This window comes from Hevea brasiliensis, chromosome 7, assembly GCF_030052815.1.
Source record: "Hevea brasiliensis isolate MT/VB/25A 57/8 chromosome 7, ASM3005281v1, whole genome shotgun sequence".
Lineage (NCBI taxonomy): Eukaryota > Viridiplantae > Streptophyta > Magnoliopsida > Malpighiales > Euphorbiaceae > Hevea > Hevea brasiliensis.
The window spans coordinates 12,721,161-12,793,249 of NC_079499.1; the positions used below are offsets into that span (position 1 = coordinate 12,721,161).

At 35.4% G+C, this 72,089-nt stretch overlaps 1 protein-coding gene and 1 long non-coding RNA gene across 5 annotated transcripts; one reads left to right on the top strand and one right to left on the bottom strand.

Moving 5' to 3' along the window:
- The first annotated feature begins 38,323 nt into the window (after positions 1-38,323).
- Positions 38,324-47,817, top strand: LOC110652011 (protein argonaute 16). Of its 4 annotated transcripts, XM_058150014.1 has the most exons (24): positions 38,324-38,514; positions 39,704-39,892; positions 39,979-40,184; positions 40,271-40,489; positions 40,604-40,740; positions 40,930-41,027; positions 41,105-41,202; positions 41,302-41,473; positions 41,564-41,680; positions 41,751-41,858; positions 42,043-42,105; positions 42,269-42,382; positions 42,457-42,508; positions 42,599-42,622; positions 42,737-42,849; positions 42,949-43,086; positions 43,185-43,315; positions 44,139-44,204; positions 45,265-45,328; positions 45,730-45,841; positions 45,931-46,004; positions 46,938-47,032; positions 47,123-47,154; positions 47,238-47,817. In XM_058150014.1, the coding sequence occupies exons 2-24, from the start codon at positions 39,704-39,706 to the stop codon at positions 47,411-47,413; spliced, it is 2,598 nt and encodes an 865-aa protein (XP_058005997.1). In that variant the 5' UTR covers positions 38,324-38,514; the 3' UTR covers positions 47,414-47,817. The 4 variants fall into 4 exon arrangements, with proteins under 4 accessions (XP_058005997.1, XP_021663196.2, XP_021663197.2 ...); XM_021807504.2 differs by having other exon boundaries at positions 38,325-38,514; positions 39,621-39,892; positions 42,457-42,622; XM_021807505.2 differs by having other exon boundaries at positions 38,325-38,514; positions 39,669-39,892; positions 42,457-42,622.
- A 1,857-nt stretch (positions 47,818-49,674) lies between these two features.
- On the bottom strand, positions 49,675-50,831 carry LOC131181656 (uncharacterized). Its single transcript, XR_009150152.1, has 2 exons — positions 50,517-50,831; positions 49,675-49,939 (listed from the first exon to the last, which is right to left on the bottom strand). It is a non-coding gene; the product is annotated as an uncharacterized LOC131181656 (long non-coding RNA).
- Between the last annotated feature and the right edge of the window lie 21,258 nt (positions 50,832-72,089).

Here is a 72,089-nt window from a genome sequence, read left to right on the forward strand (position 1 = left end):
ATTTTATTTTGGGCCTGTATTATAAAAGTTATGTTGGACCTATAAGATTATTAACTGCATGCATGATGGGATTGAATGAGGGAGCTGAGCTCCCATTTGAGTTATGACCTTTTAATTATGTGGAGGGTGAGCTGAGCTCCCCAATTTATTATATATTGTGTTTATAGGTCGAGAGAGTTAAAAATTCCTTGTTAAATGGTCTATTTTATAGCCGGACTCTGTCCGGTTGAATTCTTGAAATTGGGCCCAAATGGGCCTTAGAGTTGGGTTAAGGAATAGTTAGGCTTACTACGGGCCTTGGGGGCGTTAGGCTGGCCTAGGTTCTAGTGCCAGTTCGGCCCATAGGTTGGGTCGTGACAAATGTGGTATGAGAGCTTAGGCTTCAGATTCATAGGGAATATTTATCTAAAGTGTTGGGAAGAGTCTAATAGGAGTCACATGCAGAGAATAGGGTCCACATTCGTCTTGCATTGTCATCTTTGCTTCTTGTTGCTGCTTTATATAATTGTGTGTAAAAATAAGTCTATAGAGCTGTGTACATGCTATTTTGAAATTATGTAGGTTAATGCTGTTGAATTTCAGAAAAATGCATAGAAGTAGAAGAGCTGCTACTACACCAGAACCTGATGTGCCTGACGAGGTGTCGGCATAGGATGAGGCGCCTACACCGAGGAGGCGAGGTAAGAGGCTTAGAGCTACTCAAGTAGAAGAGCAGCTACCACCAGCTCAGGATCAGTCTTTCATGGCTCAAGGTCCCATGGACCCAATGGCAGCTACCTTAGTCGGATTGCAGAGAACCATCGATATGATGACACAGTATATGGTCCACCCTCCCCAACAGCAGCAGCCCATCGCACCAAAAAGGGAACCTTGCAAATAAATAATTAATTTTAAGAAGTTGGTGCCTGGTACTTATGATGTGTCAGACGATGCCTATTGGTTTCTGGATTCCCACAAACAGGCAGGGATGGAGTTGCAGTTGACTGATAGGAGACTTATAGAGTGTGTGCAGCATGTATTGGGGCCAATTCCAAGACAGTGGATGACAGACAACATACTACCTCGTATTGAGGGATTATCTTGGACTCAGTTTGTGAAACTGTTTATCAACAGGTTTGTGCCAGAAAGTTTCAGAGATCAAAAGCAGTGGGCCATTGAGGCCTTAAGGCAGAATGGCAGATCTGTAGATGAATATGCTACAAAAATTCTAGAACTGAGTAGGTATGCCCCTACAACAGTGGCTACAGAAAAGTATGAAGGTAAAAAGGTTTCTAAAGGGGCTGGACAGGAGGTATACAAATCTGGCCATAATGTCTGATCAGTCTTTTGATATGGTAGTTAATCAAGCCCGACAAATTGAGATTAGCTATACAGGAGATGGCAGTGGAAGAGCAAAGAAAAATAGAGCAGAAGGTTCTTCAGGTGTTTCCTACACGGGTACCACAAATAGTGGCGGCCAAAGTCACTATAGAGGAAGAGGTAGAAGCAACAAGAAGGGTGGTTTTAAACACAAATCCCGAGGATTTAGACTAGGGTATGAATCCAGTAGTGGTCACAGTTCGAGTTATAGTAGTTCTGGGTCTGGTTCAGGATCCTCCTTTGCACCTTGCACATAGTGTGGAAGAGGAAATTCAGGACCTTGTATGATGGGTTCAGGAGTATGTTTCCGATGTGGCTAGCAGGGTCGCTTTGTTAGAGAATGTCTAGTGTTCAGCGAGCCACAGATGGAGTCACATGGTTCTGTTGCAAATGTTCCTCGTCAGCTGTATCCTGGTGCTTCCAGCATGGTAGGCAGTCAGTTTAGTGGCCAACAGGACAGAGGACAAGGAGGATGTGGATTTGGAGGTAGGAGAGGAGGTAGAAGTCAATATCAGGGTTCTGCAATGCAGGTTAGGGGTCAAGCTCGGGTTTTCACCCTGACCCACTAGGATGCTCCGGCTTCCAATGCAGTTATGGCAGATATTCTTCTAGTCTGTTCCTATGAGGCTCGTGTTTTGATAGATCCAGGTGCTACGCACTTATTTGTCTCCCTAGTGTTTGCCATGAGATTGGGTAGGAGCCCTACAACTTTGGAATGCCTATTGTCTGTAGCTACCCTACTTAGTGACAATATAGATGTAGACATGATTTTTCTAGGTAATCCAGTAGTAGTAGATGGAAAAATCCTCCCAGCAGACTTGGTTCCTCTACTAGTAATGGATTTCGATGTAATTTTGAGAATGGATTGGTTGGCAACTCATTATGCCACTTTAGACTGCAGGAACAAAAAGGTATATTTCTACATACCTGGTATGGAAGAGTTTAGCTTTGATGGTGACAGGAGCGTAGCTTCATATAATTTGGTGTTAGTAATTAGTGCTAAAAAAATGTTGAGGCGTGGATGTCAAGGGTATTTGGCATTAGTGAGAGATACATCTGTAAAAGGTGTCAACATGGAAAATATTCCTGTTGTCAAAGAATTTATGGATGTCTTCCCTGAAGAGCTTTCAAGGTTGCCACCAGGAAGGGAAATAGAGTTCTGCATTGATGTTGTGCCGGCTACAAACCCCATATCAATGTCGCCTTACAGGATGGCACCAGCAGAATTGAAGGAGCTAAAGGAGCGATTACAGGAGCTTTTGGACAAGGGTTTCATACGTCCGAGCACTTCACCCTGGGACGCTCCTGTTCTATTTATGAGAAAGAAAGATGGGTCATTGAGATTGTGCATTGATTATAGACAGCTGAACAAGGTGACTGTGAAGAATAAGTATCCTCTTCCTCGGATCGATAATCTATTTGATCAGCTCCAAGGGGCTAGATTCTTTTCCAAGATAGACCTACGATCAGGCTATCATCAGTTGAGAATCAGGAATGAGGATGTGTCCAAAACAACATTCAAGACAAGATATGATCATTATGAGTTCTTGGTGATGTCTTTTGGACTCACTAATGCACCAGCGGCCTTCATGGACTTGATGAACAGGGTGTTCAGGCCATTCCTGGACTGTTTTGTCATCATATTCATAGATGACATTTTGGTATACTCTCGGACCGAGGAAGAACACGTGTGGTATTTGAGGATGGTGTTATAGACTTTGAGGGAGCACCAGCTATATGCCAAATTTTCAAAATATGAATTTTGGCTAGAAAGTATCTCATTCTTGGGACACGTAGTTTATAGTGAAGGCATTCAAGTGGATCTCAAGAAAATTGAGGCTGTAACTGATTGGCTTAGGCCTACAACAGTCACTGAGGTGCGAAGTTTTCTGGGGCCTAGCTGGCTACTATAGTCGTTTTGTGTAGGATTTTCCTAGGATAGCAGCTCCCCTAACTAAGTTAACGGGGAAGAATGTTCCATTCATTTGGACAGATGATTGTGAGGAGAGTTTCCAGAAGCTTAAGGAGTGTCTAACCACCGCCCCTATGTTGATATTACTGATGAGTGGTAATGGATATACTGTATACTGTGATGCCTCCAGAGTTGGCTTAGGGTGTGTTTTGATGCAGAATGAAAAAGTAGTGGCTTATGCTTCAAGGCAGCTAAAGAGGCATGAGCAAAACTACCCCACCCATGATTTGGAAATGGCAGCTATAGTCTTTGCACTAAAGATCTGGAGACACTACCTGTATGGTGTAATGTGCAAGATATACTGTGACACCCCTTACCCGTGTACAGTATACCCGAGTAAGTAATGCCACACGGTGTACCAGCACACTCTAATATTCCTCAATTAATTTATATCAAGCTTTTGCATATAATTTATGAAATACAATTTATTTAAACCATTTATCAAAAGTATCATTCATTTAAGGTTCCGAAAATTTTAAAGAAAATCCGGCGGAGTACCGGCTAAAAATGGAGAAAACCGTTCTTCGGAACCTGTTAAAAACACTTCCAATATTTTTATTCCATCATCTCAAACTCCAATATCCAAAATCTCAACAATATTTCTCAATAGCAAATTCTCAATAATCTTTTCATTTCACAAACATCCATTTCTCATATACAAGCGATAAATACATGCTCAAATTTTTGCATTCATAGTCATAACTTCCATTATTTACATGGACATCAAAATATATTACATGAGTTCAAATACATATGAAAAGTAAAAATCTGCTACAAAATATCAAAATGACAAAATGACACCTAGTGCCCTACTAATGCACTGCAAGTAGTGAGGTGACACGGACACTGCGCAGAACTGCAGGATGGACTCACCCAGTCTGTGGTCTACTGGGGTCACGATCAGGATCTCCAGTACCTACGCGTGGCAAAAGCAACGCGCTAAGCAATAATGCTTAGTGGTGCAATAATAAAATAACAAGAAATAATAGATATAAATGTGTATTGCATGTACATGTTTTGTTTGTCATGTATTTGTATATCCATTCATTTATTTCTTCTACATTGCTCATTTTCATTCATTTGGTTGCCCAAGTAACCTACACTAGACGATTGGACTGGATAACGAGTAAACTGCCACTGGGTACCTAGTACCTCGGGCCGTCACACCATCGATCACATATGCATCTCCCGGTGCAAATGTAACTAACAATGTCAGAATAATATCAGGCACAAGGCCAAGTCTCAATACAAAGTCAGAATGGCTAAAAGCCATAAAATCACGGAATGGCATATTGCTATGTGCAGTACTGCTAACTGAACCCTATTGGCATGCCAAACTATCCAAACCAATCTTGTTAGGTATACTAGGGCATTTGAAACTTTTAAATTCTTCAATTGTTGAATTTCAAGTTTTGGTGTTACTATTCACCTCTATGGTCAACTAAAATGTTGACTTTTTGATAGCAAATAAGTACATTGACTTTGGCACTCCCAATATACCACATTTAGTGTTTAAAACTTGTTGGCATTAAGTGTTAATACCATTTCAAAGTGTAACTCAACACAAGCAGAATTTTTAGTTTTGATGAGTCAACTTCACTGTTCCATTGGACACTGTTACTGTAGGAATTTGAAGAAATGTAAAACATGAAAATTGTTCCTTATTTTGTCTAGTTGAATTTCCTTTTTTGAATCACTCCATTTGGAGTTTTGTAGCTCTAGATATGGTCCAAAGACCCAAGCTGGCCGAATGTGCATTCTGCAGAAAATTACCATATCTACAGTGCATGAACAGTAACTAGAGTCACTTGGTTGGATGGGTTCTGGCCATAATTTGGGGTAGGTTCCTTCATGAAAGTTGTTTGTCTATGTCTTAACTTGTTGCTATAAAAATTTCAGGTCAATTGACCAAATCTACAGTGAGTTATGGCCAAATGAACAGTTACTGTTCATTTGGCCAATTCTGCAGAATCAGTTTCAGGGTTCCGGATTGGGGCCAAGTTTTGGTCCTCTTGCTTTGGTCTTTTGGGCATGGTTTCTTCAGCAAAAATGTGCCATTATAAGCCTAGTTTCATGTCCAATTGGCCAAACTTCAATTGGACTAACACAGCCCAAGTTATGGCAGTGCAAAGGGACTGAATTTTCAGTCCCTATGCTGCTGTCCTAGGGCAGTTTATACCTTGACTTTGCCATACCATTTTTCAGTCCAAATTGTATTCAACATACCTCAAATGGTCACTTATTGACCATTAGATTGTTCTTTAACAGTTTAGTAAGTCAAGTCAATTTTTCATGCCTCAAAACCCTAATATTCAATGCAATTTACCCATAAACCTCAACTAGCACCCTAGTTCAACATCTATATAGGTATATAGCTTAAACATAATCTCCAATTCATGCTAAGTCCATTAAAAACATCTAGAACCATTCCTCTATTAGGGCTGCCGAAATTCAAGTTTTCATACCCATAGGTTTTTTGTTCATTTAAACTACAAATCTTACTAAGTTCAAGTCCAAAATCATGGAAATAAAGAGTTTAATTGGTATAAGTGCACTAACCTTGTTTGGGCAGAATTTCCAAAGCCCTAAACTTCAATTTCCTTCCTCTTGTTGGCTGCCAAGAGTTTTAGCAAGGTGCTAGGGCAAATTTTTGTGAAGATAACTTAAGGTTTTAAGGTTGGATGTTGGAAGATTTAAAGCTAAACTTGAGCATCAATGGAGGAAAGGGGTATAGGGATTTCGGCTGGTCTTTTGGGGAAGGATGGCTGCTGGTTTTTCTTTCTTATTTTGGTCTTATTTTATGTCTTTTAATAGTTAGTCAAAGGATTGCTTAAGTGTGATTGGTGGAAGTTTTTAAGTGACCTCACATTATGTCATAAATGGGCATTTTATTGCATTTTCTTTTCTTTCCTCCACTACTTATTTTCAATTTAATTTCTAGCAATATTTCTTCATATTTTATGTCATATTAATTATTTACTCAACTGGACAAGTCGGCCAAAAATCACCTCGGAAGGCGAAATGACCAAAATGCCCTCCGTTTTGCTTAACGAGTCAAAATCGTCTGTACCGATTGAAAATTTTTTCTAGGTATTTTCTTGGCATTCTAATGCCATGGGAACCTCAATTACCCTTCTCTAGAGTCCCAAAAATTATTTTATGATTTTTCCCCCGGGTCTAGGGCTCCTCGTTGCGAGAACCGCAACTTCCCTCCGGTTACCCATCGCTTGGGCACCCATTGCTTTGCTTGGTTGTATTTTATTTCTAAAATTTTTACTAAGTGTTTCTTATTAATATTTGAGTTAATTATGGTTCCTGACTTTAGTTTAAATATTTTTCCGGACGTTCTAGCTGTCCGGACCGACACCGGTCACCGGAACAGTAGGATGTACGGAATGGTTACCGGGAGGGTGTTACAACTCTTCCCCTCTAATTTAAATTTCGTCCTCGAAATTTACCTGATGCAAACAGTTGAGGGAACTGTTGCCTCATCATTTCTTCACTTTCCCAAGTTGCCTCCTCGGTGTTGTGGTGCCTCCAAAGCACTTTCACCAATGGAATCTGTTTGTTCCTCAACTCTTTCACTTCCCGAGCTAGGATCCGTAGAGGTTCTTCTTCATATGTCAAATCCGGCTGTATTTCAATTTCTTCTCTGGAGATGACATGCGAAGGATCTGAGCGGTATCTTCTGAGCATGGACACGTGGAACACATTGTGGATCTTGTCCAGCTCTGGTGGTAAAGCTAGCCTATAGGCTACTGGACCCACACGTTCAATGACTTCATATGGGCCAATGAACCTAGGGCTTAACTTACCTTTCCTTCCAAACCTCAATACTTTCTTCCATGGTGACACCTTGAGGAACACCTTATCGCCAACCACATATTCTATTTCCTTTCTCTTCAGGTCGGCATAAGATTTACATGCATGCGAGGCAACCTTTAAGTTGGCTTTGATTGATTTCACCTTTTCCTCGGCTGTTTCACAGTGCAGCCCTACCGCTTGTCTTCGCCCAATTCATCCAAAGACACCTGGAGTTCTACATTTTCTCCCATACAGCTTCATACGGGCCATTTGGATACTAGCTTGGTAGCTATTGTTGTATGCAAATTACGCGATGGGAGGTATCTATCCCAACTTCCCTCAAACTCAATGACACAACTCCTCAGCATATCCTCAAGGACCTGGATTACTCTTTCAGATTGCCCATCCGTCTGAGGATGGAAAGCTGTGCTGAAATGGAGTTGTGTACCCAAGGATTCATGCAACTTCTTCCAAAATCTCGATGTAAACCTTGGGTCTCGATTAGATATGATGGAAAGTGGAATTCCATGCGATCTAACTATCTCAGCGATATACAATTACGCTAACCTCTCTAGTGAGTAGTCACCCTAATCGCGAAAGTGTGTTGACTTTGTCAATCTATCAACTATCACCCATCTTGCATCATGCTTCTTCCGGTGAGAGGTAGGCCACTTACAAAATTCATGGTGACCGATCCCATTTCCATTCGGTATGCGTATAGTCAGAGCAAACCCGATGGAACTTGATGTTCGCTTTGACTTGCCGACATGTCAAGCATTTAGTCACATAGTCGCTATGTCCTTCTTCATACCAGCCACCAATCTGGAGCTTGGATCATGATACATCTTTGTACTTCACAGGTGCATAGCATATACACCGTGTGTGCCTCTTTTAGAATCTTGGCTTTGGTTCCCCATTATCCGTACACAGTCTTCCTTTGTAGTGCAGACACCCATCTGCTTTCACCTCATAGTCAGCTGCTTTTCCCTCTGGGATCTTGCTCATAATAGCCATTAGCTTCTCATCTGCCTTTTGCCCATCCAAGATGTCTGTGCATGCGAGTTTGGCCTCACTTGCAACTCAGCCAAAATAGCTCCATCTCGAACCAAAGATAGACGGGCATTCAATGATCTCAAAGCTGTCATGGATTTTCTGCTCAAAGCATCAGCAACTACATTTGCCTTCCCAGGATGGTAGTCAATTACACAGTCATAGTCCTTCAGGAACTCAATCCATCGCCTCTGTCTAAGGTTGAGCTCCCTCTGAGTTGGCAAATATTTTAGACTCTTGTGGTCTGTGTAAATGTAGCACTTTTCACCATACAAGTAATGCCTCCATATCTTGGTCACGAAGATAATTGCTGCAAGCTCTAGATCATGGGTAGGGTAGTTCTGTTCATGTGGCCTTAGCTGTCTGGAAGCATAGGCGATCACTTTCCCCTCTTGCATCAATACACACCCTAACCCATTATGAGAGGCATCACTGTAGACCACAAAGTCCTTTCCTGACACTGGCTGTGTTAACACTGGTGCCTCTGTCAACATAGCCTTCAACTTCTCAAAACTGGTATGACACTTGTCATTCGAGTCAAATCTGACATTATTGTGTAACAACTTGGTCATTGGAGCGGCTATTAGGAAAATCCCTTCACAAATCTTCTGTAATACCAGCTAGCCCCAAGAAGCTTCGACCTCGGTTGTGTTTACGGGAGGCTTCCATTCCATCATCGCTTCTATCTTCTTGGGATCCACCTAATCCCATCGGTGACACTATGTGTCCAAGGAATGCAATCTCATTCACCAAAAATCACACTTGGACAACTTAGCATCTGACTTCTTTTCCATGAGTTTGCGAACAATCCTCAAATGTTCATCATGTTCTTCCCTGGTCTTGGAGTACACGAATATCATCAATAAAAACCACTACGAACCGATCCGGTATGGATGGAAGATACGGTTCATAAGGTCCATGAATGCATTGGTGCATTTGTTAAGCCAAAGGGCATCACTAGAAACTCATAATGCCCATACCGGGTCTGAATGCGATCTTGGGCACATCTACATCCTTCACCCTCGGTGATGATACCACGATGCGAGATCAATCTTAGAAAATACTCCTGCCCCATTCATCTGATCAATCAGATCATCAATTCTAGGCAACGGATATTTGTTCTTCACAGTCACTTTATTCAACTGACGGTAGTCAATACAAAGTCTCAAAGTCCCATCCTTCTTTTCACGAACGACCTTTGGAGCTCCCCATGGTGACACCTTTGGGCGTATGAACCCCTTATCAAGCAACTCTTGCAACCGAGTTTTCAACTCCCTCAATTCGATGGGTGCCATCCTATAAGGAGCAATGGAAATGGGTCTTTGTGCACAGCGGTGTCTCAATAGCAAATTCGACTTCCCTTTACGGTGGCAAACTAGGCAACTCTTCAGAAATATACGGGGCGTCTCTCACTGTGGGTATATCACTCAAGTTTGGCTTAGCCTGCCTAGTATCCACCACATGTGCTAGGTAGGCTTCACAGCCTTTTCTCATCATTCTTCTTGCAACAGTGGCTGAGATGACATTAGACAGAAAAATCTGTCCTTTCACCCACAACTGTAATTTCATTACCCTCAGGGGTTTTCAAAGAAATTCTCTTCAATTTGCAATCAACTATTGCCTGATGACGTGACAACCAGTCCATTCCCAAAATCACGTCAAACTCATGGAAAGGCAACTCAATCAAGTCTGCCAAGAATTCATACCCCTGAATCCTTAACGGGCAACCCTTGTATACCTTGTTCACTACCACACTGTGGCCCAATGGATTAGTGACCAGAATGTCTTGGTCACTCTCCCCTACCAATATCCCCATTTCTACGGGTAGGTTGATGCAAATGTAGGAATGAGTGGATCCTGGATCCACCAATGCATGCACAGGAGTATTGTAGAGGGAGAACGTACCCCTGATGACGTCCGGGGCATCTTGCTCCTCCTGAGCTCTCAAGGCATAATTTCTGGCAGGTGGTGCATTATCGGCCTCTCTGCTGGCTCGGATCTGAGCCTGCGAGATGGTCCCACGGCCAGTTTGCAGATTTTCTACCCCTGCGTGGAGTAGGGCAGTGCATGCGCTTGTGTTGGAGGCGGTGTAGTAGTTCTGCGTGGGCGGTTTCTCAGCGATGCTCTGTGACCCACACCTCAAGCAAGCACCAGTCACTCTCCAACACTCCCCCTTATGCCATTTCGGCGGTGTGGACACGCGAGAAGATCTTTGGGCTGGTCCCTGAACCCCATCCTGGAGAGCGCTTGCGATGGTGTGGGTGACCTCTCCTAGGGGTGAGCGTGGCACAGGCCTGAGACTGACCACGACCACGTGGTGACCGAACTCGTGCGGGAGGACCCTTAAACTTCTTCCCAAATCCGGAGGCGGAACTAGGCCGACTGGTCCCCTCTTCTGCTGTCTATCCCTTCTGGTCTGTTCACTGATTCTTACTTTTTCCACCTTTATTGCAGCTTCCACTAACTTGGTAAATTCTGTGATTCCCAAGGCAGTGAGCTGGATCTTGATGTTGTCATTTAGTCCCTCTTCAAATCTCTTGCATCTTTCAGCTTCATTTGGGACTATCTCCCTTCCATAGCGGCTTAATCGGATGAATTCTTTCTCATACTCAGCCACTGACAATTGTCTCTGCCTCAGGTTAATAAATTCTCTTCTTCTCTCTTTCAGGTATCTGATCCCACATATTTCTTCTTGAACTCGAGAGAAAGAAGTCCCAATTCTGACTTACGGCTGCACTTCACTGGACACGGTGTCCCACCACTCATATGCATCATCTTGTAACAAGGATACAGCAGCTTCTAAGTTCTGCTCTGGGGTGCAGTGAAGTTGTTTTAAGACTCTGCCTGTTCTATTCAACCAATTCTCGGCTGCCACCGAGTCATCTTCTCTCTTGCCATAGAAATCCACCGCCCCAAACTTTCTTAGCCTTTCCAAGTGTGATTTCTGCTGTGGAGCTGGTGGTGGTGGTGGTGGTGCTGGCATTACCCCGGCCATTTGTCTAAAGAAGTCGGCCATTTGTTGGAACATGGCCTGTGGAGTGGCGAGCTCTGCTTGAGCTGGCGGAGCAGATTCTCTCATGCCCCCAGTCTCAGCTGCTGCAGGTGAAGCATGACTCTCCACTTCCTCCTCGACGGCTCTCTGAGATGAGGGATCCATATCCTATTCAAAATAAGAAAAATAAACAGATCTGCGTTAGTGTCACCTCGACTCTTACAAATGCAATGCATGGTATGGACTCAATCTAGGCCCAGAAACGCCTAAACCGTGCTCTGATACCACTAAATGTGACACCCCTTACCCGTGTACAGTATACCCGAGTAAGTAATGCCACACGGTGTACCGGCACACTCTAATATTCCTCAATTAATTTATATCAAGCTTTTGCATATAATTTATGAAATACAATTTATTTAAACCATTTATCAAAAGTATCATTCATTTAAGGTTCCGAAAATTTTAAAGAAAATCGTGAGTATCTGGCTAAAAATGGAGAAAACCGTTCTTCGGAACCTGTTAAAAACACTTCCAATATTTTTATTCCATCATCTCAAACTCCAATATCCAAAATCTCAACAATATTTCTCAATAGCAAATTCTCAATAATCTTTTCATTTCACAAACATCCATTTCTCATATACAAGCGATAAATACATGCTCAAATTTTTGCATTCATAGTCATAACTTCCATTATTTACATGGACATCAAAATATATTACATGAGTTCAAATACATATGAAAAGTAAAAATCTGCTACAAAATATCAAATGACAAAATGACACCTAGTGCCCTACCAATGCACTGCAGGTAGTGAGGTGACACGGACAACTTTGTGAAGCTGCGGGATGGACTCACCCGATCTGTGGTCTCTGGGGGTCACGATCAGGATCTCCAGTACCTACGCGTGGCAAAAGCAACGCGCTAAGCAATAATGCTTAGTGGTGCAATAATAAAATAACAAGAAATAATAGATATAAATGTGTATTGCATGTACATGTTTTGTTTGTCATGTATTTGTATATCCATTCATTTATTTCTTCTACATTGCTCATTTTCATTCATTTGGTTGCCCAAGTAACCTACACTAGACGATTGGACTGGATAACGAGTAAACTGCCACTGGGTACCTAGTACCTCGGGCCGTCACACCATCGATCACATATGCATCTCCCGGTGTGCAACAGAACAGCTAACAAGCTGTAAATAATATCAGGCACAAGGCCAAGTCTCAATACAAAGTCAGAATGGCTAAAAGCCATAAAATCACGGAATGGCATATTGCCATGTGCAGTACTGCTAACTGAACCCTATTGGCATGCCAAACTATCCAAACCAATCTTGTTAGGTATACTAGGGCATTTGAAACTTTTAAATTCTTCAATCTTTGAATTTCAAGTTTTGGTGTTACTATTCACCTCTATGGTCAACTAAAATGTTGACTTTTTGATAGCAAATAAGTACATTGACTTTGGCACTCCCAATATACCACATTTAGTGTTTAAAACTTGTTGGCATTAAGTGTTAATACCATTTCAAAGTGTAACTCAACACAAGCAGAATTTTTAGTTTTGATGAGTCAACTTCACTGTTCCATTGGACACTGTTACTGTAGGAATTTGAAGAAATGTAAAACATGAAAATTGTTCCTTATTTTGTCTAGTTGAATTTCCTTTTTTGAATCACTCCATTTGGAGTTTTGTAGCTCTAGATATGGTCCAAAGACCCAAGCTGGCCGAATGTGCATTCTGCAGAAAATTACCATATCTACAGTGCATGAACAGTAACTAGAGTCACTTGGTTGGATGGGTTCTGGCCATAATTTGGAGTAGGTTCCTTCATGAAAGTTGTTTGTCTATGTCTTAACTTGTTGCTGTAAAAATTTCAGGTCAATTGACCAAATCTACAGTGAGTTATGGCCAAATGAACAGTTACTGTTCATTTGGCCAATTCTGCAGAATCAGTTTCAGGGTTCCGGATTGGGGCCAAGTTTTGGTCCTCTTGCTTTGGTCTTTTGGGCATGGTTTCTTCAGCAAAAATGTGCCATTATAAGCCTAGTTTCATGTCCAATTGGCCAAACTTCAATTGGACTAACACATCCTAAGTTATGGCAGTGCAAAGGGACTGAATTTTCAGTCCCTATGCTGCTGTCCTAGGGCAGTTTATACCTTGACTTTGCCATACCATTTTTCAGTCCAAATTGTATTCAACATACCTCAAATGGTCACTTATTGACCATTAGATTGTTCTTTAACAGTTTAGTAAGTCAAGTCAATTTTTCATGCCTCAAAACCCTAATATCCAATGCAATTTACCCATAAACCTTAACTAGCACCCTAGTTCAACATCTATATAGGTATATAGCTTAAACATAACCTCCAATTCATGCTAAGTCCATTAAAAACATCCAGAACCATTCCTCTATTAGGGCTGCCGAAATTCAAGTGTTCATACCCATAGGTTTTTTGTTCATTTAAACTACAAATCTTACTAAGTTCAAGTCCAAAATCATGGAAATAAAGAGTTTAATGGGTATAAGTGCACTAACCTTGTTTGGGCAGAATTTCCAAAGCCCTAAACTTCAATTTCCTTCCTCTTGTTGGCTGCCAAGAGCTTTAGCAAGGTGCTAGGGCAAATTTTTGTGAAGATAACTTAAGGTTTTAAGGTTGGATGTTGGAAGATTTAAAGCTAAACTTGAGCATCAATGGAGGAAAGGGGTATAGGGATTTCGGCTGGTCTTTTGGGGAAGGATGGCTGCTGGTTTTTCTTTCTTATTTTGGTCTTATTTTATGTCTTTTAATAGTTAGTCAAAGGATTGCTTAAGTGTGATTGGTGGAAGTTTTTAAGTGACCTCACATTATGTCATAAATGGGCATTTTATTGCATTTTCTTTTCTTTCCTCCACTACTCATTTTCAATTTAATTTCTAGCAATATTTCTTCATATTTTATGTCATATTAATTATTTACTCAACTGGACAAGTCGGCCAAAAATCACCTCGGAAGGCGAAATGACCAAAATGCCCTCCGTTTGGCTTAACGGGTCAAAATAAATGCATGCAGATTGAAAAATTTTTCTAGGTATTTTCTTGGCATTCTAATGTCATGGGAACCTCAATTACCCTTCTCTGGAGTCCCAAAAATTATTTTATGATTTTTCCCCCGGGTCTAGGGCTCCTCGTTGCGAGAACCGCAACTTCCCTCCGGTTACCCATCACTTGGGCACCGGCTCGTTTTGCTTGGTTGTATTTTATTTCTAAAATTTTTACTAAGTGTTCTTTATTAATATTTGAGTTAATTATGGTTCCTGATTTTAGTTTAAATATTTTTCCGGACGTTCTAGCTGTCCGGACCGACACCGGTCACCGGAACAGTAGGATGTACGGAATGGTTACCGGGAGGGTGTTACATATACACCGACCACAAGAGTTTGAAGTATATCTTCCAATAGAGGGATTTAAATTTGAGATAGAGGAGATGAATGGAACTTTTGAAGGACCATAATTGTACCATCCAGTACCACCCTGGACAGGCCAATTTAGTAGCAGATGCTTTGAGCAGAAAATCTTCTGGCAGCTTGGCGCACATATCAATGGAGAAGAGACTATTGATTCAGGAAGTGCATGAGTTGATGGATCAAGGTCTGATTTTAGATCTTTCTTATGAGGGGGTATTGTTGGTCCATTTTTCAGTGAGACTAGACCTGCGAGATAGAGTCAGAGTTTCCCAGCATAGGGACCAACAATTGATGAAGATCATAGAAAGAGTACAACAGGGTAAAGGTGGTGAGTTTGGATTTCCCAATGATGGCGCCCTTATGCAAGGTTCCAGGATATGTGTGCCCGACGTGGACAATCTCAGAAATGAAATCATGCGAGAGGCACATTATACACTATACAATGTCCACCCAGGCTCCACCAAGATGTACCATGATGTGAAAGATACCTGTTGGTGTAATGGCATGAAGAGAGATATAGCAGACTTTGTGTTCAAGTTTCATCTATTTTTCCAGGCTACAAGAGGATTATTTGTTGTGGCTAACCTACTCTTCTTCTTCGCAGGTTCATTGATAGTATCTAATATATTTTATACAACCGAGTTAAATTTTTAGACTCCGCATGTGTTAGTAACACTTATTTTATTTTGGGCCTGTATTATAAAAGTTATGTTGGACCTGTAAGATTATTAACTGTATGCATTATGGGATTGAATGAGGAAGCTGAGCTCTCATTTTAGTTATGACCTTTTGATTATGTGGAGGGTGAGTTGAGCTTCCCAATTTATTATATATTGTGTTTATAGGTTGGGCGAGTCAAAAACTCTCCGTTAAATAGCCCATTTTATGGTCACACTCTGTCCGGTTGAATTCTTGAAATTGGGCCCAAATGGGCCTTAGAGTTGGGTTAAGGAATAGTTAGGTTTACTACTGGCCTCGGGGGCTTTAGGTTGGCCCAGGTTCTAGTGCCGATCCGGCCCATAGATTGGGTCATAACAATTAATAATATAAATTATATTACATTTATTGTAAAGAATATAAAAATTACGGGTATTTCAGTCCATTGATAAGTTTATCGGTTAATTCATACATTTATATATATTAATTTTTTTTATAACGTGTATTGCACATTTTTTTATATTCGTTATATACACTTATGATTTAATATTTATATATATCATTAATTTTTTATATATGATATAATATTATTATTATATAATGAATTTTTGTTTTCCATTATACGTATATATATTATTAATTTTTTATATATGATATAATATTATTATTATATAATGAATTTTTGTTTTCCATTATACATATATTATACATTCATTTTATCATTTTTATATTTAAGTTAACGAAAATAAAAGTATGTTGATAGGAATAAGAAATTATAAATTTGTAAGTGAATACGATAAGAGTTAAAATTTATCACAAAATTTTATTAATATAATATAATTATATAATCGTAAGTGTTTTATAAATATATAAATTTAACTATTTATTATTTTATTAGTTTATATATTTTTATGTTGATCTTTGTTATGGAAAGTCAATCATTATATTATTTCTGTGTATATTCTGTATTCTGTATTCCTATTTAGGATTTCTTATTTAGGATTTCTTCCTAATTAGTATAACACAATTATAGGAATCAATTGTATATAAATACCCATGTACATATTAATTGAAATCAATGAGAAACATCTCTTTCTACATGGTATCAGAGCAGGCCATCTAGGGTGACTATTTGTTCTCACCACTCAGCTCAGGAGAGACCTTGGCCGCCGACCGGCCGTTTCGATTCCGATCAACATTGCCAGCGTCGCCTCAATCCCCTCATTCCACCACTGTGTGCTGTTGCCTGATCCAGTACACCATTAAAGGACTTCTGAGGTTTGGCTCTCATATCCTATTTCGGTATTTACTTGATTTGTGATTTTGGATTATTTTGTTGCTGTCAGCACTTTGGATTAGCGTTTCGGTTAGTTTCTTTGTCTCAACAAATGGCAGACAATAAGAATGTTATTTCTGATGTGATTCCGATGATGACTAAGATCACGGAACACAAACTTAATGGTTCAAATTACCTGGAGTGGAGTAAGACTGTTAGGGTCTATTTGCGTAGCATTGATAAGGATGATCACCTTACTAAAGATCCACCTACTGATGATACACAACAAACTTGGCTAAGGGAGGACGCTCGGTTGTTTTTGCAGCTTCGGAACTCGATTCACAGTGAGGTAATTAGTTTAATTAATCACTGTGAATTTGTTAAAGAATTGATGGATTACTTAGATTTTACGTATTACGTAAAGGGAATATCTCCGTATTTATGATGTTTGTAAGGCATTCTACCGTCTTTGAGAAAGAGAATAAGTCTCTCACGGCTTATTTTATGGATTTTAAGCGGGTATATGAGGAACTTAATGTATTGTTGCCTTTTAGTTACGATGTGAAAGTTCAATGAGCCCAATGGGAGCAAGCTGTTATGAGTTTTCTTGCAGGCCTTCCTTGAGTATGAGGCGCTAAATCTCGATTCTTTCGATTACGAGATTTCCTCTTTGCATGAAACATTCACACGGGTCCTTCGTGCAGAGTACCCAATCTTCACAACTGCCAAGATAGTGCTCTTATTAGCGTAATCCAAATGGACAACAGGGTAATAGAAGAGGAAGTAGAGGAGGAATTACGAGCAAAGTAATCGGCGTAATGGAGAGGCTAGTTCTAATCGGGACTCAAGAGGAGTCATTTGTTATTATTGTCATGAGCACAGCCATACAAAATATAATTGTCCGCAACTTGAGAGAAAAATCGGCGATCACGGATGGCAAATATGGCGTGAGAGGATTCTACGGTATCTTCCTCCGAAAAGCTGTTTTGGTATCTGCAGAGGATTTTGCACGATTTTCCGATGTCGAGCATCTCTAAAGCCTACGGTTCCCTATCACTGCGATCATTGAGTCGAGTAAATCCACTACATGCCTTGTGTCTTCCTCATCCAAATGGGTTATTGATTAGTGCAACGAGATCACATGACAGGTAATTCTAGTCTTCTATCTGCTTTTCAGTCTAATCCCACTTCCTCTACCGTTACTTTAGCTGATGGTTCTACTTCTTGTATTATGGGTTCTAGAACTGTGAATCCGACTTCGTCAATTTCTTTGTCATCTGTTTTGTGTCTACCAAATTTCTCTTTTAATCTACTTTCTGTTAGTAAACTTACTCGTACCTTAAATTGTTCTATTTCCTTTTTTACGATCGGTGTTTGTTTGAGGATCTTACGTGAAGCAGATTATTGGTAGAGGACGCGAGTCGGTGGTCTCTACATTCGGAAAATCATGTCTTGCGTCGCTTGTTTGCTCGATCAGTAACACCTCTTGAAGCTCATTGTAGATTGGGTCATCCTTCTTTGTCTACCATGAAGAAGTTGTGTTCTCAGTTTCAGTCTTTATCAATACTAGAATGTGAGTCGTGTCAGTTTGCAAAACATCATCGTTTGCCTTCTGTGTCTATAGTCAATAAACGGGCTTCATCCCCTTTTGAGTTAGTTCATTCTGATGTTTGGGGTCCTTGTTCTGTTACTTCTAAAACTGGATTTCGTTATTTTGTTACTTTTATTGATGATTACTCTCGTGTTACCTGGTTATATTTAATGAAGAATCGTTCTGAGTTGTTTTCTATCTTTTGTGCCTTTTGTAATGAAATCAAAACTCAATTTAATATTTCTGTGCGCATATTAAGAAGTGACAATGCTAAAGAATATTTTTCAGCACAATTTCAGTCTTACATGACACAAAATGGCATTCTTCATCAGTCTTCTTGTGTGGATACCCCATCCCAAAATGGCGTGGCCGAAAGAAAAAATCGGCATCTTCTTGAGGTAACTCGTGCTCTTCTTTTTCAGATGAAAGTTCCTAAACACTTTTGGGCGGATGCAGTTTCTACGGCATGTTTTTTGATCAATCGTATGCCGTCTTCTGTCCTTAATGGGGATATTCCTTATACCGCTTTGTTCCCTACAAAATCTTTGTTTCCTGTTGAACCCCGTATTTTTGGTTGTACTTGTTTTGTACGTGATGTTCGTCCGCAGGTTACTAAATTGGATCCAAAGTCTCTCAAATGTGTCTTCCTTAGGTACTCCCGGATTCAAAAAGGGTACCGCTGTTTCTCTCCTACTCTTAATCGTTATCTTGTTTCTGCAGATGTCACATTTTTTGAGTCCACTCCATTTTTTTCTCAATCATCTGTGTATGAGAGTCAGGGGGAGGAGGATGATATCTTAATATATACTGCCCAATCAATGTCTAGTCCTCTCTCACAGCCTGTTTCTTCTGTCTCTAGACCTACTCGGCCTCCCGTTGTTCATGTTTATTCCAGAAGATTGGAGATTACTGACTCAGATCCTCCACGGCTACTTCGTTGGGAGATCCTGCCTCATACGATCATGATTACGATATAGATTTACCCATTGCTCTTCGTAAAGGTAAACGTTCATGTACTTACCCTATCTCTTCTTTTGTTTTTATAATCAATTGTCTTCTTGTTTCGGTGTTTTGTTACTTCTTTAGACTCTGTTCCTATCCCTAATCTTGTTGGTGAGGCCTTTGTCTCATCTGGTGGTGTCTTGCTATGAAAGAAGAAATGGAGGCTTTAGATGCTAATGGTACATGGGAGCTGTTGCCTTTGCCCACCGTAAGAAAGCTATTGGTTGCAAATGGGTATTCTGATGAGGTAAATCTGATGGTTACGTGGCTAGGTTAAAAGCACGCCTTGTAGCAAAAGGATATGCTCGGACATATGGGGTTGATTACTCGACACTTTTTCTCCTGTAGCTAAACTTATACATTCGCTTATTTATCTCTTTAGCGACTACATATGATTGGCCCTTGCACCAATTGGATATCAAGAATGCTTTCCTTCATGGTGATCTTCGGGAGGAGGTGTATATGGAGCAACCACGGTTTGTTGCTCGGGGAGTTGGGTAAAGTTTGTAGGCTTGAGTCTCTTTATGGCTTGAAACAAAGTCCTAGGGCCTGGTTTGGGAGATTCGGTGAAGCGATGAGAATTTGGTATTCAAAAGAGTAAGTGTGATCAATCAGTAATTAATAAGCAATCTTAGGATGGTCTAATTCTCATGGTATTCTATGTGGATGAAATTATCATCACTGGGAGTGACTCTGCAGGTATTTCATCTCTTAAAACCTTCCTCCAAACCCAGTTTCAGACCAAAGCTTGGGATTATTAAAGTATTTTTTGGGTATTGAAGTTATGAGAAGTAAGAAGGGTATTTTCTTGTCTCAAAGAAAATATGTCATCGATCTATTGACAGAGACAGGAAAATTATGTGCTAAGCCTTGTAGTGCACCAATGACTCCAAATTTACAAATCATTAGCGAGGATAGTGAGTTGTTTGAAGATCCGAGAGATACAGGAGATTGGTAGGAAAATTGAACTACCTTAATGACACTCGTCCTGACATTGCTTATGCCGTTAGTGTGGTAAGTCAGTTTATGTCTTCCCAAACAGTTGCTCATTGGGAAGCCATGGGACAAATCTTGTGCTATCTGAAGGAGCTCGGGAAGAGGTTTGTTATATGGTAATCATGGGCATTTGAATGTTGAATGTTTTTCGATGCCGATTTGGATCTAAGGTTGATAGGAGGTCAACTACTGGGTATTGCCTTTTTGTTGGAGGAAATTTGGTGTCTTGGAAAAGCAAGAAGCAGAGTGTAGTTTCTCGATCTAGTGCTGAATCCGAATACAGAGCCATGGCACAATCAGTATGTGAGGTAATGTGGATATTTCAATTACTAGATGAGACAGGTTTTAAGACCCCCCAACCTGCAAAATTGTGGTGTGATAATCAAGCTGCTCTCCATATTACTTCTAATCCGGTATTTCATGAGCGGACCAAACATATTGAGATTAATTGCCACTTTGTTCGTGAAAAGATTCAACAACAGATCATCTCAACAGGACATATCAAAACTGCAGAGCAGTTAGGAGATATTTTCACAAAAGCTCTGAATGGAGCTAGGATTGACTACATTTGTAACAAGTTTGGCATGATTAACATCTATGCTCCAACTTGAGGGGGAGTGTTATGGAAAGTCAATCATTATATTATTTCTGTGTATATTCGTGATTACGTATTCCTATTTAGGATTTCTTATTTAGGATTTCTTCCTAATTAGTATAACACAATTATAGGAATCAATTGTATATAAATACCCATGTACATATTAATTGAAATCAATGAGAAACATCTCTTTCTACAATCTTTAATAATGAAATGTTAAATTTATCAATATTAATTAGTTTTTAGTATTTTATAATTCTTATAAAAAATATATATATATATATATATAATTAATGTGAAAAGTCTAAATATTTTTTCCAACACTAATTATTAATTTATATAAATAACAAAGAAATAAATTTAATTTAGTGTAATTTCATATAATATTAAATTTTTTTAATTTTAATTATTTTCAATTCAATCTTTTAAATTTGTTTCATAGAATTAACCATGCATATCTATATCAATAAATACTAATATTATTAATTTTTATTTAATATATAATATTTTACATAATTTCATATATGAAGAAAAATATTAAGAAAAAGATTGAAAAATATAAAAATATTAATAAATTATTTATAAATAATAAATTATTAACTAAAACTTTTTTATATAAAAAATATGCTAATAAAAATTAAAAAAAAACACTAATGTTAGTATTCATATAAAAATTAGACTCTTTTTAGAAAAAAATTAATTTATATTTATATAGAATTATGAATCTGTAACACCCTTCTTGTAGCAACTCTGTACATTCTACTGTTCTGGTGACCAGTGTTGGTCCGGACAGCTAAAACGTCCGGAAAAATATTTAAACTAAAGTGAGGAACCATAATTAACTCAAATATTAATAAGAAAAATTTAGAAAAAATTTTAGAAATAAAATACAACCAAGTTAAATGAGCCGGTGCCCAAGCGATGGGTAACCCAGAGGGAAGTTGCGGTTCTCGCAACTAGGAGCCCTAGACCTGGGTAAAAATTCATAAAATAATTTTTGGGACTCAAGAGAAGGGTCATTGAGGTTCCTATGGCATTAGAATGCCAAGAAAATATTTAGAAATTTTTTTCAATCGGTACAGACAATTTTGACCCGTTAAGCCAAACGGAGGGCATTTTGGTCATTTCGCCTTCAGAGGTGATTTTTGGCCGACTTGTCCAGTTAAGTAAATAATTATTATGACATAAAATATGAATAAACATTACTAAAAATTAAATTGAAATTTGGTAGAAAAGAAAAGAAAGAAAAAGGAGCTAAATTGGGAATTATGATGTCATGCTTAGGTAATTAAAAATGCTATGGCCAATCAAATTAAAGCAAGACAATTAAAATACATTAAACTAAAGAAAAGGAGGCAGAATTCTAGAAAAAACAGCAGCCCTTTTCTTCTTCTTCAAAACGTCTTACACCTCCTCCCTCACTCCTCCATTAACAAACTTTCTACATCTTCATTTTCCCTAGCTTTCCTTCAACAAAAACCCTAAGTGTCAACATAAAACCTTGATATTTCAGTTTGGTGAAGTTTTTGGGAGCAAAAAGAAAGAGAAAAAGTGAAGTTTAAGCTTGGAAAATTCTGCCCTACAAGAGGTTAGTGCACATATATATCTAAAACTCTTTATTTCTATGTTAGAAACTTGAAATAAGTAAGAATTTGTAACTTAAATGAATAAAAATCATGTGTATGTCCAACATGGATTTCGGCAGTCCCTAAGTAAGGAATGAGTTTGATTGTTTTAAGAGACTTAGAATGAATTAGAGATTATGTTTAAAGTGTATATATATACATGTAATGAATGAAAATGTTTAATTAAGGTGGGTGGTGTGAACCTTGAATTTGAGCTAGGGTTTGGGAGTGAAAATTGGACTTGGCTTATGAAATTGTTAAAGTACATTCTAATGGTCAATTAGTGACCATTTGAGGTAAGTTGACCATAATTTGGACTGAAATATAGCATGGCAAAGTGAAATGGTAGGTCTTTAGGATGACAAGGAGGCTGTGAATCCAGCCTGTTTGGACTGCCATATCTTTGGTTGTGTAGGTCCAATTGGTGTTTGGCCAATTAGATATGAAACTAGACTTATAATGGCACAATTTTGCTGAAGAAACCATGTCCAAAAGACCAAAGCAAGTGGACCAAAAATTGGCCCCAATCCGGATACCCTGCAAACAGGTTCTGCAGAATGACCAAATGAACAGTTTCATTTGGCCATAACTCACTGTAGATATGGTCAATTGACCTGAAATTTTTACAGCAACAAGTTAAGACATAGACAAACAATTTCATGAAGAAACCTACCCCAAATTATGACCAGAACCTATCCAACAAGGCAGTGGCAGTCACTGTTCATGGCACTGTAGATATGGTCAATTCTGCAGTTTTGCAATCCGGCCAGCTGTGGTTTTTGGACCATATCTAGAGCTACAAAACTCCAAATGGAGTGATTCAAAAAAATAAATTCAACTAGACAAAATAAGGAACAACTTTCATGTTTACCATTTCCTCAAATTTCCACTACAATAGTGCCCAATGGAACAGTAAAGTTGGGTTACAAAAGCTGAAAATTTTGCTTCCCTTGGTTTAAACTTAGAAATGGTATTAATGCTTAATGCCAACAAGTTTTGAATGCAAAATGTGGTATGTTGGGAGTGTCAAAACCAATGTACCTATTTTATATCAAAAAGTCAACATTTTTGTTGACCAATGAGGTGAATAGTGACACCAAAACTTGAAATTCAAAATTTGAAGAATTCAAAAGTATCAAATGCCCTAGTATACCTAACAAGATTGGTTTGGATAGTTTGGCATGCCAATAGGGTTCGGTTAGCAGTACTGCACATGGCATTATGCCATTATGTGATTTTATGGTTTTTAGCCATTTTGATATTGTGTTGAGATTTGGCCTCGTGCCTAATATTATTTACAGCTTGTTAGCTGTTCTGTTGCACAACGGGAGATACATATGTGACTGATGGTGTGACGGCCCGATGTACTTGATACCCAGTGCCAGTTTACCCATTTATCTAGTCCAGTCGTCCAGTATAGGTTACTTGGGCAACCAAATGAATGAAAATGGACAAAGTTAAAGAAATAAGTAAATATAACAAATACAAAACAAATAAGACATATACATTCAATACATATTTATTTTCTGCTATTTTCTTTTATTTTATTATTGCACCACTAAGCATCATTGCTTAGCGCGTTGCTTTTGCCACGCGTAGGTTCTGGAGATAATGATCATGAGCCCAGTAGACCGCAGACTGGGTGAGTCCATCCTGCAGCTCTGCATAGTGTCCGTGTCACCTCACCATCTACAGTGCATTGGTAGGACACTAGGCTTCATTTTGGTATTTTGTAATTGATTTTTATTTTCCTTTGTGTAAATGAAACTTATGTAATATATTTTGATTTTCATGTAAATAATGAAAATTGTGTTGATGAATGGAAAAGTGAATGTTTATTTGTGATTTGTACATGATTATCATATGAGATGAATGATTGAGAAATGAAATTGAAAAATGTTGAGATTTTGATGATCTCTGGAGTTTGAGAATGATGATAAATGATTATTGGAAGTGTTTTTAACAGGTTCCGAAGAACTGTTTTCTCCATTTTTAGCCGGTACTCTGCCGGATTTTCTATAAAATTTTCGGAACCTCAAATAAATTATAATTTCGATAAATGGCTCAAATATATTATATTTCACAAGTTACATTCAAAACCATGATAAAAATTAATTAAGGTATAATAGAGTGTGCCGGTACACCGTGTGACATTGCTTACTCGGGTATACTGTACACGGGTAAGGGGTGTCACATTTAGTGGTATCAGAGCCGGGCCTAGATTGAGTCCATACAATGCATTGCATTTGTAAGAGTCGAGGTGACACTAATGCAGATCTGTTTGTCTTTTTTACTTTGAATAGGATATGGACCCTACATCTCAGAGGGCAGTTGAGGAGGAAGTGGAGAGTCATGCTCCACCTGTAGCAGCTGAGACTGGGGGTATGGGAGAACCTGCTCCGCCAGCTCAAGCAGAGCTTGCTCAGCCTCCACAGGCCATGTTCCAACAAATGGCCGAATTCTTCAGACAAATGGCTGGGGTAATGAAAGCAGCAGCACCACCACCACCAGCTCCACAACCAAAATCACACCTGGAAAAATTGAGAAAGTTTGGAGCAGTGGACTTTTCTGGCAAGAGAGAAGATGATTCTGTTGCAGCCGAAAATTGGTTGAACAGAACAGGCAGAGTTTTAAAACAACTCCACTGCACCCCAGAGCAAAATTTAGAGGCTGCTGTGTCTCTGTTGCAAGATGATGCATATGAATGGTGGGACACGGTATCCAGTGAAGTACAGCCAGAAATAGTAACTTGGGACTTCTTTCTCTTCGAATTCAAGAAGAAATATATGGGTAGTGTATACCTGGAAGAGAGAAGAAGAGAGTTCATTAATCTGAGGCAGAGACAGCTGTCAGTGGCTGAGTATGAAAAGGAATTTGTCCGATTGAGCCGCTATGGAAGAGAGATAGTCACTAATGAGGCTGAAAGGTGTAAGAGATTTGAAGAGGGATTAAATGACAACATAAAGATCCAGATCACCGCCTTGGGAATCACTGACTTCACCAAGTTAGTGGAAGTTGCATTAAAAGTGGAGAAAGTAAGAATCAGTGAGCAGACTAGAAGGGAAAGACAGCAGAAGAGGGGCCCAGGTCAGTCTAGTTCAGCTCCTGCATCTGGGAAGAGGTTCAAGGGTCCACCTGCACAGAGTTCAGTCGCCCACACGGTCGGTCTCGGGGCCTGTGCCACGCTTTATCCCTAGGAGAGGTCACCCACACCATCGGTGGGCGCCTCTCCGTGGATGGGGTTCAGGACCAGCCCAAAGATCTTCTCGCATGTCCACACCATGCGAAGTGGCACAAGGGGGAGTGTTGGAGAGTGGCGGTGCTGCTAAGGTGTGGGTCAACAGAGCATCGATTGAAGAACCGCCCACGCAGATCCACTACAGCTTCTCCAACACAAGCGCATGCACTGCTCCCGCACCATAAAGGGATAGAAAACTGCAAATCTGAGGTGTGGGACCATCACGAGGCTGCATTCGAGCCGCAGAGAGGCGGATAATGCACCACTGCTAGAGCCTATGCCATTAGAGCTCGGAGGAGCAAGATGCCCTGACGTCATCGAGTGCGTTCTCCTCTACAATACACTGTGCATGCATTGGTGGATCCAGGATCCACTCATTCATACATCTGCATCAACCTACCCGTAGAAAGGGGGATACTAGTAGGGGAGAGTGACCAAGACATTCTGGTCACTAATCCATTGGGCCACAGTGTAGTGGTGAACAAAGTATACAAGGGTTGCCCGTTAAGGATTCAGGGGTATGAATTCTTGGCAGACCTGATTGAGTTGCCTTTCCATGAGTTTGACGTGATTTTGGGAATGGACTGGTTGTCACGTCATCAGGCAATAGTTGATTGCAAATTGAAGAGAATTTCTCTGAAAACTTCTGAGGGTAATGAGATCACAGTTGTGGGGGAAAGGACAGATTTCTTGTCCAATTTCATCTCACCACGATTGCAAGAAGAATGATGAGAAAAGGCTGTGAAGCCTACCTAGCACATGTGGTGGATACTAGGTAGGCTAAGCCAAACCTGAGTGATATACCCACAGTAAGAGACTTCCCAGAGGTATTTCCTGAAGAGTTGCCTGGTTTGCCACCAGAAAGGGAAGTCGAATTTGCTATTGAGACACTGCCGGGTACAGCACCCATTTCTATTGCTACTTATAGAATGGCACCCACTGAATTGAGGGAGTTGAAAACTCAGTTGCAAGAGTTGCTTAATAAGGGATTCATACGCCCCATTGTATCACCATGGGGAGCTCCAGTGCTGTTTGTGAAAAAGAAGGATGGGACTTTGAGGCTATGCATTGATTGCCGGCAGTTGAATAAAGTGACTGTGAAGAATAAATATCCGTTGCCTAGAATTGATGATCTGTTTGATCAGTTGAAGAGAGCAGGAGTATTTTCTAAGATTGATCTCAGATCAGGGTATCATCAGTTGAGGGTGAAGGATGCAGATGTGCCAAAGACTGCATTCAGGACCTGATATGGGCATTATGAGTTCCTAGTGATGCCTTTTGGCCTAACAAATGCACCAGCAGCATTCATGGACCTTATGAACCGTATCTTCCATCCACACCTAGATCGGTTTGTAGTGATCTTTATTGATGATATTTTGGTGTATTCCAAGACCAGGGAAGAACATGATGAACATTTGAGGATTGTTCTACAAACCCTGAGAGAAAAGAAGCTGTATGCTAAGTTGTCCAAGTGTGACTTTTGGTTAAATGAGATTGCATTCCTTGGACACATAGTGTCAGCTGATGGGATTAGGGTGGATCCTAAGAAAATAGAAGCAGTGATGGAATGGAAGCCTCCCAGAAATACAACTGAGGTCAGAAGCTTCTTGGGGCTAGCTGGGTATTACAGAAGATTTGTGAAAGGATTTTCCTTAATAGCCGCTCCAATGACCAAGTTGTTACACAAGAATGTCAGATTTGACTGGAATGACAAGTGTGAGACCAGTTTTGAGAAGTTGAAGGCTATGTTGACAGAGGCACCAGTGTTAACACAGCCAGTGTCAGGAAAGGACTTTGTGGTCTACAGTGATGCCTCTCATAATGGGTTAGGGTGTGTATTGATGCAAGAGGGGAAGGTGGTCGCTTATGCTTCCAGGCAGCTAAGGCCACATGAACAAAATTACCCAACCCATGATCTAGAGCTTGTAGCAATTATCTTCACACTGAAGATATGGAGGCATTACTTGTATGGTAAAAAGTGCTACATTTACACAGACCACAAAAGTCTGAAATACTTGCCAACTCAGAAGGAGCTCAACCTTAGACAGAGGCGATGGATTGAGTTCCTGAAGGACTATGATTGTGTAATTGACTACCATTCTGGGAAGGCAAATGTAGTTGCTGATGCTTTGAGCAGAAAATCCATGACAGCTTTGAGATCATTGAATGCCCGTCTATCTTTGATTCGAGATGGAGCTATTTTGGCTGAGTTGCAAGTGAGGCCAAACCTGCTACAGCAGATTTTAGATGGGCAAAAGGCAGATGAAAAGTTAATGGCTATTATGAGCAAAATCTCATAGGGAAAAGCAACTGACTATGGGGTGAAAGCAGATGGGTGTCTGTACTACAAAGGAAGACTGTGTGTACCAGATGATGGGGAATTGAAGGCCAGTATTCTGAAAGAGGCACACACCAATGTATATGCTATGCACCCAGGAAGTACAAAGATGTATCATGATCTGAAGCTTCAGTATTGGTGGCCTGGTATGAAGAAGGACATAGCTGATTATGTGACTAAATGCTTGACATATCAGCAAGTCAAGGCAGAACATCAAGTTCCATCAGGGTTGCTACAGCCTATACGCATACCTGAATGGAAATGGGATCGGGTCACCATGGATTTTGTAAGTGGTCTACCTCTCACCCAGAAGAAACATGATGTAGCATGGGTGATAGTGGATAGATTGACAAAGTCAGCACACTTTCTGCCAGTTAGGACTGACTACTCACTGGAAAAGTTAGCAGAATTGTATATCAGTGAGATAGTTAGACTGCATGGAATTCCACTTTCCATCATATATGATCGAGACCCAAGGTTTACATCGAGATTTTAGAAGAAGTTGCATGAGTCCTTGGATACACAACTCCACTTCAGCACAGCTTTCCATCCTCAGACGGATGGGCAATCAGAAAGAGTAATCCAGGTCCTTGAGGATATGCTGAGGAGTTGTGTCATTGAGTTTGAGGGAAGTTGGGATAAATACCTCCCACTGGCAGAATTTGCATACAACAATAGCTACCAAGCTAGTATCCAAATGGCCCCGTATGAAGCACTGTATGGGAGAAAATGTAGAACTCAGCAGTCCGGACTGAATTGGGCGAAGACAACCGGTGGGGCTGCACTGTGAAACAGACTGAGGAGAAAGTGAAACTAATCAAAGCTAATCTGAAGGTTGCCTCAGACAGAAAGAAATCCTATGCCGACTTGAAAAGAAAAGAAATAGAATATGCGGTTGGCGACAAAGTGTTCCTCAAGGTATCACCGTGGAAGAAGGTATTGAGGTTTGGAAGAAAAGGTAAGCTAAGCCCTAGGTTCATTGGCTCGTATGAAGTCATTGAACGTGTGGGTCCAGTGGCCTATAGGCTAGCTTTACCACCAGAGCTGGACAAGATCCACAATGTGTTCCATGTGTCCATGCTCAGAAGATACCGCTCAGATCCTTCACATGTCATCTCCAGGGAAGAAATTGAAATACAACCGGATTTGACATATGAAGAACAACCTCTACGGATCCTGGCTCGGGAAGTGAAAGAGTTGAGAAATAAACAGATTCCACTAGTGAAAGTGCTTTGGAGGCACCACAACACCGAGGAGGCAACTTGGGAAAGTGAAGAGACGATGAGGCAACAGTTCCCTCAACTGTTTGCATCAGGTAAATTTCGAGGACGAAATTTAAATTAGAGGGGAAGAGTTGTAACACCCTCCCTGTAGCAACTCTGTACATTCTACTGTTCTGGTGACCAGTGTTGGTCCGGACAGCTAGAACGTCCGGAAAAATATTTAAACTAAAGTGAGGAACCATAATTAACTCAAATATTAATAAGAAAAATTTAGGAAAAATTTGAGAAATAAAATACAACCAAGTTAAATGAGCCGGTGCCCAAGCGATGGGTAACCCAGAGGGAAGTTGCGGTTCTCGCAACTAGGAGCCCTAGACCCGGGTAAAAATTCATAAAATAATTTTTGGGACTCCAGAGAATGGTCATTGAGGTTCCTATGGCATTAGAATGCCAAGAAAATATTTAGAAAATTTTTTCAATCGGTACAGACAATTTTGACCCGTTAAGCCAAACGGAGGGCATTTTGGTTATTTCGCCTTCAGAGGTGATTTTTGGCCGACTTGTCCAATTAAGTAAATAATTATTATGACATAAAATATGAATAAACATTACTAAAAATTAAATTGAAATTTGGTAGAAAAGAAAAGAAAGAAAAAGGAGCTAAATTGGGAATTATGATGTCATGCTTAGGTAATTAAAAATGCTATGGCCAATCATATTAAAGCAAGACAATTAAAATACATTAAACTAAAGAAAAGGAGGCAGAATTCTAGAAAAAACAGCAGCCCTTTTCTTCTTCTTCAAAACGTCTTACACCTCCTCCCTCACTCCTCCATTAACAAACTTTCTACATCTTCATTTTCCCTAGCTTTCCTTCAACAAAAACCCTAAGTATCAACATAAAACCTTGATATTTCAGTTTGGTGAAGTTTTTGGGAGCAAAAAGAAAGAGAAAAAGTGAAGTTTAAGCTTGGAAAATTCTGCCCTACAAGAGGTTAGTGCACATATATATCTAAAACTCTTTATTTCTATGTTAGAGACTTGAAATAAGTAAGAATTTATAACTTAAATGAATAAAAATCATGTGTATGTCCAACATGGATTTCGGCAGCCCCTAAGTAAGGAATGAGTTTGATTGTTTTAAGAGACTTAGAATGAATTAGAGATTATGTTTAAAGTGTATATATATACATGTAATGAATGAAAGTGTTTAATTAAGGTGGGTGGTGTGAACTTTGAATTTGAGCTAGGGTTTGGGAGTGAAAATTGGACTTGGCTTATGAAATTGTTAAAGTACATTCTAATGGTCAATTAGTGACCATCATGGCAAAGTGAAATGGTAGGCTGCCTAGGGACAGCAGCAAGGAGGCTGTGAATCCAGCCTGTTTGGACTGCCATATCTTTGGTTGTGTAGGTCCAATTGGTGTTTGGCCAATTGGACATGAAACTAGACTTATAATGGCACAATTTTGCTGAAGAAACCATGTCCAAAAGACCAAAGCAAGTGGACCAAAAATTGGCCCCAATCCGGATACCCTGCAAACAGGTTCTGCAGAATGACCAAATAACTATTCATTTGGCCATAACTCACTGTAGATATGGTCAATTGACCTGAAATTTTTACAGCAACAAGTTAAGACATAGAAAAACAACTTTCATGAAGAAACCTACCCCAAATTATGACCAGAACCTATCCAACAAGGCAGTGGCAGTCACTATTGATGGCACTGTAGATATGGTCAATTCTGCAGTTTTGCAATCCGGCCAGCTGTGGTTTTTGGACCATATCTAGAGCTACAAAACTCTAAATGGAGTGATTCAAAAAAAGAAATTCAACTAGACAAAATAAGGAACAACTTTCATGTTTACCATTTCCTCAAATTTTCACTACAACAGTGCCCAATGGAACAGTAAAGTTGGGTTACAAAAACTGAAAATTTTGCTTCCCTTGGTTTAAACTTAGAAATTGTATTAATGCTTAATACCAACAAGTTTTGAATGCAAAATGTGGTATGTTGGGAGTGTCAAAACCAATGTACCTATTTTCTATCAAAAAGTCAATATTTTTGTTGACCAATGAGGTGAATAGTGACACAAAAACTTGAAATTCAAAATTTGAAGAATTCAAAAGTATCAAATGCCCTAGTATACCTAACAAGATTGGTTTGGATAGTTTGGCATGCCAATAGGGTTCGGTTAGCAGTACTGCACATGGCATTATACCATTATGTGATTTTATGGCTTTTAGCCATTTTGATATTGTGTTGAGACTTGGCCTCGTGCCTAATATTATTTACAGCTTGTTAGCTGTTCTGTTGCATACTGGGAGATACATATGTGACCGATGGTGTGACGGCCCGAGGTACTTGATACCCAGTGCCAGTTTACCCGTTTATCCAATCCAGTCATCCAGTATAGGTTACTTGGGCAACCAAATGAATGAAAATGGACAAAGTTAAAGAAATAAGTAAATATAACAAATACAAAACAAATAAGACATATACATTTAATACATATTTATTTTCTGCTATTTTCTTTTATTTTATTATTGCACCACTAAGCATCATTGCTTAGCGCGTTGCTTTTGCCACGCGTAGGTTCTGGAAATACTGATCGTGAGCCCAGTAGACCGCAGACTGGGTGAGTTCATCCTGCAGCTCTGCGTAGTGTCCGTGTCCTGCATAGTGTCCGTGTCACCTCACCATCTACAGTGCATTGGTAGAACACTAGGCTTCATTTTTGTATTTTGTAATTGATTTTTATTTTCCTTTGTGTAAATGAAACTTATGTAATATATTTTGATTTTCATGTAAATAATGAAAATTGTGTTGATGAATGGAAAAGTGAATGTTTATTTGTGATTTGTACATGATTATCATATGAGATGAATGATTGAGAAATGAAATTGAAAAATGTTGAGATTTTGATGATCTCTGGAGTTTGAGAATGATGAGAAATGATTATTGGAAGTGTTTTTAACAGGTTCCGAAGAACTGTTTTCTCCATTTTTAATCGGTACTCTGCCGGATTTTCTATAAAATTTTCGGAACCTCAAATAAATTATAATTTCGATAAATGGCTCAAATATATTATATTTCACAAGTTACATTCAAAACCATGATAAAAATTAATTAAGGTATAATAGAGTGTGCCGGTACACCGTGTGACATTGCTTACTCGGGTATACTGTACACGGGTAAGGGGTGTCACAGAATCTATTAAATTGAACTAATAATTTTATATTAAAAAATGATTCTTAATTCTTTTTAAATGTATTCACTATTTGCTAAGTTATAATAATATTAAAAAAATTAAAATATATTATATTTTTTAATGTACTATTTTAAAATAAAATATTAGAACTATAAATTTTATTCATCTTATTAATTATATTAATTTTATAATTAAATTCAAGCCTAACATATTATGTTGTTTTGAAAACATATTATTTTTTTTTAAAAAAATCTAACATATTATGTTAATTATTAAGTTTTAAATAATGTATATTTATCTATTTGAATACTTTTTCTCTTACATATATTTTGTTTTATATGATCTGAACATGATTATATATTTATTTAAAAACATTAAAGTCATATAATTTTACTATATATTATTTATTAATTAAATATTTTTTACAAATCAACAAATTTGAATATATATATATATATATATATATATATATATATATATATATATATATATATATATATATATATAAACCTTTTCATTATTTATAAATAAATTTTAATTATTAAAATTCTAATTAAAAATAAATTGTACTTTTTAAGCAATTTACCCTACTTTATTATAAAAGCCGATTTTTTTTTTAAAACATGAAACAAACGTTTTGTTTTTAATATGAATTTTTTTTTATTTTAATTAATTATTTTTTATCAAATTTTATTTTAGTTGTAATAACAAACTTAATTAATTAATAGAAGTTAAGTATAATTAAGACTAAAAATTTTAAATTTTTATAAACTCTAAAATAATTTAAGTAATATGAGATAATATATTTATAAATAATATAAAAAAAAAGTTAAGGATATTTTTGTCATTCAAAAGTTTATCTCCTCGTTCGCACATATATATTAGTTTTTTTCTATTTAACGTATTACGTATGTTATTTATACTCGTTATTAGCATTTGTAATTTAATTTTGTTTACATATAATTTTTTTGATAATTTTTAATAAATTTTATTAGATTAATATCACTTAGTTAAAAAAATAAATTGTTCATTAAATATAAAAATTTTAAAAATTGTAATGCCCTCACTTTAAGTAGTCCGTGCATCCTACTGTTCCGATGATTAATTTTCTGTTCGGACAGTTTGAATATCTGAAACTACACTCAAACTAGAGTGAGGAAAAATAAATTGACTGAATATAGACGAAGAAAAATTAAAGAAAAATAAAGAAACGAAGTGCAACTCGGTTAAACGAGCCAGGGTCACAGCGATGGGTGACCGTACGGGGAAGTATCGGTAAAGACAGTTACCGACTCTAGACATGTGAGGAATCTCGAGAGATAATTTTCGGGACTTAATTTAAGGATTAATGAGGTATAAATGACATTAAAAATGTCAAAGAAAATCCAGAAAAATTTATTTATCGGTACAAACAAAAATAACCCGACAAGTATATCAAAGGGCATTTTGGTCATTTCAACCCCAAAGTTAAATTTTGACCCAAATATCATTTAAAATAAGAGAGATTAAAATATATAAAATGAATTAAAAACATGAAATTGTGTAAGAAAATAAGAAAAGAAAACAAAAGGAAATAAAAGAATATTATTACTTTATATTTATGATGTCATATGACATCATTTAAAAAAAAAAAACTAGTGACCAATAAGAATTAAACAAACACACAAGAAAGGATAAGACTACATTTATATAAGTGGAAAATTAATTAGAAAAAAAACTATCATCTTCTTCTTTAAATCGTGGTGACCGAACCATTCCCTAAAGAAAGCTCCATAGTTTCTTTTTTTTCAAGGTCTAGTTCTCTTAATTTCCTCCATAAATCTTCATCCTCCCTTCACAAAAACTTCATTTCTAGTCTTGGGAAAGCTATTGGTAGTAACAAAGAGAAGAAATATTGAAGTTTTGGAGAGCTTAAATTGATCTCAAAGAGGTTAGTGCACTAATTCATTTCTATTTTTTTTCTAAGCATCACAAGCTTGCTAAATTAAGTTAGACTGATATAAAATTAAAAGAAATTTATAGGGATAGGAAATTACTAAATTTCAGCAGCCATTATAAGAGTTGTGGTTTGATGGTTTGATGAAATTATTTGTGTTTATTAGTGATATTGATGAGTAATTGTGATGAGCAAATTGATAGTCATGTATTTACATGAATTGAGGAATGTGGGTTAGGGTTTTTGACCTAACTTTGAGGAAATTGATGTGTGTCTTGAAATGGATGATGTTGAGATGATTTAATAACTATTAGAAGTGTTATATATGTCAAATGAAGTTTGTGGAGTTGGGAGAATTGGAGTTGGGAGAATTGAATTTGGGAGTGTTGATTCTTATGCAGGAAAATCAGACCTTTGAGTCCAGTGCATTGTTTGAGTTATAACTGGAGTTGTGTCGCTCCAATTGGAGATAAAACCTAGGATAAAATGCCCCATTTTTTATGAATAAATCATGTTCAAATTCTGTCTATAAGTTGACCAATTACTGTCCCAATCCGGATGTCCAGACCTTGAACCTAGAAAATTGACCAAATAAACAGTACATATTTATTTGGCCATAACTTTCTATAAAAAAGTCTAAATGACCTTAATTTTTATCATTGGAAAGATTAGACCTAGGACTACAACTTTTATTGATAACACTAAGCCCAGAAATGCCTCTAATCAAATGAAATTGTTGACTTAAGTTAGGATACCAAACTGACCTGCACCATTCTGCCCAGAATTTTCTGGACTAAAGCTCACCCGACCAGTTTTGGCAAAATGGCCATAACTTGGTCTATAAAAATCCAAATGCAATGAAACCAATGGCAAAAGTTTTATAAGACATAGATATACAATATTGGTCTTTTAATCAAAACCTAGAAACCTAGGGAACTAGGTCAATTGACTAGGTTAAGTTAACATATAAATTCTGGAAATTTTCAAAAGAACCATTTGACCTCAGAATACTCATTTAGCTATATCTCCTACTAGAAAATTCCAATTAGGTTGATCCATACTGATCTGGAACCCTAAGAAACAGGGCTCCAACTTTGCTTTAGACTTGGTCCTCAAATTATGAACATAAGAACCCTAAAATGGGAGTCAAAGTTTCTGATCTGAACATGAGCCCTGGTAGAACAGGGTACAAGAGTGCAGGTCAGTGATTTGGCCATAATTAATTCTACAAAACTTGAAAAATTGTAATAAAAATTTCTAAGTGACTATAAGACATAGAGAAACAAATTCTATGAAGGGAGTGTGGCCAAACAGTGGCCACATCCTAGTCAATCTGCTATGTAAAGACAGTGTACCAAATCTGGACCTAAAGAAAAGTCCATAAAACAATTAGACATATGAGATGAAATGAATTAGAATAAATTGTTAAGCATAAAAATAACATGAGTTAATGAAATTATAAATACTTAATAATATTATTCTGCCCAAAGTACACCTAGACTCATTTATATAGCTTGGATCGATTGGTATACCAATCAGGGACTACATATTGCAGTATTGTCCACAGGGATAATCATTGACAGACAACATATGTCTAAGATGATTGTTCTACTGGCTTTATGCCTGCCCGATGGCCATAGTGCCAATTTTTATTATTACTGGCTTATGCCTGCCCGCTGGCCTTGTGCCTGATATGACCGTTGTATACTTGATAGACATACGGCTATCTAACTTGTATACTCTCGTGTATCCAGTCTTTATAGTCTGTCATAGGTTACTTGGGCACAGAAATGAGTAGAAATCTTTAATTGAAATAAATACATGAGAAGATTGTTAAGGTGAACTTCATTGAATTAAACATAAGATACATGATAAAAAGATTCCGATTAATTTATTTTGTCCAAAGTTCTATAAACATGTAAAAGACCTAGAAATTCATAAAATTTTATATTTCCTTATAAGAATACATGTAAAATAATTATTTCAGTTATTTGTTTATTTTTATTTCAATATATGCACTACTAAGCATTATGCTTAGCTCGTTGGTTCTTACCACGCGTAAGTACAGGAAAGCCACAGCAGCAGCAGTAGAGCCTAGACAGGACTTGAGCAGATCTGCTACAGTGTAGATTGTCACCTCACCAGTTCATTTTGATAGGGCTAATGTATAGTTAGATTTTGTATTTTGGTTATTGTATGTAATAAATCAGATTGAGATATGTAACCAAATTTTGGATTGTATATAAAATTGTATATTATTGTGAGTAATATTATATGAATAAAATGCAAGTTTATTTTTTTTGAAAATTTTATGAGTAATGGTATGATATTATACATGAACAATTAACATGAGAAATGATGTGATGGAATGAGATAAAAATTTTTTTTTTCTACACGTAATACAATATAATTGAATTAATATTGTACATGATAAGACAGAATAGGGTGCTCCGGCACCAAATGTAGCACACTTTGCTCAGCTACACTGTAGATCGGGTAGGGGTGTTACAAAAATTATAGTATTTTAAAATATTAAAATTTTTAAAATTTTACAATGAAAATTAAAAACAATTTTTAGCTAAAAACTCTATCTCATAATAATAACAATAATAATTTATCTCTACACATTTTCAATTATTCACTTTATGATTTACATATAGATATTAAATATTAAATTTCATTCTTTAAATTAAAATAATAATAATAATATTAATGTTAATTTAATTAATTTTATAAATAAAAATATTTATTAAATTAAAAATTATAAAATATTTATTAAATTAAAATTTTTTATATCTTTAATTAAATTATATTTTCATGAAAAGTTATCTATTATAATAAAATTTATTATTAATATGTAATAAATAAATAAAAATACCAATTATAACAATGTAATCTCAATTTAGAGAAATTGTTAAATTGTAATTAGAATTCTAACATTATTATAATTCTATACCAATTTAGTTTTGTAATATATACACAATTTATTTATTTTTTTATTATTATCAATGTGTTATATTAAATTTTGAACTTTTGAAATTTAAATTATAATTATATTATAATTATAACTATAATTATAGTTTTAAAATTATAATTTTACATATGAATATTTTACCATTATAATTTTCTAACATAATTTTCAATAACAAATCAATTTGAGCAAACAAATATAATAATAATTATAAATAATTAATATTAAATAAAAATAAATATAATAATAATTATTATAAATAATAATATGAAATAAAAAATAAATATAATAATAATTATTATAAATAATTAATTAACTTTTATAATAATTAACGATATAAAGAATTTTCCATACTTAGTTATATGCGTATATTGTTATAAATAGAAGTTAAACTCTCATTATTTTTTCTTTTAATTATAATTATATACATTTATTATAATTTAGAATTATAATTTTATTAGAATTAGAATTCTTAAAAATATTAATAAAAAATTATAATAACTAATTAAATTTAGTCTTTCACTATAATAATATTAAATTGTTAGAAATATTTTAATCAATATTAATGTTCCTCCTCCATATATTTATATATTGCATAAATTATAGATAGATTGTAAATTATAGCTATAGATTATAGATAGATTATTGATATATTATATAATTATATATAGATAAATTAAGGATTATAGGTATAGATTATAGATATTAACTAGTATAATAAAATGTAGATAAAAAATAAGAAAAAAAAACTTAAAAGTTCCTTAAAATGTAAATAGAATACTAAACATAGAGAGGGTTATCTTCTTATCACTTTAATTTTAATATAGATATAGATAAATGGATATGGATAGATTGATAGATATACTTATTGATTAATTTTCGCAAACACGCTAATCGAGTATTTGCGTTCAACGAATGCGGGACCCAAAGAAGAGTTGATCAAGTCAGTGGTGGAGATACTGATGAACGGTGGGGAGCAAAGGAAAGTAAGAAGTCGACCTAAGAAGTATACGAAAATTACTACACCCGGCCGTGAGAGAAATATAAATAGCAGAAAATCTATAATTTCTCCGCAAATAGACGCTTTTTTCGTCTTTCCCTCCATTCTCTTCACTCTCCTAGTGAGCAGTGAAGACCAAAGGAGGCAAAGACCAACTGTATTCTCTCTGCTTCTCCGATTCTTCGTCTGAAAACCCTAAATCCAACTCTATTTGGTACGATTTTCTTCCCTACCGTTCTTCCTCCTCGTATTTCTGCTTATTCTCTCTCAATTATCGATTGTTTTGTTTGCTTCGCTCAAGCTTTTGTAGTTATGGACTTCCTTTTGACCCTTTGTTTGCCTTTGGTTTTGATTAGCTTTTGCTTGAACGAGCCTACAATAGTGTTTTTTTGCGTGTGTTTTTTGTCTATTTTTTGCTGCATTGGTCTCTGTTTCTCTGATTGTGGAAATATCTTCGGTTTGATATGTGTTTCTGTTTCTATGGTACGTTTGTTATACCTCCATTGCCTTTTATTAGGCTAGATATATTTTTTTTCTTAATTTGAATTTGGGAGATTTATACAGTAAACATACAACTTGTGTTTGTGTGATTATGTCGTTGAATGGCATGCGACTGTTTTATTTATTTATTTATAATTTTCCTTTGCACTTCTTGTGAATTTGAAGCTTCTGTTCATTTATGTTGGTTTTGTTTTCTGATTGCTATTATTATTTTGTTTTCCATTTCCCCCTTTCTCTAGGCTTTTTTTTTTTGGGTGTGGGCGTGTGCACATTTTCTGTGATTTTAAGTTTGTTTTGAAAAAAATTGGAACAGAAGTAAAATATTGTATATGCTTCTAATCGCGTCGACTTAGTTTTTTTTTTCAAATGAAAATCATATTATTTTAATTGCTAGAAAATTTGGTTTTCCAGCTCTTCTAATTTATTTATTTTTACTACTGCTACATTGGTAGTGTCTTCATTGTCTGGTGCATCTGTATGCTTCTTAATTGAAGGATTACAACAGTTTCGATCAGCGCCAAATTTGTTATGCCTATCAACTCTGCTGCCATTTGTAGAATGACAAATTCATTAACCTTATTAAACACCGTTTCCATTGTAGCGTGAACCTGGCATGCTTTCTTACTTATATTCATAGATGATAGCTTTCTTGTTGATTAGTAAACTAAAAAGAGTACAATTTTCTATCACCTGCTTGATTTTGTTTCTGCAATAACAGTGATGTTTTGCTGTGAAACTTTCTGGGATTTTAATCATTTCACAATTTTAAGATTTTGTGATGGACTATTTACATCAAGCCCCATTATACATTTTGTGAAGCTGATAACCCTCTCACTTAAGAGATCATTTTATTCCGTTTCCTTAAAGTCATAAGGCGTTTAAGTTCTTGGTTTGATTGAAAGATGGAGAAAGAAGCTGGTGGATCCCCTCCACTTTCTATGCCAATCAATGTGAAGCCAGAGCTGACAGTTCCCAATCATTCAATCATCAGTAGGCGTGGATTTGGGTCTAGTGGGCGGTCCATATCTTTGCTTGCCAACCACTTTAAAGTTTCTGTGAATGCAAAAGATGCTGTGTTTTATCAGTATAGCGTATGTTCACCTAGCGTTGTCCTTCTGCTTTCTGGTATTTAATCATATATTCATATGCTTGTGTAAATATGCTGTACAATTTGCAGGTTTCCATTACTTCAGAAGATAATAGAGCTGTTGAAGGGAAGGGAATTGGCCGAAAGATAATCGATAAGCTTTACCAGACATATTCATCTGAACTCGCCGGTAAAAGGTTTGCTTATGATGGTGAGAAAAGCCTCTACACGGTGGGTCCTCTGCCACAGAACAGGTTGGAGTTCACTGTGGTCCTTGAGGGATCATTTGCAAAACGGTATTGTGCCTTTTCCATTCACTTTTATGATTTGTGTGCTAAATATTTAATGTATGCAATTAATGAGCTTTGCCCTTGCAATATAGTGAAATCGGAAGCCCTGGTAATGGTGGAAGCCCTGCTGCATCTTCTAAGAGGTCAAAGCGTTCTTTTCAGTCAAAAACTTTTAAAGTAGAAATAAGCTACGCTGCCAAAATCCCTTTGAAGTCCATTGCTCTTGCTTTCAAAGGAGTTGAGTCAGAACATAATAATCAAGATGCTTTAAGAGTGTTGGATATTATCTTGAGGCAGCAAGCAGCTAACAGGTGCTATATTTGCTCTCTCTCTCTCTCTCTCTCTCTCTCTCTCTCTCTGTACACACACACACACACGCATATGTTGATTCCTTTTCTATCTGAATTGCTTGAATTATGGTATAGGGGGTGCCTTTTGGTAAGACAGTCATTCTTTCTTGACGATCCAAAGAACTTCACCGATGTTGGAGGGGGTGTAACGGGAGTTCGGGGATTCCATTCCAGCTTCCGTACCACTCAGGGTGGCTTGTCTCTTAATATGGGTATTAGCCTTTTTTTTTTTTTTTTTTTTTTTTTCCTGTTGACATTCCACAATGTAGTTATTATTTTGGGGATCAAGACTTGGTTTGAATCAAATGGAGCTATGTGTTGTAGTTGTATTTTTTTTTTTTTTTTTTTTGCACTTGTTCATTGATGTCTCTGGCATTTTTCTTCTTTTTGGTGCGGTGCAGATGTGTCTACAACAATGATCCTTACCCCTGGACCAGTTATTGATTTTCTAAAAGCTAATCAGAATGTACAGGAACCACGCTATATTGACTGGGTAAAGGTAAGAAATTGCTAAACTCCATCCACAAAATCCAATATAGCTTGGTGTTGAAAATTAATTTTTGTCTTTATGTACAGGCTAAAAGGATGTTGAAAAATTTGAGGGTTAGGCATGAGCTCCGTAAAATGGAATTTAAAATTATAGGCCTAAGTGAGAAGCCATGCAATCAGCAATAGTATGTGCCTCTCTCCCTTTTGTGCCTTTTCCTTCTTTAAGTTGTCATTGTCCATTTTGTATCCCCTAGAGGACCTCTAACTTTGTTCTTATTTTCTAGTTTTCCAATGAAAGTGAAAAATGGTGACAGTGCAAATGGTGAGCCACAAACTGTGGAGATAACTGTTTATGAGTATTTCACTAGACACTGTGGCATAGAACTCACCTACTCTGCATACCTGCCTTGCCTTGATGTTGGCAAACCAAAAAGACCAAACTATCTGCCAATAGAGGTCTGCAAAATTCGCGTATTCAACATTTTCTTTTGTTAGTTTGTTTTTCTTAAACTTGTCTTACTTCCTGGGGTTTTGTCTGTGTCACAGCTTTGTTCACTTGTTTCTTTGCAACGTTATACAAAAGCTCTATCTTCAATGCAAAGAGCATCATTGGTTGAAAAATCTCGACAAAAGCCTTTGGATAGAATGCGAACTGTGACTGATGTAAGTTTGCCTTCATTTGTATGCTTTTTTGTGGGCCTTGAATAACATAATCATTTGTGTGATTTGGCAGGCTTTGATAAATTACCATTATGATGATGATTCTGTTCTTTCTGCATGTGGTGTTTCTATAGAGAAACAATTGATGCAGGTTGATGGTCGCATACTTGAGACTCCAAAGGTAGATGCTATGCTCATCTCCCCCTACAAACCCAAACCCCAACCCCCCCCCAACCCGCGCCCCTCCTCCCTTTTCTGTGTGAGTGAGGTGGTTAGGATGTATAAAAGAGTTTGCTGCATTTTAATTGATAAAATGCAATGCATCTTAATTGATAAAATGCAATGCATCTATGTGCAATTTGCAGTTGAAGGTTGGAAATAGCGAGGACTGTTTCCCACGTAATGGGCGATGGAACTTCAACAACAAGGTGCTGTTCTAATATATGGTCTGACGATAAATGATTTATCAATTTCTCTGCCTCTTCTGAAGCAGTGACTTTCCTTTGCCCTCTTTTGGCTAAATCTAGCTGATTTGACATATCACTGTTTGTCTCTTTTGTATAAAGTTAGCTGAGTCTTCTCCTATCGCAGACACTTTGGAAATCCACTAGCATTGAGCGCTGGGCTGTGGTCAACTTTTCTGCTCGTTGTGATACTAGTCAGATCTCCCGTGATCTTATTAACTGTGGAAGAAGAAAGGGCATTGTATGCTTTCTCATTATGAATTATGCGAATATTTGCAAACTTTAATTTAATATAATCTCTCTGCCTCCATGAAGCAAATTGGACGCCCATATACCTTAATTGAGGAGGATCCACAATCTAGAAGAGGTAGTCCACTTGCTAGAGTAGAAAAGATGTTTGAGCAGATAATATCAAAGCTTCCAAGTGAACCTGAATTTATTTTGTGTGTTTTGCCAGAGAGGAAAAACTCTGATATTTATGGTATGGATTTACCTCATTTCTTAGTTCTCAATCACTCTGTGTGTGTGTGTGCATGAGACATGAGCCAGCTCTTTTAAATTACTTGACCAACTTAATTTTTTCTGCAATTTCCAGGACCATGGAAGAAGAAATGTCTAAGTGATTTTGGCATCGTTACACAGTGCATTTCTCCATTTAAGATTAATGACCAATATCTCACCAATGTACTTCTTAAGATCAATTCAAAGGTATATCATGAAAAAATTAGCTTAAAGCATCTGTATTTGTTTTCCTTTTTTTTTTCAAGTAAGACATTGATGTAACATTGTGTTTATCTTTTATTATAGCTAGGAGGGATAAATTCTTTGTTGGCAATTGAGGATTCCAGACATATCCCACTCATAAAGGATACTCCTACAATTATTTTGGGCATGGATGTGTCTCATGGCTCTCCTGGTCGATCAGATATCCCATCAGTAGCTGCAGTAATGTTGATCTTTGTAAAAATTTGAATTTTAATAAATTAGTTGATGTCATGCTCAACATTGATAATGTTTCTATTTATATGTACTGAAACTTTCAGGTTGTTGGATCTCTTTATTGGCCACTGATTTCAAGGTATAGAGCATCTGTAAGAACTCAATCCCCTAAGATGGAGATGATTGATGCTTTATTCAAGCCTTTAGCTAATGGGAATGATGATGGCATCATGAGGTATTCTAGTGAATCTATTTCTATATTGCTATTTATAATGGATTGTTTTACATGCAAGTCCAATCTCTGCATTGAAATATATGGAAATTATCTTCTTCAATGATTAATTGGAGACCATAATCTCAGAGTTTGTCAATTCATTTGTAAGATTATGACCTTTGAAATCTTGTTCATATCCTTGTATCTTTCAAAAGATGTGTGTGTGTGTGTGTGTGTATGTGCATATTTTCCTTTCCAGATTTTGAGAAATAAGATTGTTGGAGTTGATGAAATTCCATGTTCCAACTTAAGGGGGAGTCTTATGAAAAGTTTATGTATATTTTACATTCCTATTTAGTATAGGATTTATATTCCTAAACAGGTAGAGATTTGTATTCCTAAATAGGTAGAGTAATTTGTGTATAAATATTTACTCTTATTTCATGAATCAATGGATCAGTTTTTTCTCCCTCATTAACAAAGATCTAAGATAAACTTTCTACCATCAGCATAATGATCTCCTTCCCTTGTGCTTTCACAGATTTTTCCCAATTTTTTACTCATAATCTGCAAGTTTCCATGCTGCTTTTATTACCAAATTGCATTTGTGACACTAATTTTATGCACTATGCAATGCTTATTGCATTGTGCCTTCCCTCCCTCCCCTCTTTTTTCGTTTAATATCTGATACAAGAAATAATTTTAACTAAATATTTTGCAATTTCTCAAATGGTGTCATTATCAATATGACACTAGAAAATTATGAAGAATTTTTCACTTTTAAATCTCTAAGTTCAATGATTCTACCATTCGGCTTGAGATATGGAATTGTTCATTGTTCTAGGGAGTTGCTAGTGGAATTCTTTCGTACAAGTAATGGGCGCAAACCAAAGCAGATTATTGTGTTCAGGTATCACTGCATTTTGTCAAATTTATATCTTTATTTGGATTGCAAATTTGCTTATTTTTCAGGAAATATTCTAAATGGCTAGAAAACATATATCACACATCGATTCCTAATTTGCTTATTTCCTATCATAGGGCAGTGCTTTAATGGGTAATAACTTGGCAGTGGCCTTTCAAAATACAGACATCAGGAATCTTAGTTGGTTGTAGGAGCTCGATAATGGGATGTTCATGTGTTTAAATATTAAGAAAACATTAAACGTAATAGTGTTTGCTCTGAAATGAGAATATTTGACAATGAATTTATCAGGATGAATGATAATGCTGGGCCTGTTGTTTGCATTGGGATGATTGAAAGTACCTTTGACACTGCTTATTCTTTCATTTAAGGCTGATTGTGACCATTTGCATGTACCACTATTTTAGCTTTCAATATTTATTTCCTAAAACTCGGTATACTTGGTCGTATTCTAGACCATGATCCAGCATAAGCCTTTGAAAAAATTCGGTGCATTTCATTCAAAATTCTCTTATAGACACTGATAAAAAAAAATATGATGCTCAGATTTATAATCTTGAATGAGTTATTTAACAATGAGATCTGGATGTCTTCTGTGTTTTCAGTGTGGTGAGATCATACATTCTTATCCAAGAGAATGCTAGTGATATGCTTTTTGATTTTGAACTTGTATGCACCACAAATGAGTGTGCTAAAAACATTTTTTTAATTCTGTTTCTTTTTGTTCCAACCGTGAAGACTGAATTAGCAAGTTTACATATGCTCAACTATTTGCTTCCAATTAGATAACTTTTGACTTTTTCTAGGAACAATATTGTTTATCCAAAATTATGACTGATATTCTTCTGTAACCTTTGCATCAAATACAAAATTTATGCTGTTATGAGAGATTTCAATGATCTGCTTATATATATATATATATATATATATATATATATATATATATATAGAGAGAGAGAGAGAGAGAGAGAGAGAGAGAGAGAGAGAGGGAGACTGTAGTTAAGTGTTGGATTCCTTTTATTAATCTTTGATTTTTTTTTTTCAGGGATGGAGTGAGCGAGTCACAGTTCAGTCAAGTTTTGAACATTGAAGTGGAGCAAATGATAAAGGTTCAGCTATGGTTTTTTTTTTTTTTAATAATTTTTTAATGATATGATTTTTTTTAATGCTTGATATTTCAAGTTATTTGAATCATTCTTTTTGTTGAGCACACAAATGGATAGAGCTTCACTCTCCCATATGTTGAAAATGCAGCATGTATATTGTAGATGTCTTGCAGTTAGTGGATTTTCTTATTGAATTTGAAATATAAGTCCCAATTTCATTGTGAAAGCTCATTAAGTTTATGTGCATTAGAGTTCACAACCTCTTGATTGCAAAATTAATCCTGCATTTGTGCCTTTTGCTCAAGATTTTATAGGTTGTGGTTTGCCTTAGGATACGATGATATGAGGATAAAATTTATTTCACAATGATTCTTTTTCTCAAGGGTGAATATCTGCTTTTACAGGCCTATCAGCATCTTGGTGAGGTTGACGTTCCCAAGTTCACAGTAATTGTTGCTCAGAAGAATCACCACACAAAGCTATTTCAAGCTAGTGGCCATGAAAATGTTCCTCCTGGTCAGCTATTTCATAATTCTGTTTCATTTTTATGTTTATGGATGCAAGCTGTGTGACTCCCCCTTGCCCTCTCTCTCCTCCTTCTCCAGGGATAGTTGTGGATACAAAGATTGTGCATCCTAGAAATTATGATTTCTACATGTGTGCTCACGCTGGGATGATTGTAAGTTCTCTCTCTCTCCCTGCGTTTCGGTCACACACACACCCGTGTGCATTTAGGGGTTTAATTGAGCCAAGTCAAGTTAATATTTATGTGTCAAGCTCGAACTTGACTCGATTCTAAAACATGAAGCTCGAAACTCAGCTTAACTCGACTTGATCGAGCTTATTTTTTAGAGTTTGAACTTGACTCGATAAGATGCTCAGAATATTCAAGCTTGACTTGATAACTTTAACTTGAAGTCTAAAATCTCAAATAAGCACGATTGAGCTCGAATTAGAGATTGATTTTCCTTTTCTTCTCAATTATATCTTAATATATAGGGGTAAAATTGTAATTTTAGGCACAATCAATTAGGCTCATGGGTGCTCAAATCAAGTGTATTATGGTACTCGAGTTCGAGCTTGACTCGATTTTAGTTAAGTTGATTTTGAGTATTTTCCCAACTGAACTTGAGTAACTCATGAGTAGTTTGATTCATTTATATCATTATGTATGCTGATAATTGTCAAGTAGTGATGCAGCATAAGTACTGGAAAATGGGATACTAAATGAATGGAATTGGGATATGGATGGAATGTAATAAAATAGAGCCACTTTGAGGTGTCGTGAACTTCTTTTCCCGGAGAAGATACAATAACGGTATCTAGGGAATAAGCATCGGCTGAATGTGACGTGAGCAACCGATTTTATATCTTTTGGACAGAGATGCAGGCCGCAAGTAGGCAAATGAAACCATTTTAGTTTAGCACATAGAAGTGACCTTCTGAGTGAAATTTTTTTAGTGGTCTGAAGGTTGCATTTCTATTTTGCTCTTCCGCTTGGCAAAGTTTTTAGTCGTTTGAGCATTGCATTATTTCCTTGCTGCATAACCTTGGTTTCTTAATCATGAATCAAGCTTCTGTATATTATATATTTTTCCTCCTTTTTTGATAGGGAACTTCAAGGCCTGCACACTATCATGTCTTGCTTGATGAGATTGGTTTCTCTCCAGATGACTTGCAAAGTCTTATCCACTCTCTTTCCTATGTGTAAGTTTTCAAGGTCCAATTGCTTATCCATCTTTGATTTTAAAAGCTTTCGATCACTAGTTGATTTGGTTGGATTCATTTACTTGTCAGGTACCAAAGGAGTACTTGTGCGATGTCAATTGGTAATATCACTACACTAATCAATATTTCAACAGGGAATTCCTATGAATTACCATTAACTCTGTCTTTCTCGTTTTTCCTACAGTGGCTCCTGTATGTTATGCTCACCTTGCTGCACAACAGATGGGGCAGTTTATGAAGTTTGAGGATTTGTCTGAAACCTCTTCAGGACAGGGAAGCATGACATGCGCAGGACCTGCTCCTGTTCCAGAGCTGCCTAGGTTGCACAAGAATGTTGCGAATTCCATGTTCTTCTGCTGAGGTGCTGCTGACAATTTTTCGTAAATAGTGAGTTTTCTCTTGCCTAGTGCGACCAAGGCTTAATGCTTCTGTTTTTCTTAGGAGTTCAGTAGTATCATCCAACGCTTTTTCTATAGCTAATTATTATTTCAACACAATGAGAGATCAATTTTGCCTCGAAACTTATCCTGATCCTCTGAGTAGACGGAGAAAGGTTAGGAGAGGACTGGAGTTTGTCCCTTCATTTCTTAAACCTGTGAAAGAAGATTTGAGGAAGAAAGGGGTCTACAGTTGACATAGGTTTATAATTAGAAAATGAATGTACATTCTATTTAGATGTTTCAGGATCTCAGATCTTCTTAACTGGCTTTGTGCCCCCTTACGAAATGAAATGAAATGAAATCTTTATGTTAATTGGATAGTCACAGGATTATGCATGTCCCATAAAATACAGTAAAATGTGCTTTTCATGCTTACCAATTAATAATCAAGCAAATTATCACGATGAGAGAGTGCAAACCAAATAAGCTCCTTAAACATTTTTCTTTTGGCAATTTTGTCACATATTATTAAAATTTTTAATTAAATCCTAAACTTTTTAACTCTTATTAATTTTATCTCACCATTAAGAAAACTATTATTGCACTAACATGGATGATGTATAAATGTTACATAAAATTATAACTGTAATAATATGCAGTACTTTTAATATTAGCATATTAAAACATATAAAATACATGTTTTTAGTCTCTTCAAATATCTTACTTCCATATCTTTGTTTCATCTATTAACATTATAATTAGGTCATGCTTACATGGCGTCTCTAACAGTGAGATAACAATTTTCTTAATGGTATGATAGAATTGATAAGGATTAAAAAATTCATGATTTATTTAACAATTTTTATAAGTAGACTTAACCTTTTTTTTTTTTTCAGTTATCCCTTTTATTTTTCATAAAGATTTATTTAACCCTTTTGTGGCTTATATCTAATATTATTCAAATTGAACTTGGTGATCAAAACTTTAGGTCAACTGAATTCATTTATTACAAAAAAAAAAAATAAGATAATTTTTTTTTTTATATTATGGACTTTTGGATTTATGAATGCAATGTGCTCCTTCGCCTTTGTCCCAAACGTTTGATTGGAATCATTGATTTTGGGATTCCAAGAATAGTTGGGCAGCCAACAATAGTTGAGTGGATGTCTTATAAGGAAAAATAATGCAGGAGAATCTACAGATGGGGTTGGGAGCAAAGGAATGGCTTTTATTAGGTAAGGTTTGGGATTTGTTGAGAAACTAAATTTAAATTTTAGCTTAATTTATTAATATTGGGAACAATCACAACCCATTTAGTGATGGAAAATGAAAATTGACATGTAAATCCTATAGAAAAGGAAAACATTTTCTTTTAGCTATTTGAATGTTGATAACTACAAAGTATTTTTTTTTCTTTATTTTTCTCATTAAAAATATTTTTTATTGTTTTAATAATTTTAAAAATAAAATATATTAATTTTTTAAAAGAAAATTTTCCTGAAAATAACTGTTTTATTATCTAAATGATAAATAGTAATTTTTTTATTTTTTTAAAATTAGTAAAAAATTATATTATATTTGTCTCTCGATACTAAATCGCCTTTAAAATTGTAAGGTTTCGAATGATATTTTAATTTTAATTTATTAAATAAATTAAAATTATTATTATTAACCATTTGAGCTAGAATTAACAAAATTAAAAAAAATGCAATAAATTTAAAAAGAAGTATAACATTACAATCTTTTTGTCATTAAGCTTTTCCAAAATATAACAATGTTAAATAAATTTTAATTCTCATATTTATTAAAAATAAATATTTTATTGTTTTGACAGTTGATTTTTCCTTATCCCATTGGATGATGACTTATTAGTTACACATGAAATATAATGGTTGTGAAAATATGCATTACATAAATATTATTTAATTTATTTTTTCTCATTCTCTTCTTAAAAATATTTGAAATACGTAACATATGGGATTAATTAAAAAAAATAATTTTTGTGATAATATATACTTTAATTATTATTTAAATGTCACGACCCAACCTATGGGCCGGACCGGCACTAGGACCTGGGCCAGCCTAAAGCCCCCGAGGCCCGTAGTAAGCCTAACTGTTCATTAACCCAACTCTAAGGCCCATTTGGGCCCAATATCAAGAAAACAAACGGACAGAGTCCGGCCATAAAATAGACTTTTCAACGGGGAGTTTTCGACTCACCCGACCTGTAAACATAATAAATACTCAATTGGGGAGCTCAGCTCACCCTCCACATACTCATATCCTCATAAAAATAAATGGGAGCTCAGCTCCCTCATCCAATCCATCAAACATGCATATCATTATACGTTTACAGGTCCAACATGATAATAATATTACAGACCATAATCAAATAAATACTTCTAACACATGCGAAAATTCTAGGAGTAAATAAAATTACACAAATATTGATAAACAACCTGCGAAGGAGAAAAGCAGGTTAACCAAAATAAAATCCTCCTGTAGCCTGAAAAAAATATTGAACAGGAGTGAGCGTTCGACTCAGAGAGTAAAATATCAATTTTAACCATAATCTCTATAACTATCTAAAACTAATGCACCCTGTAGAGTGAAATGCAACATCAACAACATTTTCACATTATAACATCAAAAAGGTAATTTGGAGCACTCACGCACCCTGTAGCATCAATCATAACATATGGGAGCTGATCCCCTATACAGCTCTCTTAAATCCAACCTGGTGCCAGCGAAGAACTCAAGCCGGACTTTCGCTTAATAAACCAAATCGAGGGTCCCAGCGAAGAACTCAAGCCGTGACTACCCCTCGAAGGATCGGGTCCCAGCGAAGAACTCAAGCCGTGACTACCCGTCCTATCTATGGTCCACACCACATCACACGCACGCCAACGCACGCACACTGCTCCAAATTACCACAACAACATCATGGCACTTTAACAGTTATCAATGCATCATAAATCGTGCCTAGAGTTTAACTACATAAATATATGCATATAAGTGATGCATGGGCATGCTTGAACATATAATAATAGTGAAATTACAATTAAAATTAATATTTTACTCACAGACTTGACGACAATCACTGTGGCGGCTGGGCGGAGGAAGAAGGCTGTCCCGGCTCACCTGACAATTTATTACAATCATTTAATAAATTTGACTCAATACAAATAAAGAAAAAGACCAATACGTCCTAAGTCGTGCCGAAAATCCGGCAGAGTCTCCCCTATACCTAGGACCTACCCAACCTGCAAAATGGCTCAAAACACACTTCTATATTTACAATCCATATATCCACAGCTCAATCATATCACACAGCCCCTCCTGGGCCCATCAAATCAATCATCCATCACAGTATGTAATATTTCAATTTAGTCCTTATAATTGACCATTTTTGCAAAGACTGCCCAAATAAGCTCTAAAAATTCTAAAACTTTGCCCCGCGGTCCTTAGCAATATTACTAAGCTATTGCAAAAAGAATCATAATTTTCACCTTCTGACAAGTCAAACACTTGGACACAAAGTCTGCTATGTCTCTCTTCATGCCATTCCACCAGTAGCTATCTTTCACATCATGGTACATTTTGGTGGAACCTGGGTGGACACTGTACAGTGTATAGTGTGCTCTTGCATGATTTCATTTCTGAGATTGTCTACATCGGGCACACATATCCTCGAACCATGCACTAGGGCGCCATCATTGGCAAATCCAAACTCACCACCTTTACCTTGCTGTACTCTTTCTATAATCTTCATCAATTGTTGGTCTCTGTGCTGGGAAACTCTAACTCTGTCCCTCAAGTCTGGCCTCACTGAAAAATGAGCCAACAATACCCCCTCATCTGAAAGATCTAGGATTAAACCTTGATCCATCAACTCATGTACTTTCTGAATCAACGGTCTCTTCTCTGCTGAAATGTGTGCCAAACTGCCAGAAGATTTTTTGCTCAAGGCATCTGCCACAACATTGGCCTTTCCAGGGTGGTACTGGATGGTGCAATCATAGTCTTTCAGAAGCTCCATCCATCTCCTCTGTCTCAAGTTTAAATCCCTCTGTTGGAAGATGTACTTCAAGCTCTTGTGGTCGGTGTATATCTCGTACACTTCACCATACAGATAGTGTCTCCAGATCTTTAGTACAAAGATTACAGCCGCCATTTCCAAATCATGGGTGGGGTAGTTCTGCTCATGCCTCTTCAGCTGCCTTGAAGCATAAGCCACTACCTTTCCATTCTGCATCAAAACACACCCTAGGCCAACTCTGGAGGCGTCACAATACACGGTGTATCCTTCACTACTCATAGGTAGTGTCAACACAGGGGCAGTGGTTAGACACTCCTTAAGCTTCTGGAAACTCACCTCACAGTCATCTGTCCAAATGAATGGCACATTCTTCCTGGTCAACTTAGTTAGGGGAGCCGCTATCCTGGAGAAATCTTGTACAAAACGCCTATAGTAGCCAGCTAAACCCAGAAAACTTCGCACCTCAGTGACTGTTGTAGGCTTAAGCCAATCAGTTACAGCTTCAATTTTCTTGGGATCTACTTGAATGCCGTCCCTAGAAACCACGTGTCCCAAGAATGAGATGCTTTCTAGTCAAAATTCACATTTTGAAAATTTGGCATATAGCTGGTGCTCCCTCAACGTCTGCAACACCATCCTCAAGTGCCACACGTGTTCTTCCTCGGTCCGAGAGTACACCAAAATGTCATCTATGAATACGATGACAAAACGGTCCAAAAATGGCTTAAACACCCTGTTCATCAAGTCCATGAAGGCTACTGGTGCATTAGTGAGTCCAAAAGACATCACCAAGAACTCATAATGACCATATCTTGTCCTGAAAGCCGTTTTGGACACGTCCTTATTCTTGATTCTCAATTGATGGTAGCCTGATCGCAGGTCTATTTTGGAAAAGAATCTAGCTCCTTGGAGCTGATCAAACAAATCATCGATCCGAGGAAGTGGATACTTGTTCTTCACAGTCACCTTGTTCAGCTGTCTATAGTCAATACACAACCTCAATGACCCATCCTTCTTTCTCACGAATAGAACAGGAGCGCCCCAAGGTGAAGTGCTCGGACGTATGAAACCCTTGTCCAAAAGCTCCTGTAGTTGCTCCTTCAGCTCTTTCAATTCTGCTGGTGCCATCCTGTAAGGTGGTATGGATATGGGGTTTGTACCTGGCACAACATCAATACAAAACTCTATTTCCCTTCCTGGTGGCAACCCTGGAAGCTCCTCTGGGAAGACATCCATAAATTCTCTGACAACAGGAACATTTTCTATGCTGACACTTTCTAAAGATGTATCTCTCACCAATGCCAAATACCCTTGGCATCCACGCCTCAACATTTTTCTAGCACTAATTGCTGACACCAAATTATATGGAGCCACGCTCCTGTCACCATCAAAGCTAAACTCTTCCACACCAGGTATGTGGAAATACACCTTTTTGTTCCTGCAGTCTAAAGTGGCATAGTGAGTTGACAACCAATCCATCCCCAGGATTACATCAAAATCCATTACTGGTAGAGGAACCAAGTCTGCTGGGAGGATCTTTCCATCCACTACTACTGGGCTACCCGGAAAAATCATATCTACATCTATGTTGTCGCTAAGTGGGGTAGCTACTGACAAAGGGCACTCTAAAGTTGTAGGGTTTCTACCCAACCTCATGGCAAACACAGGGGAGACAAATGAGTGCGTAGCACCCGGATCTATCAAAACACGAGCCTCATAAGAACAGACCAGAAGAATACACTTACAACCGCATTGGAAGCTCGAGCATCTGGTGGGTCGGTGAAAACCCGAGCTTGACCCCTACCCCGAGTGGCGTAACCTTGATCGACTTCTACCTCTCGACCGCCTCCAAATCCACGTCCCCCTTGTCCTCGGCCTGGCCCATCGAATCGCACTGCCATGTTGGAAGTACCCGGATACAACTGGCGAGGAGCATTTGCAACAGAACCCTGTGACCCCATCTGTGGCTCGTTGAACATGGGGCATTCCCTAGCAAAGTGACCTGGTTGGCCACACCTGAAGCATACTCCTGATCCCATCAAACAAGGTCCTGAATGTCCTCTTCCACACTGTGCACACGGTGCCAAAGAGGATCCTGAACCAGACCCAGAACTGCTGTACCCCGAACTGTGACCGCTGCTGGATCCGTACCCTGGTCTGAATCCTCGTGGTCTGTGTCTAAAACCACTCTTCTTGTTCCTACTTCTTCCTCTGTAATTATTCTGGCCACCACTGTCTGGAGTACCCATGGAAGGGACACCTGAGGAACCCTCTGCTCTGTTTTTCTTGGCTCTCCCGCTGTCATCCGCAGCATAGCTGATCTCTATCTGTCTAGCTCGATCAACTACCACGTCAAAAGACTGATCAGACATCATGGCTAGGTTCGCATACCTCCTGTCAAGCCCCCTTAGGAATCTCTTCACCTTCATAGTTTCTGTAGCTACTGCTGCAGGGGCATATCTGCTCAATTCCAGAAATTCTGTAGCATATTCGTCTACAGACCTGCCATTCTGTCTTAAGGCCTCAAAGGCCCACTGCTTCTGATCTCTGAAGCTTTCTGGCACAAACCGATTGATAAAAAGTTCCACAAACTGAGCCCATGTCAAACCCTCCATCCGGGGTAACACGTAGTCATTCATCCATTGTCTAGGCATAGGCCCCATGACATGCTGCATACACTCTATCAGTCTTCTATCAGTCAACTGTAATTACATTTCTGCACATGCTGCGAGAATCCAAAACCGATATGCATCGTCTGACACATCATAAGTACCAGGCACCAACTTTTTGAAATTTATGATCTGTTTATAAGATTCCTCTCTTGGTGCGGTGGACTGCTGCTGCTGTGGAGGGTGGACCATATACTGCGCCATCATATCAATGGTCCTCTGCAACCCAGCTAGAGTAGCTGCCATGGGGTCCATGGGACCCTGTGCCATAAAGGACTGATCCTGTACTGGGGGTGGCTGCTCCTCTACTTGAGCAGCTCTAGGCCTCCTACCCCGCCTCCTCGGGGCAGGCGCCTCATCCTGTGCCGACACCTCGTCAGACACATCCGGTTACAGTGCGATGGCGGCTCTCACCTTCTACGCATTTTCCTGAAATTCAGCAGCATTAGCCCACAAAAATTCAAAACTGCTCATTACATAGCTTTATAGACTCATATTTATACATAACATATGGAGCAGAAACTAGAAGCAAAGATGACAATGCAAGACGAATGTGGACCCTATATTTCTGCATGTGACTCCTAGTAGACTCTTCCTAACACTTTAGACAACATTCCCTAAGAATCTGGAGCCTAAGCTCTGATAACACATTTGTCACGACCCAACCTATGGGCCGGACCGGCACTAGGACCTGGGCCAGCCTAAAGCCCCCGAGGCCCGTAGTAAGCCTAACTTGTCACATCCCGACTTAGCGGGCCCCAGCTCAAGCCCCTCTCTGGGTGGCCATCTTGCCGGCGTACCCCCCTAGAGGCCGGCGGTGCGACTCACAAGTCTTGTCGCTCTGGTGGAGTACAATCCGTTCGCCCTGCTGAGCTAGGATTCGTACCCGTATCACCTCTCGGGTTTGCTTAGCCTCTTACAAATTGAGTGAGCTCAATTGGTAGAAAGCAGCAACCCGTGAGGTGGCAGCTCAATTGGTAAGAGGCGAAGCAAACCCGTGAGGTGATAAGGGTTCGAATCCTAGCTCTGCAGGGCGAAGGGATTGAACTCCACCAGAGCGGACAATACCTTGTGAGTCGCACCGCCGGCCTCTAGGGGGGTACGCCGGCATGATGACCACCCAGAGAGGGGCTTGAGCTGGGGCCCGCTAAGTCGGGATGTGACAATAAAAAGGCGCAGCTCAATTGGTAAGAGGCGAAGCAAACCCGTGAGGTGATATGGGTTCGAATCCTAGCTCTGCAGGGCGAAGGGATTGAACTCCACCAAAGCGGACAATACCGATTTGAGTTGCATCGCCGGCCTCTAGAGGGGTACGCCGGCAAGATGGCCACCCATAGAGGGGCTTGAGCTGGGGCCCACTAAGTCGGGGTGTGACATAACTGTTCATTAACCCAACTCTAAGGCCCATTTGGGCCCAATATCAAGAAAACAAACGGACAGAGTCCGGCCATAAAATGGACTTTCCAACGGGGAGTTTTCGACTCACCCGACCTGTAAACATAATAAATACTCAATTGGGGAGCTCAGCTCACCCTCCACATACTCATATCCTCATAAAAATAAATGGGAGCTCAGCTCCCTCATCCAATCCATCAAACATGCATATCATTATACGTTTACAGGTCCAACATGATAATAATATTACAGACCATAATCAAATAAATACTTCTAACACATGCGGAAATTCTAGAAGTAAATAAAATTATACAAATATTGATAAACAACCTGCGAAGGAGAAAAGCAGGTTAACCAAAATAAAATCCTCCTGTAGCCTGAAAAAAAATATTGAACATGAGTGAGCGTTCGACTCAGAGAGTAAAATATCAATTTTAACCATAATCTCTATAACTATCTAAAACTAATGCACCCTGTAGAGTGAAATGCAACATCAACAACATTTTCACATTATAACATCAAAAAGGTAATTTGGAGCACTCACGCACCCTGTAGCATCAATCATAACATATGGAAGCTGATCCCCTATCTGACTCTCTTAAATCCAACTTTGGTGCTGAAGAACTCAAGCTGGACTTTCGCTTAATAAACCAAATCGAGGGTCCCAGCGAAGAACTCAAGCCGTGACTACCCCTCGAAGGATCGGGTCCCAGCGAAGAACTCAAGCCGTGACTACCCATCCTATCCATAGTCCACACCACATCACACGCACGCCAACGCACGCACACTGCTCTAAATTACCACAACAACATCATGGCACTTTAACAGTTATCAATGCATCATAAATCGTGCCTAGAGTTTAACTACATAAATATATGCATATAAGTGATGCATGGGCATGCTTGAACATATAATAATAGTGAAATTACAATTAAAATTAATATTTTACTCACAGACTTGAAGACAATCATTTGTGGCGGGCGGAGGAAGAAGGTCATCGCTCACCTGACAATTTATTACAATCATTTAATAAATTTGACTCAATACAAATAAAGAAAAAGACCAATACGTCCTAAGTCGTGCCGAAAATCCGGCAGAGTCTCCCCTATACCTAGGACCTACCCAACCTGCAAAATGGCTCAAAACACACTTCTATATTTACAATCCATATATCCACAGCTCAATCATATCACACAGCCCCTCCTGGGCCCATCAAATCAATCATCCATCACAGTATGTAATATTTCAATTTAGTCCTTATAATTGACCATTTTTGCAAAGACTGCCCAAATAAGCTCTAAAAATTCTAAAACTTTGCCCCGTGGTCCTTAGCAATATTACTAAGCTATTGCAAAAAGAATCATAATTTTCTAAGCTAGCACGAATATTTTATGGATTTTTAATCCTATTTAAGCACTAGAAAATTACGAAAAAAGCAAGGTTCGGGTCTACCTTTGCCAATTCCGACTTCGGGAACGCGCTCGGGACGTCTGACAATGGGAGACTAGCCAAAACCTCGGTCCAATTCGGAGACTTTTCCGGTAACGGGTCTGTTTGGCCGGAATTTCGCAGACCCGGTCAACTGTCGAATTTCCGCGAATCGAGGATACCTACACGAAGCCCATAACACTGGGGTTAGTACATAAATTTTTCAGAATTTTTTTTAAGCTCATTAAATGCTCGGAAAAACACTGCAAAGTTCCGTGGGACCCACCAAAAAACGGTGTCGAAAAAATTTGAAATTTATGTCGCCGCGAAGCTCTCGACGAGTGGAGCATGCTGGTACCCTCGGTTTTCTCGTGGGATTCACGGTTTTCGAGAAATCTAGCCCAAAAGTCGAAATGGGCTAAAATCTTCCCGAGCAAAAATCGGACAAACCGCTCGATGGATTTCGGCGTTCTTGGTGTCTATGGAAAGCTCTCACAGAGTAGATGATTTTAGACACAAGACCCGGTCCAATTGGTGGCCGGATCGGCCGGATTTTGGCCGGAGAAGCCGAAACGCCGCGCGGGCGAGAGAGGGAATTACGCGTTTTCGACCATTCTCGCGCTACTACCGGGCCGGGAGGCTGGGTGGCGCGCGGCCTACTGGGTGGGGGGCGGCAGGGGAGGGAGGAGAGAGAAAAGAGAGAGAGAAGGGGAGAGGGAACGACGCGCGCGAGGAAGGAAAAAGGAAAGGGAGCCGGTCCGATTCGACCGGTCCGATCCGGTCAGGTTCGATTCGACCGGTTTGATTCGAAATACAAAATTTTAAATTTTTTACTCTGCCTCGGGACCGAAAACGAGGTCCAAAAATTCTGAAAAAATTCCAGAAAACTCAGAAAAATACGTAGACTCCAAATATATTTTTAGTTTTGTCACGTGCTCTTTAAATTAATTTTTAAAAATCATCAAAGTTTATATTTTCGAAAAATCGAACCCGATTTTTAAAATCCGAAAAATCTCAAAAAAATTTCTAAAATTTAAATAAAATTAAAATACCAAAAATGCTCATAAAATTTAAAATTTTGGGGTGTTACATTAAAAATTAATGATTTTAATTTTTGAAAGTTATTATATATAAATATACAATATAAATTGGATGAATTTGTAACTGAAAAATATTTTTAATATCTTATATTATTTATAAATTATTAAAAAATTTAATGCAACAAATTAAGTTATAAAGAAATTCATTCTCTACAAATATAATTTATATTATAACATAAGAAGTAATATAAGCATATTTTGAAAAGATAATATAAATTAAAAAAAAATTATAATCTCATTATAATTTAAACAATAACTGCTTATATGAATATAACATATGAGGCAAAGGGATCAAATGGATAGGTCAACAGTTTAGTTTAACCAGCGAGTCAGTTGTTCAATTAATTGATAATTAAAAATTAATTAAATATTATACATGTTAATATAAATAAATAAATTTAATTAATTAAATTATAATAATTTAAAACTAAAATTTCAACATTTATTAATTATTAAATTAAATTTATATAAATTTAATAATATTTTTAAATGTTATATAAAAGTATTTAATTTTAAATATTATTATTATTATTATTTTAATATTTATCAGCAGCAAATAAAGACTTTTTGAATTAATATTTATAGAATAAGAGATATTTTTTTTTAATTAATAAATATACAATTATCAAACTAGCTCAATTGGCTGTAATTTCAAATATTCTTTATGAGGTCTTAATTGAATCAATTAGATGATGCCAAATTACATCAGTTCATCGGTTTGAACAATCAATTTAATCAGATCAAATTCATTTCTTAATTTACTTTAACTATAAATTCAAGCTGTTTCAAGGTCTAATTCTCTGTTTCGACCCGAATTTAACAGCACTGGAATCACTCTTTTTCCACTACTGCAAGGACACAGAAACGGTTGGAGTGCTTGGCTAGATATATACTTCTCACTGTGTTTGGGAAGTTTTTTTTAGAGGGAAAGGAAAATAAAATGCGCAAATTTCTTATTTTTATTTTTATTATTTGAAAATAAAAAAGATGGAAAACAAAATATATTTATTTTTCTGGTTTGAAAAGAGATAAAGTAGGAAGAAAATAATTATATTTTCATGAAATTACCATTACAACTATCTCATATCTCTTTCTTATTTTCTCAGAGAAAATATTTAATTGAAAATAGAGATTCTACTCTTTCAATTTCTCCTCTTTTTTTAAATAAAAAAAATGAAAATTTTTTAAGGGGAAGCAAAATAAAGGGTAATAATAAAAAATTATATTTTTTCATATATTTGTAATTTTTTTTATTTTTATTTAAATGAAAAAATTAAAAAAAGGAAAAAATAAATTATTTTTCCTTATTTAAAAAGGAGAAATAAATTATTTTTCTTTATTTAAAAAGGAGAGAAAGTAAGAAGAGGAAACAAAATTATGATGAATTTATAATTTCAACTTATATATTTTAAAAGAATTTAAATAAAAAATTTATAATTTTAATATACATAATAAATTTTCCTTCTAAGTTTTTTTTTAAATTTTTTTTTCTAATTTATATAGAAAATAACAAGAACAAAATAAGGATAAAAATAACAAAAAAAATAAAAATTATTTTATTTTCTCCCTTTATTTTTCCCTCTTATAAATAAGAAAAAGTGTTATTCTCTCATTAATTAAAAGCACAAAATTACTTTAAAAAAAAACCCACAATTTTTAATATTATTACAAAAAATAATTTGCAAAAAATATTTTATTATTTTTATTATTTATTTTCACTCTAAAAAGAATTGTTTTAACTTTTTTACTGTAATTTTGATATACTAAAATCTATCTTCATCTCAAATCACATAATAGCACCATCAAATTTTCATCCATCATCATTGTTAAGTTCACACTCATTTAAAGTTTATTTGGGTGAGGTGAGAAAATAATAAATAATAAAAAGATATGAATCCATAAATAAAAAATAATATATATTCTTTTATATTTAAAAAGAAATGAACGAGAGGTAAATTTAAGAGGTGTAAAAATAAAAATATTTATAACTATCATCTTTCCCTCTTTACTCTTTCTTATATTCCAATTTGAAGTATAAAAAAAAATTAAGATAAATTTAAGAGATAAAAAATAATAAGATTTATCCTTACTTATTCTTATTCTCTATTAATTAATTTCTTCATAAATAAAAATAAAATAATTACTTATCATTTTTTACCTTTATTTATATCTCCTTCGTCTACTTCCAAACAGACCTAAATTAAGAGACTAGTAGATTGAGGAGGGAGAAATTAAAATGACATTCGAAAGGACACCATCTTCGTTAAGGCCAAATTGATGGAGAAATTGGCAGAAGAGGAAAACAAACAATGACAAAAAAAAAAGGAAAAGGGAAAGAATATGAAATCTTCAATAGCTTTGAAATCAACAGAGAGAGGCAGAGAATAATAGAGAGAGAACGAAAAATTAAAGAGAAAAAGAAAAATAAGAAGAATCTTTTATGGGCTTCCAAATCAGTCAAAAGAAAGAAAGTTAGGAACTTGTACCTCTTTTCTTTTGCAGCAGTTTTTGCAGAGAGGACTGTTGGGTGCCAAATCTACTTCTTCTTGCACCAATGGTTCTTCCAAATCATAAACAAGATTCATCCATCCTTGAGAAGTTGGGATATTCAAACTCTTTGAGCTAACTTCATGAAGAAGATATTAAGCAGATTCTTGCCATTCTGGTTAGCCTGATTCAGAGAGAGGATCGTCTGATTTGGCATTTTGATTCTCATCCTTCCCCGTGAATGCTGCCTTTTCCTGCTTGGGTTTCACCTCCAGAGAATGTGAATCAAATTAAATTGTGATGATGCAATAGATCGAAAAAAACAATTGAGGTAGCTATTGTGAGTGATCATCATGGAAGGATTCTGGACTGTAAGTGTAAACTATGGACCTCTGTTCAAGATCCGCTAATCTTAGAAAGTTTAGCCGTAAGAGAAGTCGCTATATTACCTGAAAAATATTCAAATTATTTAAATTTATATATTTTAATTAATAATTAAAATAAAAATTATTTTTTATTAATAATTTATATTTTAAAATTTTAATAATTTTATATATATATATATATATAAAGATTCGATAATAAATACTTCATATGAAAAACTCGAATTAACATTAATGTTATTTTTTAAACTTAAATTTATCTCAAATTTAATTATGTAATATCTAAATTTATTCTATTAAAATTTAATTGAATCTATTAACTATAAATATTTGATCCATTCACGTCTTTACTTGACTTCTCTCAACTCAAAAATTTAAACATAAAAAATTTACCCTTAATTTTAATTTATTTAAAAAAATGTTATTCCCTCTAAAATTATGAAAATTAAAATTTACCTACAAATTTTAGTGTATTTTTTTAAAATTAGTATTTACCCCTTCAATGTTTTTATATTTATGTAATTTTTTTTAAATACTTATTATATTATTTAATTTTTACATCTTAATATTTTATATTTTTATTTTAGTCCCTATATTTTTAACAAATTTTTATTTATTTTTTTATATTTATTTTTACCTCCTAAAAATGAGTTTCTTGTTCTGCTGTGTCTCCATATTAAGAATATAAAGTTAAATAAATAGTGTTAAATATTTTAAACAAGTTTTTAATGGATATAAGTTTATATTCATTTAAAATTCATTTAATACACCTTATTATTACGAAAAATTAATAATTGACGATTTACTAAATATAACTTATTTAATACAGTTTATTTAATACAGTTATTCATTTAATTTATATTTTTTTCTAAAAAATTCATTCAATTTATTATTAAAATTATAACTCTCTATAATCTTATTAACATCTTATTCAATAATATTAATTATTTTAATAATTATTAATTATTATATTAATAATTAATTATTAAATATAAAAATAATAATAAAATTTTATTGATTTAATTAAAATATATTTTTTTAATTTTTTAAAAATATGAGAAATAATTTTTTGTGAATTAATTTTAAATTTTTATAAATAAATATAAATATTATATTATTAAATAATATAAATAAAAAATAATATTTTTATTTTAATTAAAATATTATTTTAAAAATTATTACGGAGCAATGTAAATATAAATTTACAAGATCAGTTCAATTAGTCTCAATCGGAATTCTACGTGTCTTGGACCACCAATGTTATGGTGCCACCTCATCATTCTCTCAAAACACCCATCAATATCATTTCGACATATGCAATTTTGTCTATTGATTTGGCTTTCAATTGTGTCAGTAACCGTAGCAGAGTGAATCTCTCTCTCTCTCTCTATTCTTTGGCTGCCGCTGTGAAATAATTACCTATTAAGGGGTCCCACTTAAAATATTTCCGACAGTTTCTGAGATTTCTTGGCCCAAAATTAACTCAACTGGACAGAAACACCCTTCTTTAGATTTTTAATTTTTTTTTCTTTTATTTATTTTGTTACTATAAATAAATAATTTCTTGCTTCTGTAATTTTGTATTTGGACGATTTTAGCCTCGTTATTGGCGTAAGGGTTTAGTTTACAGGCAATATGGGGACCATATTTGTTGTTGGAATTACAGCTCGCATTTCGTCTATTTTTCAATCACGATTTGCCACGTGGCAACCTCCTAAACCCAAAATATGCTGAATATTCACACTTTAGTTAAAAAATAAAAATATCTTATGCTCACCTTAAATTTTTAAAATGCCTTATAATATATTTTAAATTTTATAAATATAGTATGATATAATTTAATTTTTATAAAATAAAATTAAGATATATTTTAAACTCTAATTAATAGACTGTAATATTAATAGACTAATCCCTTGTTTAAATGTGTGAAAAATAAAAATAGGGAAAATAACATAGGAAAAATAAAAAGGAATTGACACTTTTTTTTTATTTGAAAAAAAGTGAAAAATAAAGAGAGAAAATAAAATAAATATTGTAATCCCTTTTTTAAAATATGTGAAATTAAATAGTAAATTTATCACAACTTTCTTTCCCCTTCTTATTTTCAACTATTTCTAAACGATGAAAAATAATTTTATTTTATCTCTATCACTTTTATTTTTCTTCTATTCAAACAAAAGAGAGAAAATAATAAAAAAAAATATTATTTATTTTTTTCTCTTTATTTTCTTTTTTTCCTAAAAAGTCATCCAAACAGAGTATAAGAGTATCTTAATTTTATTTTATCAGAATTAAAGATATATTATGAAATATTTATGCAAGTCATGATAGATAAAAAAATAAATATTGAAGGGGTCAAATTTGAAATAATGGGTTTTTAAACAAATATAATATTACACATTTTTAATGAAAACAAATATGTTGCATTAAGAACCGACATTATAATTTTAAAATTTGTTAAATATATTTATTTATTACCAATTTTATATAAAAAATTATCAATATTATATAAAAATGTGTAATATTTTGTTGAAAAGGGATGCAATATTACATTAAAAAAAATATAATCTCTCATGTTAGCAATATAATATTAATAATACATAATCATATTTAATGAATTATAACGAGTGCAATATTACGTTTATTAAAAAAAATCATTTAAATAATTATATAATTAATAAAAATTTATAAATTGCACTTCTATTAAATTTATTTATATTTTATAATTTATATATCTTTTTAATTTTAAATAATTTAAAAAATAAAAAAGGCACATATTAACATATTTGGTCTAAACTCAATCTAACACCTAAAATGTTAAAGTTCAAAAAACCTAATATAAAGATATCAAAATACAAAATAAGACAAAAGAAACTCGAAGGTTTTTTTTTTATTATTTCCCATTATACTTTTTTTATTTCTTAATATATTAATATTTTTATTTTTGGATATTCTAAATAAATATTCACACTTATTATTATTATTATTATTATTATTATTATTATTATTATTATTATTATTCAGTTTTAAAATATTTTTAATGTGAATTTTATAAATTTATTATTATTACTATTAAGTTTAATTAAAAAAAATTGAGGGACTAAGCGTCACATATAAATCTTTAATTCTAATTAGAAAAAAAGTATTTATATTTATTCAATAAAAGGTAAATGGGCAAGCCCTTGCATCCATCGTTGACGCTTTTAAAAGTTTAAAGTATTATAATATTTATTTAATAAAATTTAAGAGTAAATTTATATATTTCATCTTTAAAATTTAATTTTTTCTCTATGACATGAATATTATTCATTGGGAAATGTTTATGTGGTATATATATATATATGAAAATAATTTATTACACAATAGAAGAGAGATTATCGTTCATAAAATCAAAAAGAATAATGATATTAAAATAAGTATCTATTTGGCATTGAAATTATAATGCCAAAACTGATTTGCAAGAAAAAAAAAAGTATCATTTTAAAAAAGAATATTTTATTATTTTTAGTAATCTTTTAATTGAAAATTATTAAATTTAAATTATTTTTAATATTTTTTAATCAATAGATTTAATATATATATATATATATATATATATATATATATATATATATATATATATAAATAACAGTTTCAATAATAATGCTAAACATGTTCTAACTCTTAAAATTAAAAAAAGATGTTTGAGTATATTGAATTCAAGTTCAATTCCATCAATGAATCAATGAAAATATGAAACTAAAAGTTTAAAATTGAATAAAAATTTAATTAATATATTATCAAATAAATATTAATTATATATTTTGAAATTAATAGTCTTTAAATATATATAATTGTATAAAGGAGAGGGAACATTAGTTTGTCCAAATTATTTTCATTTTTAAAATTAATTATAATTATGTTTTTACTATTTAAATTACTTTTAAAGTTTATATAAATTTAAATATTCTTAATTTTAGAGTTCATATAAATTTAAAATTCTTAATCTCATTTATACTTAACTTTAATTAAATATAAAATTTTATAAAAATTAATTAAATAAAAAAAATTAATAAATAAAAAATATTATTAATCTACTATTATCTATAAAAATATAAAAAAATATATTTACAGTGATAAATAAGTAATTTGTCACCAATAATACATATTAGGACAGCTAATTCATATGCATTAGGCGCTTTTACTATATAGCGACAAAACTATGCATCGTTAATATTTTAGTAATTAGTGTAACATATTCGTTGCTAATTTTTTAGCAATAGAAAATTTATGCTAAAACTTTTATAAGGCTAGTTCTATGATATTTTTTATGTTGTCACTAATAATTTTTAGTGACGAAATATTTATTATTAAATATCTAATAATTTTATTTTTAATATTATAATAATTAATATAAATTAAAATTTTAATAATAAATTTACTTATAGTAAAAAAAATATTATAATTAATTAATTGATTAAAAGTTACTTAATTGATTAAAAAACTATCATTAATTAATTAATTTCATAATTATAATTATATAAGTATTATTAATTGATTAAAAATAACTTAATTTATTTTAATAAAATTAATAAATATATATACATATTTAATTAAATAAAAAATTTAATATTAATTTACATATTAAAATCAAGAATTTAAATTTTTAATCGAATTAAAATAGATGAATCATATTATTAGCCATAAATTTATAACTTATTTTTAATTATTTATATTATAAATCTTAAAAAATTTATTTTTATATATAAATAAATAAATTTTATTTACTTTATTTTTATTAAGAATAAAAATAAATAATTTCTTGCTACTGTAATTTTGTATTTGGACGATTTTAGCCTCGTGATTAGCGTAGGGGTTTAGTTTAAAGGTGTTGCTAAATTGAAGGAAGTGTTTTGGGGACCATATTTGTTGTTGGAATTGGAACTATTGCGGCTCGCATTTCTTCTATTTTTCAATCACGATTTGCCACGTGGTAACCTCCTAAACATGAAATATGCTGAATATTCACGCCTGAATTTAAAAAAATATTGCACATTTTTTAAGAAAGAAAAAAATATGTTGCATTAAGAATCGACATTGTAATTTTTAAAATTTATTAAATATATTTATTTATTATTAATTTTTCATAAGAAATTATTAATATTACATAAAAATATATATTATTATATTGAAAAGGGTGCAAATCACATAAAAAATTTCTTATATTATCGATATAATATTAATAATAAATAATTATATTTAATGAATTTTAGTGAGTTTAATATTATACTTATTAGAAAAGTCATTTAAATAATTATAAAATTAATAAAAACTTATAAATTACACTTCTATCAAATAATAATCCATATTCATTTATATTTTATAATTTATACATTTTATTAATTTTAAATAATCAGAAAAAGTAAAAAAGAAAAGCACCTATAACATATTCAGTCCAAACTCAATCTAACACATAAAATGTTAAAGTTAAAAAAAAAAATCTAATATAAAGATATCAAAATACAAAATAAGACATAAGAAATTTGCAAGTTATTTTTTTTTATTTCCCATTATACTTTCTTATTTTTTAATATATTAATATTTTTATTTTTTAATATATTAATATTTTTATTTTTGGGTATTCTAAATAAATATTCACACTTTGTAAGACTTAATTATTATTATTATTATTATTATTATTATTATTATTATTATTCACTTTTAAAATATTTTTAATGTGAATTTCATAAATTTATTATTATTATAATTATTAAGTTTAATTTTTTTTTAGAAAAATGAGGGACTAAGCATCACATATAAATCTTTAATTCTAATTAGATTAAAAAGTACTTATATGTATTCAATAAAAAAAAAAAAAGCCAGGCCCCACTCATTACCATGCGTCCACCTCTAACAAGAATTGAGGTTTTTCATGACACATTTTAAAAATTTAAAGTTTCGCGATATTTTTTTAATAAAATTTAGGAGTGAATTTATGTGTTCCATCTAAAAAATTTGATTTTTTCTCTATGACATGAATATTATTCATTGGGATATATATATATATATATATATATATACACCTTTATTTTGTGATGAGTACGTGCATTGAGGCTGTGAGAAACCTAATAATAAAAAATTATATAACTATAAGATATAATTAGAGGCATAAAACTGAATTATTAATTCTGTGGCATGATCTTGAAAAAATAATAATAATATGTTTTTTTGGGAAGTGAATTTAATTAAATTTAAATAAAATTTTATTTTGTTTAAATTTAATATGGATAGCATTTAAATGTACCCAATTAAGTTTAATTGGACTCAATGGGCCTAAGAAAGCCTAGTTAGGAATTTTAAATAGGATCCATTTAATTTATTTTTTGAAAATTAAAATAAGAAAATATATTTTTCTCCATCCCTCTCCCTATAGTTTGGCGACTTCATTGGGGACTAAATGGATAGTTACTCTAACATGTTTCTATTAGTCCAATATTATTCCTCTGTTAAACTTTTTGCATTGCACTATACTATCACATGGATCACCCTTACCCTTTTAGCCCTGTTAGTACTAGCCAAGGAGACCATGGTTCTACTCGAGCTATGACGAATTGGTGAATGCTAGCACCCCATGCCTGTACCTTCAAGTATATAAAAGAGCCATAGCTCCGGCCGTTGTACTTAATGGATAAGCTCTTGCATGGGTAACCCTTTTCCTATCCAATGAAGCCCATGCACCATAGATTTCAACCCTAGGTAGCCCATAGATTTTTGTTGTGCTGGATTTATAACCTTACTGTTCAAACCATAAGTTCTAGTGGTAGTTGAGATGAACCTAGGCCTATGCATAAACCCAATGTATGTATAGGCCCAAGCCCATTTCAAAACCCGTGTTAAGCAAGAGGATGCTTACTTATGGTTACACTTTAAGGATATAAATCCTTTGTTTGTGAGGGAAGGATAGTCCTGGACCACCCCTTGTTGGTGTGTCCAGTGTACCGTAGCCTAGGATAGAATTTTTTCCTACCTTGCACGTGAGAGTTGAAGGTATAAGGGGGCGAAGATTTAGTTTTGGAGATGTTCTTTTAGGTTTTGATTCAGTTTGGTTTGATTTTAGTTCGATTTATATGATTTGGTTTTGGTCCAGTTCTGGTTCTATTGGTATGGTTCGATTTTGGTTTTGTAAAAGTAAAGGCAAAAAAAAAGAAAAAAAAAAGAAAAAAAATGGTCTATTCATACATTGTATTCATGTACATAGCATGCTTAGGTTAACCCTTAGAACCTATTTTCTTGAGCAAACATAGCCTTAAAACACACCAAAGAGACTTCCAATCCGGTCACTTGGGTTAGGGAAGGGAAGAGACTAATAAGGATTTCACTTGCACTATTTAAGATGGAAGAAACTATGGGCGTGCTTGATGAAATATTGAATGCCAATATGTTTCAGCTAGAAGAGAAAATTGTGGTCAACTTTTGAGAAGAGGCCCTGAGGTAGGTCAATTAAGTGGCATTAAAGTTATTGAGGTTCAAATTGTGTTTTGCACACCAAGGAGACTTTCCCAATTCAACCAACCCTTATCCAAAGTTCTCGAGCGTCTCAAAGCTTAAGACCTCTCGCAGCTCTTAGCACCTAGACTACTACCAAATTCACTATCACCTAGCTATGATATCAATCAATATTGCCAGTTCTACCAAACCCATGGTCATGACATCGATTGATGCTTCCAACTTAAGCATGATATCTAAGACCTAATTGATGCTAAAGAGATAACCGACCCAGAAAACCGATCAAACACCCACACCAGCCCTATGCCTAATCAAATTTTCCACTTCCACCAGGTCTCTACAAGATCTCCATCACCCTAAATAACCCTGACAGAATTATTGACTTTATCCAACCCATCCAAAAGCCCAATGAACCTCAGTCTATAATGGTTGTTGACATTTGTGATAATATTAGCTATGATGAGGGTCCTTTAGATGTTTGGACTAATTCTGATAAAAATGTAGTTGCATTACAAGTAGATGGTTTAATTCCACCAATATTTGGTTTTTAAGTTGCTGGGATATATGAAAACTAGATGGATCTGAAAGTGGCTACTATAATGAAGGGGATGAAGTTTTTTCCTAGCATGAGCCTAGGAAAACATATAGATGGTCTGGTGACTTTTCTTGAGATGAAAGGGCAGATCATGAGGTGTGGTTTGGGCTGTGAGCCAACTGAAGAGGAAAAAGAGCCAAAGCCTCTTAAGTTCTTGAAAGAGGGGGGCAATTACCTGGACCTATGATTAGGGGTTACTACATGTGAAAGAGCTAGAGCAGAAAATCAACACCATTAATCTAAGGACTACATGGAAAGCTAAGCATCTAAAGCTACACCCCTAAGTTTGAGTCTATCTTTTGTAATGCTCGTAGTAGTGATACTGATGTTTCCATTACTGATGCACTTGATGAAGATTTTGGGGAAAAATTAATAATATGACTAGTCCTTTTGCTTATTTGTTTGATGTTTATTCTAATGGGCATATGCATGGCATTCATAATCATTTAGAATCAATTTCTATTAATGCATCAAAATCGATCTCTATTAATTTGGGTACACCAAATAATCCTAAAGACATTAAGTTAGTTGAAGATTTAACCCAGAAAGAAAGAGATAAATTTATAGCCTTGTTAACAAAGTACCAAGAAGCACATGCCTCGAGCTTAAAATCAGATGGCCAATTCCCAAGCCACGCTGGTGTCCCCATGGGAAAAGAGTGATCAAAAGTTGACTTAGATAGTTATCCTAATGAGGAGTAAAATTTCATACCATGAAGGATTAATAGTAGCTCATGTGGACCTAGAGGGAGAAGGAAAATGGTATGTAGACATAAGGAGGTATCTGGAAGTAAGAGAATACTCACAATAAGCCAATAAAAGAGATAGAGCAATAATTTATAGATTAGCCACTCAACTTACTTTAGCTGGGGGGCAATTCTATAAACTCCTATGTGTAATGGAAAAATAGGCTGAGCAAATAATAAAAGAAGTATATGCAGGAATGTGTGGTCCCCATATGAATGGAAAGGTTCTAGTTGGAAAAAGATAATCGAAACATATAAGGATTGGCCTAAAAAAAAAAAACTCCCTTATGTTCTTTAAGGTTATTGTAGTATTGCAAGGACATCCACGAGGGCAACCCCATTCTCTTTAGTGTATGGGACTAAAGCAATGTTATCCATTAAGCAAGAGGATAGATCCTTAAGAGCAATGCTAAAAGCTAAGATCTTGAAAAATGAGTAGGCCCAGAAGAGATATGAAGAACTAGCTTTGATTAATGAAAAGAGGATGTGAGCCTTATATCATATGCAGGCTTATCGGAGGAAGATAACCAGGGCCTTTAACAAGAAGGTAAAGCCAAGAAAGATTAAATAGCGAGACATGGTTTTGAAATAAGCTTGGCTCGTCCCTTTTGATCTAAGAGGAAAGTTTAAGCCAAATTGGGATGGTCCATACATAGTCAAAAAGATCTTGCCAGAAAGGTGCTATAAGAATATCAGACCTGGATGGGAATGAATTTCAAGAACTAGTAGATTTAGACAGGCTCAAATGGTAGTTTGTGTGAGATAGGCTCACTAGATTGAAAACCTATAAAAGGTGGTCTAGGCAAAAGTAAGGGTCAAAGGAAAAAAAAAAAAGATAAAGAAAAGAAAAAAAAAAGAAGAAAAAAAATACTAGATTGAAAACCTACTAAAGGCGATCTAGGTAAAAGGAGAGATGAGAGAATATTTGGATGGAAAACCTGAAAAGGCCATTCAGCAGGTTATAAAACTTATTTCTAACTTTGGAAGATTGAAAATTTGGCAAAACTAAATGTAAGAGGGAGTAATGGTGTACTTGAATAAATAAAGAAGTTTTTATTGCATTAACCAGAAATAGTTTTTATTTAATTATGATTGCAAATGTTTGTGTCTTGAGGGACACATCAAATGATTAAGTAATTGAACTGCATTATTTTGATTTAGTCTATGTCTTGTTAGCATGACAGAATAGGTGCTTGATATGAATGCCTTGGTGATTATCTAATTTCAAGAAAAAGAAAAAGAAAAAGAAGAAGAAAAAAGAGAGCTCGCTAAGTGGAAAACTTGAAAGGGCAGCTTAGGCAAAAGTTAGAGCAAGCCCACTGAAATGAAAACCCAAAAGGGCATTTTAAGCAAAAGTTAGGGCACGGAGAATGGAGTTCATGAAAGAGAAATGAGTCATGGCAGAAATCATGAGGGCAGAGAAGAAAAAGAAAAATCAGAGGGAAATTGTATTGTGACCTTAAGGAAGTCTTTTTTTCATGAACAGCAAAAAGGGGTCCCCCAAAAGACTAAGTTTTCTTAGAATTTCTAGCAAAATCAGCTTGCCCATGATAGAAAGTAGCATACAAGAAGCACAAAAATCAAAAAAAGAGCTTTGAGACCCAGTCATCCCAATTTTTTCAAATCATGAAATAGATATTTTTGGTAAGTCCTTAGACGTTGTTTAGGATGCACGACATAGTTGTGTGAGGCGAAGAAGAAAACACATCAACATGTTACTTGTAGGTGTATAAGGCATAGAAGAATATGTATCAACAGAGTTTCAAGTGTCGAACTACGAGGGGGTCTGATTTTTTCTCAGGATAGCGAGGGGGATACATAGGTAGTTTAGGACCGTGGTCCTAAATACAAACCCACAATATTTCATGACAAATATTTTTTGATAAATCCTTAGACGTTATTTAGGGCATATTGCATAGTTGTGTAAGGCGTAGAAGAACATACATCAACATGTCACCTGTAGGTGTGTAAGACGTAGAAGAACATGCATCACCACAGTTTCAAGTGTTAAACTATGAGGGGGTCTGATTCTTCCTCAGGATAGCGAGGGGGATACGTAGGCAGTTTAGGACTGTGGTCCTAAATACGAACCCACAACATTTAAAGATAGATATTTTTGGTAAGTCCTTAGACGTTGTTTAGGGCACATGGCATAGTTGTGTAAGGCGTAGAAGAACACGCATCAACATGTCACCTGTAGGTGTGTAAGGTATAGAAGAACATGCATCACTACAGTTTCAAGTGTCGAACTACGAGTGGGTTTGATTATTCCTCAGGATAGCGAGGGGGATACGTAGGTAGTTTAGGACCACGATCCTAAATACGAACCC

Excerpts from the sequence above, each read along its gene's own strand:
- LOC110652011 (XM_021807504.2), top strand. The coding sequence starts at position 39,704 with ATGGAGAAAGAAGCTGGTGGATCCCCTCCACTTTCTATGCCAATCAAT. Across the intron at positions 39,893-39,978 it reads CTGTGTTTTATCAGTATAGC|GTTTCCATTACTTCAGAAGA; the intron begins GTATGTTCACCT and ends TACAATTTGCAG. Across the intron at positions 47,033-47,122 it reads ATCCACTCTCTTTCCTATGT|GTACCAAAGGAGTACTTGTG; the intron begins GTAAGTTTTCAA and ends TTTACTTGTCAG.